The sequence below is a fragment of the Alnus glutinosa genome, chromosome 11 (assembly GCF_958979055.1).
Source record: "Alnus glutinosa chromosome 11, dhAlnGlut1.1, whole genome shotgun sequence".
Lineage (NCBI taxonomy): Eukaryota > Viridiplantae > Streptophyta > Magnoliopsida > Fagales > Betulaceae > Alnus > Alnus glutinosa.
In genome coordinates, this window is record NC_084896.1 from 21498325 (window position 1) to 21570413 (window position 72089).

The window sequence follows — 72089 nt, forward strand, 5'->3', positions numbered from 1 at the left end:
AAGGCACGGGACCCATTTGACGCGTTAATCAGATGCTGCACTATCAATGAAATCTAGATGAACAAAAGAAAAAACAGAAGAAAGTAGATGTTTTCAAAGATTTTTTTTTTTTTTTTTTGACCGAAAACAATAATTATTCATATTTATTTATATTAAATAATAATTATTTTAATCATTATTTTACACTAACCTTCATAACTCAAATAATTCTACACAACTTTTTATATCATCAATTATTTGCTACCATGATTTTTTGTGAAAAAAATAATCTAATACAATTCTTACCTAAACACAATTTTAAATACAATTTAAATTCTACTAAACATTCAAACATAATTTTTTTCTTTCAAAATTTACACACAAAATAATAATTAAATTCTAAATTAAAAAATCAAACACTCAATCCCACTAACAATCAGACACTGTAGTGGAAACAAAAATTGACTTGAAAAAAAAAATAAAAAAAAATTGGCTCCACGCCATCTTGAAATTAGTAAGAATACTGGTGACGAGGTATGATGAAAGCAACACTTGAAAGAGGCCCCCACCATCCTTATACTTGAATTCAAAGAAAGAAAGAGAGGTGGTGATATGAATTATTGAGGAAAATTACATACCTGCCCCCTGGAAATTCCACCTGTCATGATTGTCTCTTTCATCACTCCATTCGGATGACACCAATTCCTAACTAAACCTCCACACTTGTCAACAGCAGGCTTAAGTGGAGGAAGAAAGTTCAATCAAAACGATAACCATATCAATCTTTGATGCTTTCTTCTTTGTTTCTTTCTATATGCTAATTAAAATTCTTTTTAATTCATATTTTTGGATAACGACACTTTTCCAATCATTTATTTAATGGGGGGGCCTCCAATTTGGATCAACACTAAAAATCTTCCGCTTCTAGATTGTGGGCTTTATTCACAAGATTGATTGTGCGATTTTTTTAAAAAAATTATGAACATAAAAAAAAAAAAAAAAAAATTGTTTTTTGAAATATTTGATTAGCTTAGAAAATTTGCGACAATTTTTTTTTTTTTTTAATAAAATCTAAGTAGAATTTAATATTTAAAAAATCTCTCCCACCCAAAACATGCCATTACCCTTTGATTATTTCCTAAACCCATAATTAGGGTCTTAAGCTGCTGCCCCACTTTGTCTATAAAGTATGGGTTAATCATAGTACGGTGTTGGAAACCCTTGTTGCCAACCATTATGACAGAAATTTATTTTTAAAAAAACTTTTATATATATATATATAAAGCCATTTTCTTTTTCAAAAAATAGTTGAGTATGGATAGGGATCCCTCGAATAGGTTTTCTATCAGAAATGGTTTTTTTTTTTTTTCTTTTTTCATTCCGTACAAAATGTTTGCAAATTAACTATTATATTTCAAGTGATTTTCTAAGTTAACTACTTAAAAATAAATAAATTAAAAACAATTAAAAACATGTAAACTTAATATAATAAATGAATGTTAAAAGTAACATTACTCTAACATTAATTATTTATTCAGGAACTAACACTAGGCTGAGAAACTGCAACCTAATTTTAGGGCCTTTTCAACCCTACATAAAATTCGAATTTCCAACAAAGTTTTGTTCAGAGAATATATTCAATACTCTCTGTCTCTTTGAGATGTTATAAATTTTATCAATTTTTTTTTTTTTAAAAAAAAGAATCAATATATTTTGGAATGTTTCGAAATATGCGTCCATCTCTTTAAACAAATTTGATATATTTGAAATTATCTCATTTTACAAAAAAAAAAGCCAAAGATCGGAAACGATATACCTCAATAATATTTTCAAAAAATGATTAGATATTTTAGGTTTTCGTCAATAATTAAAAGAAGATATTTATGTATCAACGGAGGAAGCAAAAGGATGGTAATTCACAGAATCATTTCCCCATCTCCATTACTGGTTTATACAAAAAGGAAAGCAAGCAAAGATCATAAATATTGAAAACAAATAAAGCACAAAATTAACATAAATACTCAACTCATAGGTTATTATTTTATATTGGGAGTATTATCTACGCAACTAAATTATTATTATAATCACACAGAGGGTTGTGAAACCTTGTTAACCACCTTACCCTCCTGGCCCAACGCGCCAGCTTGCCTCATATCAGAACTAACGGCCACACCGACGCCGTGATACGGCGCCGTAGCGGTCGTGTAGTACACCGGTCGCCCCACCCCGCCGTCGAATCCTCCAGTCGCTCCCGCTGGCGCGTAGCCGCCAGTGTCAGTCACAACAGCTCCGCCGCCACTCGGGCGCATCATGCCGTACCCCTCCGTGTACGCCGTCATCTTCGGAAGCTGTTGCTGCAGAACCTGCTGAGGCGCCGCAGACATAGGTGGTTGCTGGGACTGCTGTTGCGGGACCACATTGTAAACCGGTTGGTCCCGGTAAACGTCGGGCGGGACGCGCTGCATGGCGTAGTATCCTTGACTGGCTGGGGCGTTCATCGGTCGGACCATCGGTGGTGCATGGTAGACTGTTCCCCCCGGGCCTGAGAACACGTACATCGGTTGGTCTGGTGCTCCCTGTGCACTCCCTGGAAAACCCCCTCCTGAGAATTGCTTTTCAGTCCAGAACCCGGAGGCGGGAGGTAGGTTTGCCGGAGGAGCCTTTTCCGGTGCCTTGGGGAAGTAGTAATCGCCGGGATATGCTCCCACGAGATTCTCATCGCTCTTTCTCGTGTACATCACCGACTGTTCCTGATCCCCAATGTGCAGTCTCTGCAATTCCTGCAATTGCCTCTGCATATCAACCGGGTTGGCCGTGTCCGACCCGTAGACCCGGTCCCCGTGAACCGCCCGGGACTGAAATTCCGTATGCGGTGGCGCCACGGGTTCGGGCACGGAATCTCGGAGATTCGCCGCTGGTTGTGGCGGCGGGACGCCTTTGTCCAAGCCGAAGAGAAAGTCGACGTCGTTCTGCGCCTGAGCTTTGGGCGGCTCGGTCGGACCCGAATTGAGAGCGTCCACGAAGCGTTCCCGATCGGACCTGCCCCCCTCGGATCCGAAACTGGAAGAAGACTGATTAGGGGCCGGCGCCTGAAACACAAACAGCCTCATCCTGGCGGGCTTGGCGGAGGCGCGGTAGAGGCGGTCGTACTCGTGCATCATGTGGTCAAGGTCATCGTCGTTGGTGACGGAGATCAAGGCGTCGAGGTCCTCGCCGGGGAGCTGGTACTTGAAGGCGACCTCGGCGTCGGCGCAGAGAGAGGAGAGCTTGGAGATGATGGCGTCGAACTTGATGTAGCGGTCGACGGCGAGGATCTTGGTCTCGCCGCCGAGATAGGAGAGCTGGTTATCGTGGGGGCGAGGGTGGATCTTGCCGCCATAGCTGCACATGAACTTGGCCTTGTAGTTAGGAGGCTGCTGCTGATCGTCCCACGGCGGAGGGTTCTCGAAGTCTATCTCCCTGGAGCGCGGGGAAGATTCGCCGGAATCCGGATAGGAGTTGAAGGAGTAGTTCTCCATGGCTGAATCTGAATGAAAGGAATGGAGCACAGGTGGTTGTACAGATGTTGGAGTTATGGAGTAATATGTGGGATTGTTTCGGTGGGCAGGGTGGGGGCCACTGGGGTTTGATTTTGGGAGAGTGTGGGGGAGAGCCGGACGGAGAGGAGGATAAGAGAGTGACGTGTTGTTGACTGCGATTGGACTCCGGAGGGAGGAGGAGCTTCTTACTTTCTCTCTCCCTGGTGTGAAATGCCAAGTGGTGTGGAAAAGCGCTGGTATTTGTTGGGGGCAAAAGCAATTAGGTTGAAATGACGAGATTATCCTTGTTGATGCATGATTAGAGATTTGGTAAACTTTGAATAATTCTACTGTATACACGTGTCCATCACGTGTATAAAAAAAACGAAAATGACAGAAAAACTCTCTATTCACACTATGTGCACTTCCACGAGTTGCATTGAGGTGGGGTCTAGTGTTGGACTCCAATATAATGTGTCTTGTGGTAGTGCCGCCTTTAAAAGAATAATTTTATGAGTCTATTAAGTCTTTATCAAGTGTTTATTAAAAAATAATATGATTTTTAAATTTACCATTTAATTAATCATATGTTCAATAATGATTTTAAAAATTACTTTATTTTTTTATGGATATCATTTAATTAAAATCATCTTTTAACCAATTACACGTCTAATATAATTTTAAAAATTATTTAATTTTTTTTATAGGCACTTTAAAACAGATATAAAATTATACGAAAACTTGGGAAAATGAGGAAATTTTCGCGTCAGGCCCGCGTAGTGCGACAAAAAGCGAAATAAGGGTAAAACAAGGGAAAAAATCAACCTAGTTTTTCACGTGATTTTAATTTATTTTTTAATTTTGATAAGTAGAGCCTTTTTAAGTTTTTCTCTTATTTTAAATACATCATTATGTTAACCTATTGTTTATTTAATAAACCGTATATTATGTCATGTCAATTAATTAATGTCATGTAATTTTTGTTTGAAATGTTATGTGACAACCGTATGTTATTTTAAATTACAAATATATATTAAATAAAAAAAAAATTACAATTGTCACTTATCATGTCAAAATTGATTGAAAGATATAACATACTGTTAATTAATTAAATTATGTTTTTTAACGCCCCTCCCCCTACACCTATTCCTTTGATTTTGATTTTTTGTAGGGTATGTTAATAAAGGGACCTATTTAAAATAAATTGTTTTTTTTGAAAAAAAAAAAAATATATCCTGAAGGCCTAATTGTCAAAATTGAAAACTTAAGAATTAAATTAAAATCACAAGAAAAGATGGGGACAAAATTTAATTTTCCCAAATAACAATGCAGGCAGCTACCATTTTAAAAAATAGAAGAATAAGAGAGTGACCAAGCGAAAAACAATGAATCATTTCTCTTTTTTTAGAAAAGTAAATTGACAGTATATTTTCTCAAATCTTAATAACTGAATAATAAAATTTTGTTCTATTAATATTTATTATTCTTATTAATAAATTTAATTCTCCCATCCAAACCCAGTGTAAAAAGTCTACCCAAACCGGACGTATATGCTGATTTATGAGAATATATTTTGTTTTCCTCGCTTGAAGTGTCATTTGCAATTAAAAGTGGGTGCATCTTTTTCAAGTAGTCGAAGAAAAATTGAAATCGAAAAGAGGACGACCGACGCGCTCTGATTGGCAAGTCAATTTTTTTTATATCTCTCTGTCTCTCTCTTCAAAACTCATTTATGACGTAACAATATTCTAATATATTTTCGAATATGAAACATTGTATTTTAAGGTCACACTCATAGAAACAACCTCACACGAGAACACAAATTTTACTAATTTTATAGCAAATAATTATCTAAAACAAATTACCATGTTTAAAAAAAAATTACGTATCACTGAAAAAATATCTAAGAATTAAAATAAAGACAGATAAAGAAATAATAATAAAAGAATATTTAAATGATATAGTGAAATAATAAATAACCGAATGTACTATTTTGTATATAAAAATGCATAAACCGTGCATTGAGAGTGCTCTAAGGGTTTAACCAGTATTTTTGCTGGTTTCGGATGGTGCCCTTCGTTTTTTTTCTCCGACCCAAATTTGTATAAAAACATTAAAATCTGGTACTTGATTTTGAAGCTAAAATAGTAACCACAAATCCAAACCGACCCTAAATGTGTTCACTATAAAAACATTCTTTTCATTTTTTTCATTTTTTTGGTTAGTTTAAAAACAAAGGAGTTTTCTAAAAAGAATTTTCGGTATTTGGGTAGTACTTAAAATGAGAAATGACGGGAAACGGCCAGCAACTTCCGACATCCTTCAAAGGAAGTCTAGCATTTTGAGAAGGAGAATCTCAAACTCGAAATGGTTTCAAAAAAATCAAAACAATTTTACGAATTTTTTTTTTTTTTAAAAAAATAAAATTAGTCAATCCTAAAAAGTTTTCGATTTGACTATTATTTTTAGTCGCACCAAATATCAAAAAATATGAAAAATATTTTTGAAAAATCATTTTACTACAAAACAAAAGAAGCATTAGTTGCATTTAAGAAAACTAGGGCATATGGTCCATATTTAGTTACAACGGTCTTGTTTTAATTCTAAATATTCCATCAAAAAGAAAAAGAAAATTAAATTAAATATAAACCGTTAAAAAAATTACAGCTCATATACTTTTTTTTTTTTTAAAAAAAAAAACACCTTAGCTAAATCCTTACTGCATCACAGCAGGATGCCATGTTTATGATTTCTATCACATTGAGGAAATTTGATGGGGATTTTGTAATTAAATTGTTTGAATTTCATAAATTTTTTGAAAAACTTAAAAGGGAATTACTTGGCTCACTTATTTCGAACAATTTAGGATGTGAGACTGATCTGCTCGAGGCAAATGAACCCCACAATCCTCCCCTCTCAACTAAAAATTTATGTGAAATTCGTACAATAGAATCCTTATAGGAGGGCTTGTATTTGTATTTAAACTGATCGCGTTTAGTTTGCAGAATAAGTATTTAATAGGGAAAAATAATAGTTATTATTGAGAATGAAAGAGAGTGGAATTAAATAATTATTTATACTCATTAGTTTGGTGATAACACATATACTTTAATTGGAATCGAATCAAAATTACTACAAAAATTCCCCACATTATTTCTTTTAGTTTTTTTTTTTTTTTTTAAAAAAAAAAAACTCAAATTAAAAAAATAAAATAAAAATTAAGAACTAACTTACGTGTGGCTGGCCGACCACCCATTGGAGTGGTCGGCTAGCCACAAATGGAATTGGGGGTTGTTGCACCACCCCCGGAGTTCCTCGGGGGTGGGCTGCGACCACCCCAAAGCGTCTTCGGGGGTGTCCCAGGCCACTGCCAAATGCTTTGGGGGTGGTTGTACCACCCTCGGCTCTATCTGTGGTTGGCCGACCACTTATTGGGTGGCCAATGGGTGGTTGGCTAATCACACGTTGGTTTGTTCTTAATATATTATTATTATTATTTTTAATTGAGAGAAAATACAAAAATCATATGAGTGGATTTTTTATTATTATTATTATTATTAATAAATGTAGTGTATTTTCTTAGGAATAGTTATTCCTCTCCGTAAGGGAATAGTTATTCTCATTAAAACAACTATTTGCAAGAATCGACCCCTATCAAATAAAAGAATTACTATTCTACAAGAATAAACATTCTATTTTAGGGTCTATTTCGCGAACTACATGATCCTTAAAGAAAGAAGAAGAAGAACAAAGACAATAATTACATGTAATTAATCAGCAGAAACAGGACTAGGAAACTTTCTTGCGACATGAACACTATTTTACTTGTTTTTTCAAGTCATCGCTTGTTAAGCAAACAAATATTTGACTAAAGTTATTTAATAAATAATTGGATATATAAAGAAGAATGTTGATTATTATTATTATTATTATTATTATATTAATATGGGCCTGGGATTCTGGGAAGACATGCTTTCCAGTTGCCATGGTAAGGGAAGAACATGACTACTTGACCAACCCACCTGCCGACTGCTTTCTTTTTCTTTTCTTTTTTCCCCAAAACCCTATTTCTTTTAAGGGGAATGGGGTGTTTGGATTCCCAACTGCCAACTGGGACACAGTTAAGTTAGTTCTGTAATTACACTAACCTCGGCGCCATTTGCTCACATGAACATGATCAGTCAATCTGTCTCCATGTTCTCCCATGCCTCTTTGTCACCAAGCTTTTCATTTTTCCAATCTTCTTTATGTGTATTAGTTATGCAGTATACTTTCATTTTTGGCTATGAAACTTGTTGATATAAAATATTAGAAATAAAGCTAGTTACTCTACGGGCCCATAAAGGCCCATCCACCTTCAAGATGGACCAAATGTCCTGTCGGTATGAATCTTCTCAGGTGAATCGTTGATCGACATAGAGCCTTTCAAGAGGTAGATTAACCGACGAACCCCCAACGACCGTTAATTCCCCATGAAACTCATGAATCAACGGTCTCTTTACTGTCGATTAGCCCCTAATAAATATATGGTAAGGAGACTAATAGAAAGGGTATTCCACATTAATGAGTCAATGACCTTGCTTATTTGGGCTTAGCCTTATAAATGAAGAGTTGGCTCCATGAGAAAACGATTTGTTTGGACATATTTAGAAGGAAAGTCATTTATGAAAAGCTACCATCTTCCATGTCGGACTCTTGACTTCCGATGCTTATCGTGTCAAATTTACTTGCCTTACCTATGACAGTCCAATAAAAATGGTTGCAAACCTTAGTATGAGGTATGCATTCTCTTTCTCCCTCATTCTCTTACTTCCTATCCTCTAAATCATTATACTGACTTAAATATCGGAGTATCTTCTATCAATATTTTCAACAAATCACCGATGTTTATTCTGTCTTTACATATATTATTAACCGACTCATCGTGATGCAGTCTACTTGTATGAACAAAACTAATGTCTTTCTAAAAAAAAAAACAAAAACAAAAACAAAAGAACAAAACTAATGCCTAGGTTATTAACCTATTAAAAAAGCAATTTCTTGTCGTTTTAATGAATTTCTTTTTCTAAATAAACGACAAAATCACCTTTAATTATCTTTATCTCGTAAACCCTTTCAAATTTCACACTTTATCATGAATCGAATCTTAAGCATTCTCTATTAAGAGAGAGAGAGAGAGAGAGAGAGAGAGAGAGGGGTTAAAGGGCATGATTTGAAATCCTTAAAAATAAAAGGAGATAAAAAAAAAAATAATAATTAAAAAAAAAAAAAGACATGATGGGATGGGATTTGATGACTTTTATCACCTGCCCAAAAAAGGAGATATCAATAAATACATTGCACAAAAAATAAAAAATAAAAAATAAATAAATACATTGCATGGAGCCACGGACCTCAGTTTGGGCCGGGCTAAAATAACTGACCTTGATCTCATTTGTGTTAGATTTGGGCCGAAATGAATGGATCCATATTTGCCCCGACTAAATGAGACCGCAGAGTGTTTGGTTACTTGGAGAGATTATTAACAGTTGGAATCCTTTAAATCTATAAATAAATTGGATATCTTTTAAATTTGATTTGAATAATGGAATCAAATCACTTCTTTATATATATTTAAATTGGAATGACGAGTAGTAGTACATGTATATGCAAAATAAGGCATCTATTTTTGTAATAAAATAATTAATTTACAATTTTCATTGTTAATCCATTAGATCTAATACTTAAGTTTAAATCCATTCTAAATTAGAGACCTAAACCATCAAATAGGTAATAGAAATAAGTACAATGCTACGTATTATCATTTTATCCTCAAAAGTTGATGTGGCTTTTAAAATCACCAAGCATAGAAGCCCAATCAAGATTCACCAGACTAATCTCCAGTCCAATACCCCACGCTACTAAAGATATTGAGCATTGAAACACAAGTTTCGCCCTGATGGTTGGCCCCAAAAGAAAGGTAGCACCTAGGAGTTTTGAACTCGAGACCTCTAGGGATAATATCCCTAGAAGTCACAAGCCTCAACCATTATGCCAACTCCTTGGGGTTTAATTGTATGAGATTTGAATATGAGCTATTAGAAACCATTCATTTTCAAAGAGTTTCATAAGACCTCTAATCTGAGCTAAATTTCATAAACTCATGTATACTATCTTATAATAAGGACAACAATTTCTTAGGCAACAATTATCATTACAAGTTAACTAGATCATTAGTTACATTCAATCACTTAGGATGATGCTTTTTGAAGATTGTTGATAGTGTAAAAAAAACCCATTTTTATAATAAAATTGTTAATAATAGCAACTAGTTATATATATATATATATATATTTGTATGGATGGTTAATCTCTATGCTCTTTGTACTTTGCGCCTAAACATTACAAAGAACGACCATCTAATTCTCTCGTGAGAATCAACTATCCAACTCATTCTAGAAAAAATTCAAGATGTGCAATGGATGGTTATAATAAGGCAACTCACTCAATATCATGAGATGGACATCTACATTCTATCAAGTCTACTTTACCAGCGTTAAACTATTAAAAACATTTAGGTAAAATCAACAACCCTAGGTATGATTAGTTAAGTGGAATAAATCTCATATTCATACTAATCATACAATACCTCTGGCGGAGCATATATTTAAAAAAAAAAAAAAAAAAAAAAAAAAAAAAATTCTCTTCTAGTCTTTGAGTAATGATAGAATAATTTTATATTGCTACCAAACTACTCATTAAAGATCTTATATCTTAGCAAAAAATTATGAATCATTCCACTAGTAGTACACTTTCACTCAATGATACATTTTCACTAGACAAAACATTCACTAATGGTTTACTCCCACTAGGCAAATTATTATTCCCACTATTATCAGCAACCTTTTAGATAATAAAAAAAATTAAAAAATATCAATGTTAGGGGGATGAAACGACTTTCCAAAATAAAACACTTTTATCACAATTTATTAGAAAACATTTTGAAATGTTTTAATAAAATATACAATCTCCACCCTCGCCAATAGAAATAATATCCTTGATTCAATGAGAAAATATAATAACTTAGATTCTTAATTTGTCCAACTTGAAAATTGAAATTCACATTGCCCCAACAAATTTAATGAACACTCCATCTTATTAGATAGGGAAATGAAATTCATCATAAGGACAACTTGTTAGGACTAAGGCAACAAACCCATATTACATCTACCTAAATGTAATGTAACTAATATTTTGTGTCATTATTAACCAAACATTATTGTTCTCAACAAGTCACAATACTTGGAGATAATTGTTCTCATCATATAAATTTTTAGAAAACTTATACTTTTTACTAATGCAATTCAAATTCAAATTCAAAAAAAATAAATTATATATTTATTTTTATGATTTTCTCGAAAAGATGTCCATAAAAAAAATTAAAAATTTGTGATCGAGAAAAATAATTTTAAACATCTCGCATTTACATGATGAGATAATTTCTATTATCACGTCCTTAAAGTTATTTAAGGCACAAATATGGGATAGATTAATTATAAAAGATGCTCATGCTGCCTTTTAACTTCACTAAATAAATGAGAGAGTCCTCATAAGCGAGAAAATTTTTTAATTTCTCAAGCTTCCTTACCCATCATCTTATGCCTCGTGGCATAATTAGCATATCATTTCTCCAAACAACAAATAATATCAAAAGTCAATCTATGACCATCCAATGCTAAACCTCTTGGGATTCTCACCGACACCGTAACTCAACAAGTCTTGAACCAATTTGGATATCAACTTCGTTAATATCGCTATATTTAAAGCACTTTGAAAAAGTAACATTATAATAGCGTGCAACACATACACTATCTTGTTATTTTTCAACCGCTGTCTAATAACTAGCGATATTCCACTATTTCTCATTCATCCAATTTATTTTCCTATTCTACAATCCAACTATAGGGGAGATAAGGAAAAATTCTTGTGAGAAATTTATAATATGCTCACGAACTCCACTAACACCATCATAAGTGGTGGTGGAGGCGGTAAACAATTTCATGAAAGTTCATTTCTCTGCTTTGTCAAACTTAGTGAACTTATTCCCAATAACGGCTAAAAAATCCTTAGTACTATCAGTACAAGTAATACTTTGTTTAATAGACTTGTCAATAGTGTACTTCATGATCATAAGACAAGTCCTATTGGAATGCCCCCAACATTTATAGTAGGTCTTCTCTTTAGCAGAACTTTTCTTAGTAAGTTCAGTAGGTGCCTCAACCCTTAAAGCCAAATCAAGATTCATGATAACTAAATTGATAGTGAGAGACTCGTACAAATCTTCATAATTAGTCTTCGTCAGAGTTTTGATGTCAGATAATAGGAGGAACAAACCTTGATTTCCCAAAACTGAGAACATCACAACAAAACTTTATTATGCATGTAAAAAAAAAAAAAAAAAAAAAAATGCACTCATATAGTCATCATATTTTTCATGTTAGAATCACATGCACAATATACTCTTACGCAAATTGTTTGTCTCAAAATTTTATGCTAGAGTTCTACACACAATAAACTCATACACATGATAAAGCAAAATAATTAAATACAACGACTTAAGATGACTTGCTATCGAGAGGATAAGACTCATCAAATGCAGAGTATTTAATAATTTTTTTACCATCCTAAGCATCTTACCAAAATAATGATTTACTGATATGGCAAATGCTGGTCGGGGAAATTTATAGAAAAGTAAGCACCAGATTTTTCTAATTAAGGCCATGACAAAACTTTTAATGCCCAACAGTCTCATGAGTTAATGACAAACGGTAGGAAACGTATAGGTTGATACACACACACACATATATATATATATATATAAAACCCCCCACAAAGAGGGCACACAGCGTACGACATAAGCAAATTAAGTGATCATGAGTCTGAAACTCATCATTGGACCTCTAGCAATCACAGAACTTTGCACAAGCAGCGAACTTACGTGAAATCTTGGCCACCGATAACCCATAAAGACCGAACCATGAACAAAACAAAGGAGCAAAAGAGAAACAGAAGTTGATACTCATACGCAGCGGCGCATAACAAAAAATTAACGGTGAACAACATAGCTTATAGAAAACGCAACTCAACATAATTATAAAGAAAAATAGATTGACTTTCATACTTACAAATTGTTAGAAATAATTTATATTAATCTTTCTTACTTCATAGCATATTATTTCTCCAAACGATAAATAATATCAAAGTCAATTTATGACCATCCAATGGTAAACCTCTTAGTATTCTCACTGACACCGTAACTCAACAAGTCTTGAACTAATTTGTGTACCGACTTCATTAATATCGCTATATTTAAAGCACTTTGAAAAAGTAACATTATAGTAATGTGCAACACATATATTATCTTGTTACTTTTCAACCGCTGTCTAATAACTAGCTAGTGATATTTCTTTATTTCTCTCTCATTCGATCTATTTTCCTATTCTACAATCAAACTATAGGGGAGATAAGGAAAAATTTTTGCGACAAATTACCTCAATCTTAATTCCTTTTTTACATTAGTGGAAACAGGAGTAATAGGATTAGACTAATTAAGTCCTACCTAGTTGCCTTAACTTTTCTACAACTACCATGCTTGCCCCTAAGGGGCTTGGCATTGCATTACTCTCAACTCATATCTCATGGAGTGTTCAAACTCTCTCTCTCTCTCTCTCTCTCTCTCTCTCTCACAGTTTGTAAAGCAGCTTCAAAAGAACCCCATCATAATTAAGGATCATTCGACCAGACTTTCGGAATAGATATCTTCCTTGAAATATATATTGCTGTAATTCAGATATACAAAAACCGGGGAACAAAGACCGGTCACATCGTACTATAAAGCCTAAATTTTGGGAGAAAGAGAAAAAAATAACATAAAAATAAATTAAAAACTAAAGACACACATATATATCTTTCACATTCAAGCATGCTAACAGTATATAATTGAGAAAATTGAGAAATAAAATAATGAAGTCCAGTAATAATAAGAAAGACGTCAATTGCGCTCTCTCTCTCTCTCTCTCAACTTGCAGACAAAAGAGGGAACTTGTCGTTGCCAGGACAGGGAGGCCAGCCTCCTTCCCCCCGGCTTTGGTCTTGTTCCTTAGTCCTCTTGGACTAAGGTTTTTGTTTCCTCCTGAGTTTTTCTTAGTGGAGGCTAGCTTTCTCCCAACTATTAAGGTTGTGGAGCTGTTGTTCCTCTATTCTTGTTAGGCTATGGTGGATTGTATCTGTGTTTTTTCTTTTCTCTTTCTTTTGTTCATAGCAGGAAGGCTCAAATTTAGGTGTTTCAGCTTGGGAGTGTGGCAGGTTTCGTGTTTTTTAACGGAGGTTTTGGCCGGTTTAATCAAAATTTCTTCTTCAACTTTGGAGCCAGATCTACACACCTCCGGTGCTTATTCCTAGACACGCGCCCTCCAGTCGCGTTCACCGTCGTCGTCCGCTCCAGCCGCCGGAAGCTCAGGCCACTTCGGTAATCAATTCCCGGCACGCGCCAGAGAGCCTTTTGCTCTTAAGTAATCAATTGGCAACGTGGCTAATAAAACACGTGACTAAAATTTTAAATCTTTAAAAAAAAAAAATTTTAAAAAATTTCAATTCCTGAAAAAATTATAAAAAATATGAATATTTTAACCACATGGAATTTGTACACGTGGCCATGTGGCCATGCATAATTAATACGCGTGACTACATGGCCACGTGGAATAATTACACGCGGCCATACGGACACGTGTACAAATTACACGTGGCCAAATGCTCACCTTGGCTTTTCTCCTACATATAGCAACGTGTTTTGGAAGACACGTTACTATATGGCCACGTGGCTACAGTAATTGCTACTGTAGCCACGAGGTGAATCCCCTTTTTTTTGGTAGTGTATATTATTAGCTTAAACAAGACTAAATGTAATCCATTGGATGAAACCAAACACAAACATCAGTCTAACTGAGATGAGTATCATCAATTTGATTTGAGTACGTTCCACATTTTCAGCCTTCTCTAAATTATAAGCTCTAGTCATTATATCAATGGTTTTAACGTACACACCTAAAAAGAGAACTGTTTTTATGGGCAAATCATTTCGACAACAATTTCAGAAGAGAACAACCACCTTCAAAATTGTATATATAATACCCATATGAAGGTGTTCATTTTATTAGCAAAAATAAAGAGAAAATTTCATTTAACACTTATAATTTTTCATCACTTTTGTAATCATACTCTTAAACTTTAAAAAATATCAATTTCGTGTATCCATCTTTTAATTTCACCAATTCGTTAGGATTTTCTGTTAAATTCTATCAAAATCCTCAAAATATTCATTTTTTTTAAAAAAAATTATGAAAAAAAAATCAAAGATTTAAGTATGGGTATTTTTGCAAATTTCATTAAATCCTAATCAACGCCTGAATCCTTGCAATTTTTTTTTTCTTAAAAAAAAAATAGGGATATTTTAGATATTTTGACACCCATCCATTAGGATTTAATAGAAAATTCTAACGAATGTGTGAAATTGAAAAAAATTGAAAAATTGATATACTAAATTGACACATTTTAAAGTTTATGGTTATGATTGCAAAAATGATGAAAGATCAGAGGTGGTAAGTAAAGTTTTCCAAAAAATAAATTAATGACTTTGCAAGTAACTAACAAGCTTTTTCATGGAGAGTTTCTGATCCGCTGGAGGAGGGAGATTCTCATGCCCCTCCTCCTGGTGCTATTTTGATCTCCCACCCCTTAGGGTGATGGAGTGTTTTTTTGGCCCTCCTTGGTGCCCCCAGTGGAGGCTAGGTCTCTCCTAACCATTAGGGTCGTGGTGCTTTTGTTCCCCCCGATAGATCCGGTAGTGGTTGTCCTTCCCCTAGCCTTTTTGGGCTATGGTGGCTTGTTGTTTGCTTTTCTTTGTTCTTTCTTTTGTTTTGGTAGGATAGTTCATCTCAAGATGTCTTCTTTAGGGGAGTGGCCGAGCCAACGTGTCGTCGCCGGAGTATTTTTGGCCTGTTTTTCCATCTTCTTTTCTTTGATTTTGGAAGCCAGATTTACACTTCTCCGCCGACTTCTGCTTGACACGCGCTCCCCAACCGCGTTCCTCGTCGTCTTCTGCTCCTGCCCCCACAAGCTCCAATCGTGTCGGTCGTTGGTGATCGGCGCGTGGTGCCCACGCGCCTGGGAGCTAGCTCTCTGCTCTTTGGTGCGCATAAGGGCCACGCTCCGCCTTTCTCAGGCCGTGCACGGTGGCAACTGGTTATACGGCATCGGATCATCGTCTAGGTGGTACACGCGACGCCGTCCAGCATCTTTGGCCTCTTTCCCCCACTACCGACAGCTTTTTTTGAGTGTCTCTGTATGTTTGTGTTTGTGTTTTTCTCTTGTTTCTCCGGTCACAGACTGCTTGTGTTTTGATTCAAATTTTATGGGAATATTTGTTGGCTAATTGCTAGATCAGCCTTCTTTCTTTAGAGAGTGAGCGTTATTGTAAGATAGGCTCAAGTGTCATTCTTGTAAAATTTGTATTTATGCTTAAGCAGTTGTTTTACTAAGCCAGATCCTTCTGGCTTAGTAAATGGGGGGTATTGTCCCTTATTTTCAAGTTGTAAGCCTCTGGGCTTTTTGCAGAATTAATGATACATGCTATTTGTTAAAAAAAAAAAAAAAACAAGCTTTTTCACCTTCACATGGGTATACATAACACCCCTCTAAAAGTATTCATTTTATTAGTAAAAATAAACAATTTAGAAATTTACTAACAAGTTCTTTAGTTTTTGCCTTTTGCCACAGTCATTCCAAGGGCATCCACCCTTACCACAAAAATAAATGGAGAGAGAGAAAGAGAGTTATACCAAAAGCCAATAGAAACAACAGAAATATGAGGCCAAAGACTTTTCTTCCCATTCCTCGCAGTGTGTCTAAACCCAAAGAAACAACGACCATAATCTAAACCCAAACAACCAAACCAACAAAGCAGACCAGACTAGATTACTACACCTAACAACCAATAAAAAGGGAGAATACACCAAAAGATCAACTAGCATTGTGTGTGTCTCCAACAATTTCATGTAAACAGGGTTTCGACTCTCGCTCTTTCAAGACCGAGATCCTAGTCAAAGGATTCCGATCATTTAATGATACGGACTCGATGAACCAAGACCGAGATCCCAGTCAAACGATTTCGATCCTTTGATGACATGAACTCGATGAACCAATACCGAGATCCCAATGAAGGGGTTTCGATCCCTCAATGACAAGAACTCGATGAACTAACATTGAGATCTCAGTCAAAGGATTGCTGACACGGACTCGATGAACCAAGACCGAGATCTCAGTCAAAGGATTCCAATCCTTTGATGACCTGAACCCAAAACCGAGATCCCAGTCAAAGGATCCCGTTCCTTTGGTAACACAGACTCGATGAACTAAGACCGAGATCATAGTTAAGGGATTTTGATCTTCTTCTTCTTCTTTGCATCTATTCAATCTTCTTCATAATTATTTCCATGGATAGCTATTATGAAAATGAGTTTTGGGTTGAGGGTTTGGCCTATCTCTCTTAAAAAAAATTGCTGATGAATTTGATTGTGTGCATTGTGTAAAAAAAATTTACACTTTGAATGGCCTCCAAAGCCACACAAGGGACAGTCATGCTGATCAGTGCCGCGTCTCTTGTCCAAAATGTGGCAATTGTTTCAAAGATGAAAATAGCATGAATCTGAATCTGAATCTCGGATCCCTAACCATTTCCCGAACATAAAACAGAGCTATTGTTCTTCAAAATGCCACATGAAAACCCTGTTCCAAATGTCATCGCACAAAACTTCAATGCTTCCCCAGGTGGTGAAAAGTTAGACCCACCTTGATTAATTCCTCTCAAACACCTGGTGATACCAGAGTTGATCTCTCTGGCACAAACTTGAGTATTGTCGACCGTTAGATCAATCAGTTTGACCATGTTGCTGTAATATATACGTTTTGGTTCGAAGCTTAAGTATGATAGGCTAGCATTAGACTCTCTGGGTGGGCTCAGCAACGATTATACTGCAGACTATGGTGCTGCCGTAGGTGATGGTGTCCACAGGGATGAGACTAAAGCGAAATTAGCTCTAAAATCTTGTAACTTTTAAGAACCAAAAGGCAAATGCTTTGAATACAGTTCTTGTAACCGAAATGCTTAATCATATACATTAAATAAAGGAAAACTCTCAATGTTCTAACAGTCTAATTACAAAAATACAGCAAATTAAACAAAGAAGATCGCAGTCCCTTATGATAATGCTCGGAAGATAAAGGATCCATCTCGCAAATTCTCAAAACCTCCAAAAACCACTGCTTTTTTCACACAAAATACCTAATCAAACTAATTTTTACACACGAAATGGCAATCAAAACAACAAAATTCAAGCACCGAAGCCACCGCGTCCCGACGAATTCAATCGAGATCAAACACAACGCAGCTTCTGAAGCGATCAAATCCGCATTCGATGCAGAATCAAACAAAACCGAAGCAATGTTACCTTTCAGCTGAAACCTAATCGGAATAGAAGAAAACAGCTTCAAATTTCGGTTGAAATCGAATTTTGATCCTGCATTTTTTGGGTTTTGGATCGGATCCGAAGTTTTCGCCGAAAAAATCAAAGGCTTATAGTAATCTTCAGATCTGAAAAATTTTGTGATTTTCAAAAATTCAACCGGTGAAACGTGAGGGCATTTTGGTGAAGTTGTGAGCAAAAATCGCACATGTAGCAATTTCAGTCAGAGAAGATGGAATTATCTAATGGAATGGCTACATTGCAAAATTTGGAAACTTTGTTGGAGTCCATTGCAAAATTTTTTACTTTTGAGGCAAGATTGAAAAATTGGTGAAACATTGGGGGATTAAAGTGTAGTTTTCCCTTTATTATTAATTGATATTTGTTTGTGTTTATATAGACGGTGAGACACCGAAAAGCAAAAAAGAAGCACAGCTCAAGAAAAGTAGCCCCCTGAGAACTATGTGTATTAGCGTATGTGTGTCATTTTTAATTAGTTTTGTGTAGTATGTGTGTCATTTCTGTTTAGCTTTGAGTAATGTTTGTCATTTCTTTGTTCAGTCGTTTTTATTCAACCTTGGTTAATATGTGAGTCGCTTCTATTCAACCTTGTGTAGTACACTAGTATTTGTGTCGTTTTTGTTTAACCGTATGTATTAGTATTAGTGCATGTGTTTCGTTTGTGTCTTGTTTACCGTATATATTCATCATATTGTTTTTTCTATTAAACACTTTTTGCTTGTACTGAAACTAAATTGTTTTAATACCCCATTTCCCCAATTTGAATAGGATCAAGAAAAAAAATTTGTTTTAATATTAATTACTAATATGATGATATTAATCAATCATATTGCACAAATCTTGTTCTTGGGTGATTTACAACATAAAGCCATAACACCCCAACTCTCCAGCCCAAAATTTCATCAATTTTGATGATATTCTCATGGATACACTAACATGTTCATCATACTATACAAGTTATCATATTAAATGCTCAAATATCATATTTTGAACGCAAAGATCTTAACCAAAACACAAAGGGATGGCATTAAATTTCCATCACTGTTAAAAAAATTACAAGATCAAATACAAGTAATTAAGATGGTTTTTTATATATCGCTTAGTATGTCGTTTATATGATCCTTAAGCCAAAGGCCAGTTTCATTTTTCTTCTCATATGTGGAACACACTGCTTGGAATTAGCGATCTTCCTCGATGAATCAATACCGAGATCTCAATCAACGGATTTTGATCCCTCAGTGACACGAACTCGATGAAATAAGATCTAGAAATGAGTCAAAGTATTCTGATCCCTTGCTGACACAGATTCGATGAACCAAGACCGAGATCCCAGTCAAAGGATTTTGATCCTTTGATGACACAGACTCAATGAATTAAGACCGAGATCCCAGTCAAAAAGGATTCCGATCTTCTTCTTCTTCACATCTATTCAAACTTCATAATTATTTCTATGGATAGCTATTTCGAAAGTGAGTTTTGGGTTGAGGGTTTAGCCTATCTCTCTTTAGAAACTGTCGATGAATTTGGTTGTGCGCATTTTTTGAAATTTTTTTACGCTTTGAGTGTCCTCCAAAGTCACATAAGGGATTGTCATGCTGATTAGTGCCGCGTCTCCTGTCCAAAATGTGGCAATTGCTTTAAAGATGAAAATAGCATGCAACATCACTATAATTTGTGACACTCAATGTAAGAGCATTTCTAAAATAGGTCTAGAAAGATTTAGAGTTCATTTTATAAATGGCAAAAGCCAAATTAAAAAAGTAGATTTTTCTTTGTTGAATATTTCACTAGGAATGCTAAAGTATGTAATTTATATTTATTTTAGGTTTAGTTTGATATTTTATTATTAATTGACATTTGTTCGTGTTTATACTACGGTGAGATACCGAAAAGCGAAAAAGAAGCACAGCTCAAGAAAAGTAGCCCGTTGAGAACTATGTGTATTAGCGTATGTGTGTCATTTTTAATCATCTTTGTGTAGTATGTGTCATTTCTGTTTAGCTTTGAGTAATGTGTCTTTTCCTTGTTCAGTCGTTTCTATTCAGCCTTGTGTAGTATGTGTGTCGTTTTTGTTTAGCCGTGTGTATTAATATTAATGCATGTGTTTCGTTTGTGTCTTGTTTACTATACATATTTATCATATCGTTTTTCTATTAAACATTTTTTTCTTGTACTAAAGCTGCATTGTTTTAATACCTCATTTCCCCAGTTTGAATATGATAAAGAAAAAATAATTTGTTTTAGTATCTAATGACTTATATGATAATATTAATCAATCATACTGCATAAAACTTGTTCTTGGGTAATTTACTACAAACAGCCGTCACACCCCAACTCCCCAGCCCAAAATTTCATCAATTTTGATGATATTCTCATGGATGCACTAACATGTTCATCATACTATACAAGCTATCATATTAAATGCTCAAATATAATTTTGAATGCAAAGATCTTAACCAAAACGCAAAGGGATGGCATTGAATTTCCATCATTGTTAAAAAAAATATGAAATACGTCTTTATTTCTTTAAGGAGATGGGCTAGGAATAACCCAAATTGGTGTTGGGATACCAACAAAGAATCACTTATTAGATATCCTAGCATTAACTCAATTCTTCCGTTTTCCAAGTTGTACCTAACATTGTCATAACAACCTACAAGTCCATCTATGTGGCCTTTAGTGTAGGCATCCAAAAAGTAAATACAATTCTTTCTCCAATCAGTACGAAGATTTTGAGACGGGATGGACAATAAGTTGTTCTTTCCAATAAAGAAGGCATCGTCTCCTATGCTTGTTACCTTACTCCATTTCGACAGTCTTTTATCTAGCTTGAAGATCACAAAGTGGGTCATTTTATAATATTCTCTTCCTTTGGGATCATCAATAGATCGACTATTGTTTTCCATTTAAATTTTATATTAACGAACGCAAGTTCATTAGATGTCATTTGCAACAACCAATACTCATTTGGGACACACCATGGAGGGGGCGGTGCAGTTCTCACCATCTTTGGCAGAGAAGTAGCGTCACCAATCCAAACTTCTCTATGACCAGTTAAAATATATAATTTTTCTTCATGAGACATGACATCTTTGCCAAATCATGGATCTTTTACCTAAGTCCATTTATTCTATCCACTTGTGCAAAAGGCCAATTCTCCAATCTCACCGTAGATGGACATGGTGGTGTATTCATTACAAGCAGGATTTGATGACAAGACAACCTTATTAACAAAAGCTTTTCGAAAGTAAGCTACACCTCTGGTATTCTTCATTAGGCATATTAGGACCAAACTTCAAAAGATTTGGAAGATTTGGAAAGGTGTCTAGAGGTGGTAGACGAATTTGAGCCTTGGTGAACAGATTAATTAGACACAACTCCGGATACCCATCAACAACGGGTATCCAACCATATCATGTTAACAATATTATATTTTTAATTTCGTCTATTATGTCTATTTAACAGTCTGGTGGTGGGGGAGAAAAATCATGTTTCCAATTTCCTACTAAATACGAAATAGTTCTCCCTTCAATAAATATTTGCTTTCTCTATTATGAAGTAGTTCATGTTCTTCTTTAAATGTGTAATATGAGAATCAAACTGTAGAATATATATATAGTTGGTTTATTTTTATTGGTTACATTCTAATTGACAAAAACGCTTCCATAACAGGGACTTCCATTTCAAGGACTGCAATAACAGGGACACCGTAATTCAGGGTCTTCCAGAATAATATTGCAAAATATTAATTCCAAATATGGAATGAATTGATCAAGACATGATATCTGCATAGAATATCCCAAAGAAGGCAATTTATTGTTGAAGGAAATATTCTAGAGACTTTATAGCTCAGAAAGTCGGTTTTCCCTATAGCTTGTCCAGACGCTAAACACTGAGAGTAGGGGTGGAGCCAAGTTTTAGACTTTGGGGGGGTCAAATTGATAAAAAAAAGAAAAAAAAACTTTGGGGGGGGGGGGGGTTGGGGGGAGTATAATTAGGATTTCTGAAGCCTGTTTAAATAGGCTCATAGGTTGCTTATTTGTAAGAATTCGGTACTGAATTCTATTGTGCTAAAAGATTGTGTTGAGGCAGAGATTGTTAGATTTGCTTGCTCTCTTAGAGTTTTTATCTTGTGTGATTTGATCAATTGAAGTTTAACTTAGGGAGAAGCTCTAACCTAAAGGAGTTCATTGAAGATCCCTTCAGATAGGAGGTCTAGTTGTGAAACGTTCATGTATAGGTACGTGTCAGAGTTAGAGGTACGACTACTGCACTGGGTTATGTGAGTATTACTACCATGTAACAAGCTTTGTCTTCTGAATTTTAGATTTCCTGAGTTTGGCTGCCCCGCAATAGTTTTTCTCTTTATAAGAGTTTCCACTTCGTCCAAAATATTTGTCTCTTTTAAATTCCGCATTTAAAATTTTGTTGCACAATCGATCACACACACACTAATTAGGAGTCTTTATTTTTCATATATATATATATATATATATATATATTCACATTCGAGCATGATAACTGTATATAATTAATTAAGTAAAAGTTTGTTTGCGGTTTGTGTTCAGCTCTAATTGAATTTACTTGTGACACATATTCCCTTAAACTCACACATAGGCCTTCATTATTTAAGAAAAAGTACACATGTTTTTTTAACACTTATACTTAATTTGTAATGTTTTTTTTTCAAATTAAAGATTGTATCGATGTCTTCCAAGCTATAAAAAATTTGCAATGTCTCTCCAAATGACAAAAATATTCTTAATATAAATAAGGTTTGATCTGAAGTTTTCCTAAATCCCCCTAGTAATTCCTAGCAATTTGTCCTTACATTTATACGAAATAACTCGAAGAATTTTGACTATTAAAACCCTCTCTCCATGCTCATGATCAACCCAAATCCACCGATGGCTTAAGACCGAAGCAGATCAAACAGTGATTGGATTCGGTTTCACAGCGAGAGATGGCTAAAATCATATATATATATTTTACTGCAACACTGAAAATCTTTTGAACAAAATTATAGGATTTATTGATAAAATCAATCAATTAGGAGACATTGCTCATTGGTTACAATATCACGGATACAGTTTGAAATTTCTTCAACCCAAACCTTATCAATGACACAAGAAAAGATTGGATTGCTACTTATACTTTTAAGATTGTAGGCTCTCCAAATAAAGCTTTTTGAAGACTACAGGCTGAGGCCGCTATAACTATTTCCTCATGATCTCGTAGAACAATGCATATCCCAATGCATTATTGAGTCTTTTCAACCGTTGTATCCCAATTAACTTTAAAGGATAATTTTTTTCCAAATAATAAGAGTGATGTAACACCTGAAAATCACTTGTCATGTTATGTCAAGAAATATGCAATTGGAAAGTAAAAATGAGAGTGTCAGCTTTGGAGTGCAACTTTTAGTCTATGGGAGAGAGAGAGAGAAAGAGAGAGAGGGGCAAGGGGAGGTGGAGAAGACAAGTGATTAAAATTAAAATTGATTATTTTAATTAAATAGAGAGAAGTTTAGATAAGTTGATGGAAGAAGGTGTTGAAAAATGGTTAGTTAAACTAGTAAAAGTCGGTTTTCATTAGTTATCCTATATAAAATTTTAGATAAATCGCGGTGAATGGTCTAACTGGTCTCCAACAGGGTCAATGTTACATGAATAGAGGTAGCAGAACAAGGGCAAGTTTGGGAAAATTTTAAAAACTCTTTTTGGATCTAGTCTTTGTCATTGGCACTTTTCCAAAGAAACTAAAAAAACATTTTCAAAAAATAACTAGACAGCTAGGTACGGATGTGCTTGTCACATATAAAATAAAATAATAAAAAGAGTGGCAACCGGTATGATGGTCGTTGATCTGTTTTGCAGCTCCACGTTCGTCGCCAAATTTGTCTAGCGGCCCTGCATGTGGTTGCCACCAAATAGTTTGATGGCCCTTGTGGTGGTCGCCAGATCAACATCGTAGTGGCTGCCACTAGCGGCCCTTTAATATATATATATATATATTTTGCAAGACTGAAGAAGAGGAGAAATAATAAAATTACAACTCTTGCACAAGTATCTCATAACACTGAGACACATTGAGTGAGACTCACATGTGAGATTCACATACATGAGTCCCACCTCATATATTTTAGTTGTGAGATAATTGTGTAATATGGGTTGTGCATTAATCACCTCCCGAAAAAGAGACCGCCACAAGAATCTGTGATGTAATCATAAATTTTGAGGGTTATTAAACCGTTAAAGGATAGTAGTAGTACTACTTTTTTTGAAGGGAAAATGTAATAATTTCATTAATACACCCAAAGGGTAACGTAGTTACAATCAGACTGAGTCAAACTCAGACCAAAATAGGTACTCAAAACAATACAAATATCCCATTTCAGTTACCCCAGAAACTCAGATCATACCGACAGTTGCTACAAATAAACCTAGTCAACAGAAAGGTGCATCTGCGTTAACATATGAACCTCTACTTGCACTATGGAGTCGATCACAAATAATCTGTGCTAAGAAGCAATGACCAGGCTAAATCTAACACATAGCAAACTGTCAAATAAAATCTGTAATCAAAGACAAGAAAACGCCCAAAACAAAAGCTGTCGTCGAAAGAAAGCACCACCGGAGACGGCGCGTGTAGAACATGCGCCGGCACTGGAAGATCCTCTACAACAGCCGAACACCATAAACCCCCAAACACCACCAAACACGGCAACAGAGACGGAACGTGGCCATCACTAGCGGCCGAAGGAGTGAAGAACACCCTGGCACGTGATGACCACACGCCGATCACCAATGAACATTCCGATCGAAGCAAGCAGCGGCAGAACCGGAGGACGACGGCGAGCAAGGCTGGGGGACGCGTGTCGACCAGAGGACGGTGGAACAGAGTACATCTGGCCTTAAAAAATGAAAAACACTGAAGCACACCAAATCGTTTCGCCGGCGACACAAGCGGCGGTCTCTCCCCCACCGGAACCTCTCTGGAGTGTTTTCCTGCCAAAAACAAAGGACACCTAAAAAACTAAAAAAACCAAACCACACTCCATAGTCCAAAAGGACTAGGAGGACTAAAACCACTACCTGAACAAGTCCGGGGGCCTCAAAACTCCACAATCCTAGTGGCTGGGAGACTCTAACCTCCACTGGAACAACCCAGGGAGGAACAAAAACCTCTCCAGCCCAAAAAAGGCTAAGAGAGGAAACAAAATCCGGGAGGAGGGAGGCTTGGAACCTCCCTCCCCCGGCAACCCACCACACTCTTTAGAAGAAAAGTTTTCTGGAGAAAAGAGAGATAGCGACGCGCAGAGTGAAGTGACGTTGGTGGTAAGCTAGAAGTTAGTAGTAGTACTACTAGTTGTAGAATAAAAGGACTCTCTAAGTGAGAGACCGAGTAGTCTCAGGTTGAGTTGGTAGAAGTTTAATTAATAGTAGTTATCTATTTATTTTCGTTATCTACAACTCTTATTTTAAGGATGGTTATTGGTGAAATAAAGAAAGTTGAGTATTATTTTTTAAATACAATTTATTATGTTTGGGAGGTTACAGTTCCTTTGAAATAGGTCATTAAATGTCATAACTCTCTCGAAATAGCCATATATCTTTTCACAACTCTCTTTAAGTAGCCATATATATTTTCCTATGTTTTGTTACTAGTTAGCTCACACCATGGTCTGTTTAGATTTGCGATTTCAATAAGTACGATTTTAAAATTCATGATTTGAAAACTTAATTATTAAAAAAAGCAGTTAAACGTTGACAAAATCATAGATTGGTCTTCAAAATCGCAGTTTAGTTTTTAAAATTGTATGTTTTAAAAAAAAATTTCATTGCATGCGATTTTAAAATACAGATTTTCTGCTATTTCAAATCGCAATCTCAAACAATCAGGAGACATTGCTCATTGGTTAAAATATCACAGATACAGTTTGAAATTTCTTCATCCCAAACCTTATCAATGACACAAGAAAAAACCTCTCGTGCAAGAATATGAGCTGTAGAATTTGCATATCTCTTCACATGTTCAATCCTCCACGATCTTAGCTTATCCAAAACCTCTTTAATCTCATCTATAAGATGACCCATTTTGCTCTAGTTGGGGCTTTCTATATTCATCGCATTGACAACTTGCAAGACATCACCTTCTAAAATGATATAAAAAAAAAACCCATCTCCCTGCATAGTTCCACGGCATGAATTGCTGCTAATGCTTATGTGACTACAACCTATGCAAATAAAGCTTTCTAAAGACTACAAACCGCCATCACTACTCCTTCGTGATCTCGTACAACAATGCTTATCCTACTGCGTCCCCAGATCTTATTAATAGCTGCATCTTAATTAACTTTAGAAAAATGATACATTCACAACCCCTTTCACCCAACTCTCACACAACCTTCTCACATTGTGTTGGTCCCATGCATGTAGGTCCCATATGTGGAACCCACACAATGTGAGAAGAGGGTTATGTGAGAGTTGGGTGGGGGTTGTAAGAGCACTCACACCAGGTTAGCCATCCTGTACTTTAAGCTAAAATAGATAGAAAAAAGCCCAAAAACGTCTTCCATCGGATTATGCATCCTAACGCCAGAATACATACAAGCTGCATTTGTGAGCAGTGCAACGCTACGTGTGGCGTTGCACTGTTCATACATCTTTCTTTCGGCGCGAAACTGACGGATGGGTTGCTTGTTTTTCTTTCTCATTTTCCTTTTCCTCTCCTCTCCCGCTGCTTTCTCTCGTTTGCGTCTCTGTCTCTCAAGGTCTGCTCTTTCCCTCATCTTCTCTCTATCTCTCAAGGTCTTCTCCCTCTCTCTCTCTCTCTCTCTCTCTCTCACTCGATTTATGGTCTCTCTTCTCTGTTTTCATCCAGGACTCGTGATGAAATCGTCTAGTTCGTGAACTTTGTTCTTAGCCGCACAACCCATCCCCTTCCCGGCCCCTGCTTCCCATCGCACCAGAGAGAGACAGAGAGAGAGAGAGAGAGAGGGAGAGAGAGCCAAGAGTCTGGGAAGAAGAAGAAGAAGAAGAAGAAGAAGAAAGGAGTGGGTGTCTTCAAAAAAGCACATGGAGAAACGACAAAGCTAGCTAGATAAGATTCTTCATTTTTCTTCCCTTGTGAAATTTTTGTTATGATGGGACCATACTCTTAATGTTAATTGATTTTAAATTTTAGTGGAATTTGGGTGTTGATTTCGTTGGATGTATATGCTGGTGGCCAAAATTTTAGAGGGGTTTTTGATTTGCTTTTTGATATTTGGATTGAGTTTGCTTGTTCTAATAGTAATTTTGAGTATGCTCTTGTGAATCATCGATGAGTTTTAGTGCTTGAGAACATATTTAGCTTCAATGAGTTCTTCATGGGTTAAGTTTGATGGGTAAATGATTTGTTGGGTTTCTGTGATTTGTTCAAATAATAGAGATATGTGTGTTTGTGGAAGTGTTTGTTTAAAGAGAAGCAAATCAGAGTCAGTTTTAGTACTGAGAGAGTAGAAGAGATGGCTTCCAATTCCATAGCTCTCTTCTTCTTTGCTTTGTTGTCCTTCTCAGCTGTGTCTCTCAGGTCTGCTTTTGCAGACAATAAGGAAGACCCAGGTCTTGTAATGAACTTTCACAAGGATGCATGCCCTCAGGCTGAAGACATTATCAAAGAACAAGTCAGGCTCCTCTACAAGCGCCACAAGAAAACTGCTTTCTCGTGGCTCAGGAACATCTTTCATGACTGTGGTGTTCAGGTAAGCTCTCTCTCTCTATAGAGCTATATATAGTTGTTGAACTTGTTGATAAAAGCATTTCTAATTCTATGGTTTGTTAACTAGTCATGTGATGCTTCACTACTGCTGTACTCAACAAGGAGGACCTTGTCTGAGAAGGAGACAGACAGGAGCTTTGGGCTGAGGAATTTTAGTTACATCGACAACATCAAAGAAGCTGTGGAGAGGGAGTGCCCTGGAGTTGTTTCCTGTTCAGATATCCTTGTGTTGTCTGCTAGGGATGGCATTGTTGCGGTAACTTAATCCTTGGCACCCACTTCTGCATTTCTTTGTCAATTTCACCTTCGGTATATATTTGGTTCATTTTCTAAATCGATCCCCTGTTCCACTCTCTGTTTTCTTTATTATATACATGCATCCAAGTTTGAACATGCTCTTGATCTCGACTTTTCTTTTCACATATGTAATAGATTAGTGGATCCACCCCACTTGTACCCAAATTGAATTTCCTTTCACTGAGGCTAGGTAGAACTTCAGTTTTCTGTCTTACTGGGTTCTAAAGAGTTTGTGGTAAACTTTTACTTTTATGGGTAAAGAATCAGTCAATCAGAAGGGTTATGACAGATCGATCTAGATCTTCTTATTAATTATTGTACCATATTTTGGTTGGTTGTGTTTTATTTGATTGTTGATTAATGCAGTATTTAATTGTTCTTGTGTTGTCTCCCTCTGTCATGCCTTTTTGGGATGCAGGCTCAGTCAGAGTGTTTTGTTTGTTGGTTGTATTTGTTGAACCGTGATCTAGTTTTTTTACCGGAGGGTTGTAGAGTGTGCTGCTTTTTTCAATGAAAGGTTTATTCATCTAGAAATAAAAAAGGGTAATTATCTTTTTCCCTATGAACTACTAAAAAATGCGCAATACCCCCATGAACTACTAACTCGACCAAAATAGAGCATTCAACTACCAAAGACAACTATTTTCTCCCCTTCCGTCAGTCAAAGGGGTTAAAACAAACGGTCAACGGGTCATGTGCCGTTTTATATGGGGGCATGTTGAAAGATGATGGTAGTTAATGGGGGGAAAAGAGGAAGATGGTGGTAGTTCATAGGGGGAAAAGAGGAAGAAAATGAGGGTAAAACGGCGTGTGACTGACGGAAGGGGGGAAAATGGTTATCTTTGGTAGTTGAATACTCTATTTTGATCGAGTTGGTAGTTCATGAGGGCATCGCGCATTTTTTGGTAGTTCATGAGGAAAAGGTAATTACCCCAATAAAAAAAAGATTCGAACGATCGATATCCATATGAATTGAAGAAGATGCCATTGTTTCAGTAGGAATTGAAGTCTCCATGAAAAACAATTAGTTGGTTAGAAATTGATTGGTAGAATAAAATGATAAAAAGTAGAAAAAAATAAAAATAAAAATATAGAGCTAAGAATAGATAATTAAATGAAGTATGCATTTTAAAATTCTTTAATTAAATTAGATAAAGTAAATTTTAATTAATTATTTTAAATTGAAATATACATTATCCAATATGACGAGTGTTCTAACATAAACATTTCTCTTAACTTTAACTTACATGAGGATGATTTTTTTCAAATAATAAGAATGAAGTGACACTCAAAATCTTTTCATGTCAAGAAATAAATATGTACTTCGAAAGTAAAACTGAGTGTCAGCCTTTTCCCATCAGATAGATATCTACGCCCTATTGCTAGATGTCATTATGCCATCTGTTTCCCCATTTCGGATCATCCCTAATTTGAAATCCATTTCTCTTCTGCCCCGCTCCCTTCTTTCCCAAAATCTTACCGTTGCGTTGCCCCCTCCTCCATCCCTTTCGCCCTTCATCCTCTGACCCATTACATAGTAACATATAAGTAGTGACTCTTCCGAAAGTAGAAACTTTTCTTTTGAGCTTGAGAGGCACGCAGAAGAGAAAAAAGTAGATAGTCAAACAAAAATCTTCGGTTCATTGCGATTATCATATGAAGAACTAACTCAGTTTCTTTGGGAGCTTTGGGCAAGGCAGTACTGGTAGCCGCTTTCGGCTTAAGGGAAGGTTTACTCTTCCTTTCAATCTAGCTCTTATGGGTCTAGTTCAGAGTCTTCTGACGAAGTTAAATGAAGTAAATCAGGGGGGAGCTTTTAGAACTATTGCTAAGGGTTGGATATACATATATATCTTCTGTTGCTTTCGTTTTAGACTTGTTTCTGTGTAGTTGTTTGTTTGGACTGACTTGTTTGTAAACAGTTCGCTTCTTTTTCTGCATCAATGGAGTTGAACGATGACATGGCCGCACATGATTCTCTTCCGCAGCGAAAAATCGAAAAAAGAAAGTTAACCGAGCATTCATGTCAAGGTGTGATCTCTGTTTTCTCTGTCTCCTGAAGTTTAGCCTTTATAGAAGCACCATGATCCTTTGATACTTATGATGGGGTTCTTGTGAACCTTTCAAGCCACTCTCCAAACGGGTTTGCAAATTCACACATGATTACTGGATGGAAAGATTTTGTTTAAATGGGTAATGCTAACCAACAATCATTTCATGATGAATTATATTTATATTATCGGTGGTTTGTATGATGAATCTGTATGAAAGCTCATCTATCATCTCAAAGTAGATTTGTTTTCTTGCTTTTAAATATAGAAGTGGCAAATAATGTTGATGTAACGTGCTAGTAGAAGCTCTGATGGCAGATGCTGGTATTCGGTTTTTGGGGCTAATGGAACTATTTTTGAAGATTAACTAGAGATCTCATCCTTGAGACAAAAGTAATGGATGACTGGTCTCAATCTTGAAGAGCCAATAATTCAAGATGAGGCTAATTTTATGCTTACCAAGCTGAAATTATGCAATATTTGTCCTTGTTCTTGGTAATTCAATCTCGAATGAGGATTGGGTTCAATCATGTGGTCTTGAGAATAATGAGCAAGAGTTGTCAAACTTATGGTTGGGCCACCTTTTCAGAGGCCAACAGAATGCTGAAGATGGCAGGAAATCATTAAATTTATCTTACCTATTATGTAAACAGTATGTAAAATTTGTCAATAGCCTTCTGATATTCTTATTTTAGTTCCTTCTTTGCTTCAGAAGAAGCCCAACTTCTTGAAGGTCAGCTGTTAGAGCTTTCAGAGGATTTAATACATGAGATGGGAAAGCGATTGATAAACTATGCTGATTATGTCCGATTCCGCTCAACTTGTAAGCCATTGAAATCCATGCTACCAAAGACGCCAAACCACCAACTCAGTCAAGTCCCATGGCTTATGCTTCCGCGCGAAAATGTAAGCGAAACACGTATCAGTTTCCTAAACCCATTAGAAAATAAGAAGTATAGCTTGGACATTCCAGAATTACACGGGAAATTGTTTCGAGGATCATCACATGGTTGGATACTCGCTGTTTATGGGCATCCAGAGTTGTTTCTTATTAATCCATTTACCAGGGCTCAAATTCAGCTGCCTCCTCTAGACACATTTCCGAATGTTTTGAGGTACGATCCAGATGATGAAGATGAAGAATATTTGATTGTTCGAGAAAGAACTCAGTCAATATATTCCCAAAGTGTGGATTACTTTCGAAAAGCTTACCTTCATAAGGTTGTTTTGTCTTCAAGTCCTACTTCTAAGGAATACATTGCCATGGCCATCTACGGTTATTTTACATATTTGGCTTTCTGCAAAAGTGGCGATAAGAAATGGACTCAGGTTCAACCAGTTCAGAATTATGAAGATGTCATTTCTCATGATGGGAAATTTTATGCTTTAGCTGTTGGTGGATCGATTTGGGTTGGTGACGCTACTTCCCTGCCGAAGATGATGAGATTTGAGCCGTCCTTTCGACTGCAACTCGAATATAAGCGCAGTTTTGTACGTATGACATCCGGTGAACTTGTGATTGTTGGTAGGCTATTGGAATGGAAAAGAATAGGTTGGAAACGCTATCTCATAACAACTCACTGTCGCCTCTTTAAGCTAGATCAAAGACGGTTGAAATGGAGTAAGGTAATAAGCATAGGAGATGATGCATTCTTTATTGGAAGGAATAACTCATTGTCAATCTCGTCGCAAAATCTTCCTTCTGGTTGGAGCAAAAATTGTATTTACTTTTCCGATGACTTCACTGAAGGCGGCCTCCACGAAGATGGAATTGATAATGGTATGTACGACTTGAAGAACAGAAGAATTGAGGCAATGCCAGGATATGTAAGTGATTCTGTGGCGGTATGGCCTGGACCAATTTGGGTGGTTCCTAACCCATGTCCTTGAGCATAAACAGAAGTGATTCAATCATGTGATTTCGATTGGTTTAGACACATGTAATTGGATGTACTTTGAAGAATCACATTGATCTTATTTACTTTGTGTTCCATATGAAAGGTAGCAAAATTTGGTCGAAGTTACTATTTGATGCTCATGGAATGTTAATCAAATAGTTGCTGATATGATTGCAGCAAAAGCTTGATTTTTTTTTTTTTTTTTTTGAATTTCCACTACATTATCTAAATGTATCTCCCCATAATCTATAATTGAAGTTGCAACCCCCCCCCCCCCCCCCCCAAAAAAAAAAGAAAAAAAAAAGAAAAAAAAAAGGGAAAAAAAAAAGAAGAAAAAGAGTTAAAATAAATAACCATGATAAAGGAAAAAAAATTGTTTTTCTCTGAATTCTTTGTTAGGGACACTTGTTATTTTGAACCGTGGAAGGAGAACAATATTGCAACATCAACAGTAAATTAGGGGGACATTGTAAAAATTAATTAAAATATTATAAATGTGTTGATAGTTAGAGAGGATAAATGGAGTTTCCCCTAACTAGCAAATTTATATGATCCTATTCTTTGCATAGAATGCGATTATACCTATCATAAAGGAAAATTCCGAATTTGAAATTGGACATCAAATCAACTATAAAACTAAATTGATGGATTTGATTGATCGATCTACTTATTTTGCATTATTTTCTATATGCATATGCTCGTATCTCCATTGGCTACTAAAGCTTTCGTTACATGACCTACATCTACGAGATAAAGTCTAAATAATTACATTTTATTTTTATTCCTTGATATTTTTACAATATATGAGATTATGAGACTCTTATTTATAGAAGAGTTTGGATAAATAAGTATTGTACTATCAAATTTGATTATAAGATATTACTATTAATTACAACGAATCTATAATATTCCAAAATGTAGTTAATAAAAGAATAAAAAAAAAAATGAAGAAGAAAAGTAAAACCTCTATCTTTCAGCTGATTTTTTTGTTTTTTGTTTTTTTTGGTCTTTTTCTTTTTTCTATTCTCAGTAGACTCTTCTTACTTCAATCAAAGTGTTGCAAGTGGATTACCCATGTCTGTCAAGACGTGACGTGATGTGCTTGCTTGCTTCTTTTCTTTTTTGAGATAATTTCATTTAAGACACCAAATTATCACTTTATTTGACTTAAGGACGTTTTAAATTAAGATATTCAATTTTCTAAACGTCTTATTTACAAGTATTTTGTTAGAATTTGTAGTTAAATTTTGTCAAAATTTTTAAAATATTCATATTTTTTTTCAGGAAGAAAAAAAATTTGTTAAGATTTAGGTGTTGGTCAAAATTTAACAGAATTTGTAAAAATACCTATGCCTGAATATTTAAAAAAAATTATATATATTTTTTTTTAAAAAAATAAACACAAGGGTATTTTAAAAATTTTGGTAGGATTTAACAATAAATCCTAACGGAATACCTATAATTAAGACGTTTGAAAATTTTGATACATTATGCTCCGTTTGTTTCGGCGTAAAATGATTTCTGAAAAATAATTTCGGCATTTTCCGATGTTTGGTAGGGGCGAAAATAATAGTCAACCGAAAAATAATTTCTGTTTGACCAAAAATGCTCAGTAAATTTCGGGAAATGATTTACGCTTTTTAAAAGCGTAAATCGTTTTCCGAAGACGCCATACGCGGTCGATCTCTTTTAAACGAAGCAATCGACCTTCACGTTTAAGCAGACGACCACCATCGAAATGTTACCGGTATCGGAATCCGACAACATCCGGTTAATGTTGCCGGTATCTGGCGACGGAATTCGGCCACCTTTGCCGGAATCCGGTCAGCCTAGATTTCGGCGTTGGCCGAAATCTGGTTTGACCAACCGGATTCCAGCCAACCGGCAAAATATGGTCAGACAGGCCGGGTTCCGGCCATCTGGCCGGAGAGCCGGATTCCGGCTGGTCGGCCGAATCTGGCCAGAGAGGCCGGATCCCGGTCGGCTGGCCGGACGGATCTGGCCAAATCCGGCCAGCCTGCCGGGATCCGGCCTCCCTGGCCGGAATCCGGACGTTTGTGCCGGAATCCAGCCGTTTTTACCGGATTCCGGCGAAACTGTTGGAATTCGGCCACGTTCACCGGAATCCGACCATCCCAGATTCTGACGAAACTGTCCGGATTTCGGCCTTTATCTCAAATTTTGGTTATATTAGCCGGAATCCGATAAAAGTGGTTAGAATCTTGTCAGTCAGTGACGGAATCTCGTCATTGATGATTTTTATATTATTTTATATTAATATTTATATGTTTTGAATAAAAATTAATTTTTATAGGTTAAAATGATTGAATGAAAATATAAAAAATATTTGTGATTTTCTGTGCGCGCCAAACACCGAAAAATGCTTTCAGCGAAAAATATTTTTCAGAAAAATAACTTTCCTGAAACTATTTTACGATAGAAACCATTTTACATCGAAACAAACGGAGTATTAATTTAAAAGGTTTTGAAATTTAGTACTTTTAAGTTAAATAAGACAATAGTTTGATACTATTAAGTAAAAGGTTTTTTTTTCGTGTTCCTAAGATAATACTAAGGATGATATCCTCTTTAGGAGCAAAAATCCAAAGGAGACGCTTTGGACAAACAGCGAGGACGGCATTTGTCGTAACAAAAATATGCATGGTAGAGAGACATCGATGAGAAGGACTGGGAAAGCACAATTGTGAGTATGAGTGGAGTACGTTGTAGATTCGTTCAAACAAATTAAATAAAAATAAAAAGAGTGGAGTTGTAGATGATCGGTTGGTCGATCGATATCGTAATATTTTAGTTTGAAATCTGGTTTTTTTTTTTTTTGGATTTTATAATAATTTTAAAAAAATTGCTATAATTAATTTCATTCTTATCAACAACGCACGTTGATGAAGACAATGGGAGTATGAGACCCATGCAATACAGATGTTAGAAGAAGACCGGGTCTTGCGTTTGACTTTTATTTTTATTATTCACCTTTTATTTTAATTAAATATTTTACGTATTAAATATCGATTGTTATTAAGAAAAAGTTTAGAAACACAAGTGATGAGGGTTATTAAAATATTAATTAAATTATTAAATTTATTTAAGCTTTTTAGACGAAGGGTGATTTTACATCTTTCTCACCAATTGTCCCTTCTCTCTGTCTCCCATCACCTTTACCACAACTCTTTTAATTTGCCACATCCTCGTTAGTGTTAAATGCTATCTTACATTGCTAACATAATATATAATAGAGTAATTATTTTTTACATAATTCTTACATAATTTTTTGTACAATTTTAAATTCTTTTTTTGTTTTTTGTTTTTTTTTTTTATTATGAAGGACCATTAAATTTATTTTTTTATATATGGACTTTAAATATTCAATGATAGATCTAAAAACAAAAATTGTTAAAGTTGTGTAAAATATATTATCCAATGTACGTTGGTATCCTCGCCCACCTCTGCTATAAATCAAGTAGCTAGAATCAACATGAAACAAGGCCAAATTAAGAATGGGAATATTAGAGGTAGATATCATTTCCAAGGAAAACATCAAACCATCTTTCCCAACGCCCTCTCACCTCCGAACTTATAAGCTTTCCCTTTTGGATCAGCTTATTCCCTCTCCATACGCTCCGATCATCCTCTTCTACCCTAATAACGATCACTCCGACGACCTTAGCAATATCCCCAAGAGGTTAGAATTGCTAAAGAAATCTTTGTCCGAGACCTTGACTCAGTTTTATCCGTTAGCTGGAAAGACCAAAGGCGACCTCTACATTGAATGCAATGATGAAGGCGCCTGTTTTGCAGAAGCCCATGTCAGCGGCTGTCTATCCGAGTTTCTTAGCCATCCCGATCTCTTGTTAACACACAAGTTTCTTCCTTGTGAATTCGTTTGGAAAGAATCATGTGCCGTGAGTAATATTCAGGTCGGTAAATCATTACTTATTCAATAAATAAATAAATTCTATAAGAATAGGTAGATGTAATCATTTAATTTATATTCTAATACAGGTGAACGTCTTTAGGTGCGGTGGAATCGCCATTGGTTTGTGTATTTCTCACAAGATCCTTGATGGGGCAGCATTGAGCACCTTTCTCAAGGCATGGGCTAGCACAGCCAGGGGATCTTCTGAAGCAGTGTGCCCAAACTTTGTCTCGACTTCTCTCTTCCCCACAAGTGATAATTTATGGCTTCGAGACTCGTCAATGGCTATGTGGGGTTCCATGTTCAAAAAAGGAAAGAGCATGACGAGGAGACTCGTGTTTCATGCCTCAGCTATAGCCACCCTCAAGGCCCAAGCAACCAGCTTGTGTGTGAAACACCCCACGCGCTTGGAGGTGGTTTCAGCTTTCATATGGAAGCATGCCATGGCCGCGTCTAGAGAAAACTTTGGTTTTCAAAAGCCCTCTTTGTTAACCCATTTGGTGAATCTGCGCAGAAGAATGGCATCGCCGTTGTCGGAGTATTCTATTGGAAATCTCCTTTGGATAGCGGCTGCTCAGTGCATGGACAAGGATCATGATCAAGTAGGATTACAAGGCTTGGTGGGCGAGATAAGGGGTGCAATATCAAGAATTGATTGCGATTTTGTTCAAAAACTGCAAGGTCATGAAGAGATCAGGAATTCTGTGATGTGTGAGTCTCTCAAAGAAATTGGGGAAGTAGGCTCCAAAGACGAAGTAGACTACTTTGGGTTTAGCAGTTGGTGTAATTTAGGATTCTATGAAGCTGATTTTGGGTGGGGAAAGCCTATATGGATCAGCAGCATTGGTTCAAGCAGTCCAGTGTTCTTGAATCTGACTATTTTGGTTGACACGCGGTTGGGAGATGGGATAGAAGCTTGGGTGACCCTGGATGAGCAAGACATGGCTAGATTAGTATGCAATTCAGAGCTCCTCACATTTGCTTCCTTGGATCCCAGTCCTCTCATATAATGATACTGTTCTTAGTTTCGTCATAGTGTTGTTTTTTTTTTTAATTACAGTTCCCATGTAGAAAACTAATTGTGATCTACTATGAGTTTAGAAATATTAATGTTCATTTGGTAAAGAATGATTAAGTTTATACAATTGGATACTTCAAAATTGATGCCAAGAACCAAAGCTCACCATAGATGGCCATGGCCGTATATTCATTAGAAGCAGGATCTGACGACAAGACAATCTTACAGATGAAAATATCTCGAAAGAAAGGCACACCTCTAGAATGTGTTTTTTGATTAGAAAGATATGATCTTTCTCCATAAATCAAATATTCTTCATTAGGCACATTAGGATCAAACCTCAAAATACTTGGAAAGGTGTGTAGAGGTGATAGATGAATTTGAGCCCCGGTGAACGGATTAATTAGACACAACTCCGGATACCCATCAACCGCGAGTATCCAGCCATATAATATATGATGATCCCCACAATAACATTCAATGAATATTAAAGGAGTCAATTCCTTATGAAAACAAATGGTTTACAAAAGATATGAATTGCATTCGTTTAAGAATTCTACTTCCAAGTGTTTAATAAAAGATAGTTTAATTTATATTATAAATTTATTCCTAAGTTCTTGACAAATATAGTTAGTTATTTATGTTTCTATATTTTTAATTTCGTCTTAACGGTCGATCTGGTGGTGGGGAGACGAATCATGCTTCCAATTTCCTACTAAATAGGTCTAATTACTTCAATAAATATATTTGCTTTCATTATTATAAAGCAATGTTTTTTTTTTTTTTTAGATGCGTTGAAAACATACAAAAGCTAAAGCCATACTGCTGAAATAAAACTGTTACAAACCTAATGTTATTCTAAGGTATAACTATAGCAAGCTAAAGCTGAAAACTAGGATAATTTTAGCTACAGCTACAGTATACTAATGATTAACAAGCCGATCTTTGCCACTGAAAATTGGAATAGAGGAAATAGGAGCAAGATAGGTGGAAATGTTGCCAGAGTTGGACTTGGCTGCGGCCCAATGTGTTACATAATGAACACAGAAGTTTGCGCTTTAATTGACTTTCTAAGTTGACCACGAAGAACCAGTTTGGATGGAGTTGATAGTATTATATATAATATTGGAGATATGCCAATCTTGAGAAAGATTAGGTTGTTGGAGAGCTAGTGCGTATAACTGTCTGTGAGTCACCTTCTAAAACATATTTCTTGAGACATAGTGAGGATGCTAACAAGGTAGCCAAATGAGCTGCTAATAAGGCTTCTCCCATATTTGGGGAGCATCGGGGATGAATATGAGAAGTCATGCCAATGATCTTGCCTTCATGATTACGACAGATTGCCACTTGAGCTGAGAACGTGTCTCAGATGGCTGTATTAAAATTAATCATATACCAATCAGACGGTGGCCTAAGCCATTTTTCGACCGGAGGAGATGATATAAGATCCCAAGCTATGGAATGCTAGAGAGAAATTTTGTTGATATTCCTAAAAACCTGGAGAGCGTTAATGCGAGAAAACCATAGAAGATCACAAGTAACTCACAAGTGACTGTTGCAAAGATTTGGAACCGATGATTATAAAGCAATGTTATTTGAAATTATAATCTCTATGATTCATATATATATATATATATATATATATATATATATATAGTACTTTTTACATCACTACTAAATCAAGATAGTGGCCGGTGCAAATCAGAAAATCCAATATAATCCTTTCAAAATTTAAATAACATAAATAAAGTATATAGATATATATATAGAAAGAAGTACAAATATTATTTTTAATATTATTTTTAACATTAGAGATTTGATCTAGAGACAAAAGGGAAACACCAATCAAACAATAAATAGGAGGAATGAGACAGAAGATTAATTAATCTCTTAAATTTCTAAATTCAATATGTGTTGAATATATATATATATATATATATAATGTGGCAGGTTTAAAGCCAATAGAAGTCAGCCCTAGACTTCACCCATCAGAAAACAAATCTGAGAGGAGCATCAGGGAGAAAACAAATCTTCTCACTTTTCCTTTCTATTCCCCGCTCCTATCATCCCTCTCTCATTCTGGTTTTTTCTGTTTTTTTTTAGGTGTTATCCGACTAGATCAGCAATTTTGGCCTCTCTGCTATGCATCTGTCTTTCTACCTCCGTGCAGTGCCGTTCATCTCCTTCCTGGCCGCTGTTGTTGTTTGTTGATTGTATTTTTGCTTTGAATAAGAGTTTTCTTCTCTGTAGATCTGCACTCATGAACGATCTATGAGATGAAGGTTAGTCAGATGTGAATGATTATCTCTCACGGTCTAAATAGTTCGGTGTGAGGGGTTATCTCTCACTGCCTTTCATTCAAAAATAATATATATATATATATATCACATTCAAGCATGATAACATTATATAATTGATTGAGAAATAAAATAATGAAGTCCAGTACTAATAATTCAGAAAGACGTTTTTGTTGCAGAAGATTGTTGTTCAACTCCATTAATGCAGAAAAAGTAACAACTCGATCTTTACAAACAAATACATGATCGGAGAAGCAAGTCTGAAATTAATTAAGGAATACAAGAGAAGACACGAGGAAAAGAGAAAGTCATGAATGTGTTTATATAGTCATAGGGGTGTAGAAGGTTGTCCGTATACTAAGAAAAGGTTTCGGCCGCGTGAATGCGAATGATTCCTATATTCTATAGGAATCCTATCCACTATATATAGGATAAGTATAGATAGTGCATGATTTAGTTTCTTCATAACAAAACAATGAAAACATCTAATTAAGTATTAATTATGTCGATCGGTTACCCGTAGCTTAAAGATTCTAAAGATTAATCCAATCCAACTTCTACTAATATATGGACTTGAAATATGATCCCTCCAATCAGAAGAAAAAGAAAAGAAAAAAATAGTTTTGATCGAAGCATATATACGTGAAATTAAAATGACATGATCACCAGCTCGTTCAATGAGTTATCGGAAGAACTACCTCCTTTAGTGTAAAATTCGACTTTAACTTTCAAATTCTTGCCCCTTTTTCGCATCGCTTCACCTTCTTTAGCCAACATAAGTCTTCTTACAACTCTCTCTATCCCACCTGTCTTCAGCTCACTTTCCAATTCTAGGCCTTCTTCATACGTGAATTTCACCCACAATAGCTCAAAAACTCTTCTACTGCACCGTGTGCCAAAACTTTCTTTTGGGATGCTTATTTGATAATGTAACATTTCTCGTCAATATTTTTTTTTGAAACTTTTGGACAGTACTTCAATTAATTCATTCTGCACCACGAACTAGGCCTGATCGAATCACTCACAAGAAAGGTTGCTGGTTGTTTGCTACCCCCAAGCCATCTCAACAAGCTCTTTGACTTCCATGAATGCTATGTTTCCCAAACTTACATAAATGACTGAGTTACAACTTTGCTTATCAAGCCATGCCAAGCAACTAGTGTCTTCTTCCAATAGGCTACAAGAGGAGGCCGAAGCAATCCTATGCATACTATTGAGAAGATTGGAACTTGAGATTGTTGTTGGATCTTTGCCAATTATGCATTTTTAAGGCAACCAATTGTACTATGAATGATGGTTGAAGATGTTTTAATTATTGTCAAAAGCTTTAAGTACCATTTGTAAAAAGTTCTCTAATTTTTCAAAAATGCATTATAATTGATACAATATAAAAAATAAAATAAAATAAATTACATAGAAGAATATCTCTAAGAGAAAGAGAAAAAAAAACATAGGAAAAATTAAATGTATCGACTTCGAGTGCATTTGGCAAAAACTCGTAAAATAAGAACCCTAAACATTCATGCATGGAACATACGGAAGGAAGCAATTTAATTAGCGTGGCTCGTCTAAGATAGCAATGTCAATGCTACTTGTTAACAAAACCCTATAAACTGATTTTTTATTTTTTATTTTGGTAAAGAATGATTAGACATTTAGTATAGGCAATTGGATACTTCAAAATTAATGCCAAGAACCAAACATTACAACCAAAAGGAACTCTAGGCATACAACCAAAATTCAAAAACTAAAAAACAAGAAATAACACCAAAACACCCAACTGAACTAAATCAGCATATTGGTATCAACATTCCATTTATGGCATAGGCTGATGTTCTCCATATTCTTCTGAAATTTTCTTATCCCAAAAATCTTGCACCGAATTTCCCAAAAAATCTGCTTCAGGATCTGCTCTTCAGTATGAAGTTGCCCTCCAAACTTTATCTCATTTCTAACTCTCCAAATATTGTACACAGTAGCACTAAAGCTCAATCTACATAAGGACCCCTTCAAGCTCTTATCCTTCCAATTGCGACATCCTTCATCAATTACCTCATCCCAATTAGTAGTAGGGTTCAGAACATCACAACGCTTTAGACATTCTTTCTAGATTCTTGAACTAAAACCACTTAGGAAAAAAAGGTGGTCTCGGTTTTCAGTTCCACCCCTACAAAAAACACAACTAGTATCACCCGTAAATCCTCAGGCAAGCATACGGTCTCCAGTAGAAAGCCTATTATTGACAGCTAACTAAAGGATGAAGGCTTGTTTTGGAATAGCAAGTTAATGTCATACTTGCTTCCACCAACTCACAATTGTTTTTTCCTTCCTAATATAATTTTAGGTATCTGCACAAACATAAGTACCAGACCTAACAATAGTCCATTTAGGCTTATCAACAACTCATATAGGTACATCCGGCAGACTGGCAACCTACTTTGAATAGCAACAAGCTCCTCAGTTAGAGCAGGTCTCCAGCACCACTCTCCTTGCTATAGTACCGACTCCAATTTAGCCTCCAGCCATATATAACTCTATAGCCAAACTTGTCCACTAAAGCACCAAATGGATGCCAAGCATCCACCCACAGATGAGTATTACTGCATGTGCCCACTTCAAATTTGAGAAAATCCCTTACTAGGCCTCGCAGTTTTAGCAATTTCCTCCAACATCATGAACTATTGTTAGGGACACTTACACAGCAGAAGCTCTTCCCTTTCAGGAAGTATTTTTGAACCCAAGCCACCCATATAGAACCAGATTGAGCAAAATACTCCAAATATGCAACCAAACATTAATTCAGTTCAACTGTTACCCTATATTGAACTTGATGCGGGTATATATACTTCCAAACATATGGATTAGATCAAATAATTTAATTTAGGATTTAAATTTTATTTTATTATATATATGATGTCACATTATTTTAAAAAAATTATACCCAAAAAAAAAAACTTTCTAATCTAAATATGTCATGTTTTCACTTTAAATATGTCATGTTTCGATAATAAATCCCATGCGTATGTTGTCAGCTCAAAAAATTAAATTTCCAGTCAGTTTCAACCTAGATCATTTTTTTAAAAAAAAAAATTGAGAGATTGGAATTAGATCATTTTCATTTCATCGAATGATAAACAAAAATAATTGATTCTCTTTATCAAATGATACATAACTTTATCTTTATACCAAATGGTATAACATGTCAATTGTTTTGATTTCTTTTCATTCTATATTAATTTAGTAAGAATTAAAAATACATGTAGAATTACATGCATTTTAGACATATATAAGTTTGGAAAAAATTATATTTAGCCTTTAGATTTTCATTTGATTTGGATTTAATCATTGGATTGCTAATTTCAAGAATACGGTCTTTAAGTTTTGTTTATGTTTCAAATAAGTACTTATGTTACTTTACGGTCAAAGTTAACGATTTGTTTGCTACGCATATCTCATTTAAGATATTAGCAACCAAGTCAACGCTCAATGTAATACCACCTGAACAAGTACAAGTAATTTATAATATACATAAAAAAAGAAAAAAAAAAAAGAAAAAAAAAAGAAAAAAAGAAAAAGAAAAAGAAAAAGTCATTCACCAAAACAAAACAAAAGATCACAAAAAGATGGGTTTATGACGGCTAGGGCCTAAGATGTATGTTTTAGTTTTTGTTGAACTCTACATCCATGGACTCACACAATGGGTTCTTTTATATATATATATATATATATATATATATATATAGATGATGTGACACTAGTCAATGTTGCTGAAGTTGATGCTCACGTATTAAATGAGACACATTTAGTATGTGGTAAACCGTTAACTTTTACAGTAAAATGACGGATTGACCTATTTAAAACATAAACAAAAATTAATGATCTTATTCTTAAAATTATAAACTCAATGATTACATCAAAATCATATAAAAACCTATGGGCTAAATATGATTTTTTCCTATAAATTTAATAGACTGAATTAGAGAAATTTCTCCAAATCCAATTTAAAGAAAAACTTTGTTACGTTTTACGTAATTGATTGCACGACCAACCCCTGACCATGAATGTTTGTAAAAGATAGATGGGAAATAAGCTCGGAGATTTGCCGAAAGTGCTGGTAGGGATACCTCCAATGCTTAGATTAATAAGGATTTTTCTTTGATGGATGAGTGAAAAGGAGAATGCAAGAATACTCGTAAAGTATTGAGAGTATGTAGCTAAAATGATTATTGTCTTTCCTTATTTATACAGAGCATGTTCTCATTTGACCATAGCCAAATGTTGTTAGGGCACAACCTTGATTAGGTATGGTGTTCAATTCATGTCCTTTTGCGAAATACTACCTTTGCCAGATATCCCTTGCTAGTAAGGTATGACCTTGACAAAGTAGTAGCATTGAATTCTTTGTCTCTTGGCAGGCTACAATCGTTATCAGTCATCGGCCGTCGTGTGGTGGCGCGTGCATGATCACCACCATGTGCCGGATGGATGGCCTAAAGGTCACCAGCGGTTCCTTCTGTGGGTGGTGCGACCTAGACGATGGAGGATAACATCTAGTCGCACATCTAACAATTCTTGGGAACACACGAACACAGTGGAGGAGCAAAGAACACGGACTAGAGAAGAAAACAAACCGAGAACCAAATTCGGCTATGATAACAAGTAGAAAAAGGAATTGAGAAAAGACTAGAATAATTCGTATTGCTCACTCGTTCCATACGGCTACACATTGGTTAAATAGAGAAACCTAAAACCTAATATAGAAAGTATTATAACGGAATCAAATAAATATAAATAAGCTTTTTTGTGAGAAGTGAGGAAAAAAAGAAGAAGGAGTGAAGGAGAAAAGGGTTTGCCAAACGGGGTCTTTGACTTCTCCACAACGATAACTATAAATAGAAATACAGAGTTCTTGAATGCCTAGCTCTATCCCTAAGTTCAAGTAAGGTATATAGATCTTATTTCCCATCTTCACATTTTCATCCTCTTTTATTTTGAATTTATTTATTTTATTTTATTTTTTTTGCACTTGGAAGAGATTCGTTAAAAGAAAGCAGCCACAATGTTTATTGACAACCAAGGTTTTCTGTTCGTACTTTTTTGGTTGTGGAAAAAAAGAATCTTTAATTGGTTGAGAGTTTTGACGTGACAAAACTCTTTTTATTTTTTCTTGTTAAATTTTTTTTAGTAAAATATAAAAATATTTTCTAAGTGACATGGCAAAACTGCTTAGGTGGGAGTAACGGGACGGAAGGAGAAAGATGAAAAACACGAAAAATACTTGCATTTATTTTCTTAAAAAAAAAAAAGGATGTCTTTTAAAATTTTTGACAAGATTTAATAAAAAATTTTAACGAAGGAGTGATGTTAAAGAATAAAAAATAAATAAATAAATAAATACACTAAATTAATACTTTTTAAAGTTTAAAAATATAATCGTAAAAATGATAAAGATAGGAGGTGAGAAATGATATGTTTGGCAATGACCCAATACTGATTTTCATTTGGAAACTCCAAGTATGGCTCATGGTACTAAAATGCTTCTAGGCTGGGCCTCTCTTTAAGCCCAAAATTTAGTAAAGTGATTTTTGCTTTTCAACCACATCTATTTTCACAATTTGATAACCTAAAAACTAGTTGAGATAAGTTGGGGTTGGATTCAGCATCGACGTTCCAAAATAACATTTTCTCTAAATATCAACCACTTATGGTTTAGAAGATGATATGATAACTAATGCCATGTAAATCTTAACTAGAATTTATTTTTGAAAATCAGCTTGTAAAAGGAGGGTGTTCAAGAGTTTATGTACACATGTATGGTTAAAATTATACTTAAGCCATGTGAGATACTTAGGATCGTAACATACCACAACGCTTCTGAATCCGATGCTCACGGCGATTTACTCTATTATATAGGTTGCCCATTTCGTTACTCGAACTCATGACGTGGTTCTTGACTTTGATATCAAATCACTCTTATTAAAAGCTTAAGCTAATAGAAAGATGTAAATTTAATAATTTAATCAATACTTTAATATTTCCCTTCAAGTGTAGGCTTAAACTCCATTTTAATAAATGAGTCATAATACATGAAATATTTAATTGAAATGAAAGGTAAATGAAGAAGACATGATTCGAATTCAAGACCTATGCTTTGATATTATATTAAATCATCACTTGCCCTAAAAATTTAAACTAATAAAAAATAAATTAATTAAATTTAATAATTTAATTAATATTTTATCTTTATACACATCCTATATATCACCCTTCACGTTCTCCCATGCTATCTTCCAAGTTTCAGGTTGGTAGAGTTTATCCACTTATTTTTTTTCTTTTTTCTTTTTTCTTTTTTCTTTTTTCTTTTCATGGGCAGATAGTTGAACCAACATTGTAAAAGATTTTCTGGAGATATGACGGATAGTTTAACCAACGTTTTAGAGCCTGGGGAAAACATTCTAGATGGGGGTGTTCCGGTGTTGGGTATTATTAATGAAAAAAGTTGGGCGTAATCTTAAATACTTGCACCCTGACGTGACATTATCACATCATATATATCGTTTTCTTTCTCGAAACATCTACAACCTCTCTCTGTGTCTCTCCCTTCTTGCCGGCCATCCATCTCTCTCGAGTTTCAGTTAGATGTAAGCCAAGCATTTCTTAATATTAATCGTTGAGTTGGATTTGTTTTTGAATAATAATAAGGAGTGATTGATGTGATAAAATATAAATAATTTGTATGAAAAAGTAAAAAAATTTGTATTGCAGTAAAACTTTTTATTTAAATTGTAATAAAAATTTATTAATGTGATTTAAAAAGTAAAAAAAAAAAATTAAGATGTTTTGAAATGCTCATTTATGTTTTAGATGGGTTGGGGACCATGCTGATCACGATCTCTTGCGTAGTAAGCAGCCTAGCCTCTAAATCTGTATAAAAACATTAAAATCTCTAGTACAAGCTTGAGCTTGTAGCTAAAATAGTACCACAATAAATGAGATGGACTAAAGTTAAAAAGAAACACAAAAATTTTCACAAATTGTGTGTCGATTATGAATATGCACTCCTCGAGATCGATAAACTTTTTGAATCTTATTAATTAAAGGGATACGACTTTGCACTATAATTAACTCAATGTCAATCAAGAATTCCCAAGAAATTTCAAGAATTTTTGCTATATGCTCGTTTCAACCTTCAATCCTCTTTTCTAGATTCATCAATATTGAATCAATCGAACGAATTTCTAACGCTTGTTCCACTTTTGGAAGACCTTGCGTTATATCTCCAGATCTCGATTTTTCATATATAAATGTAACTAATGTATCTCCTTCGTAAAGGATTTCTCCATAATGGCCATGAACAGTTGCTCCCATAGTGGCTAAATAAGGTTTCGCTGATCTTATTACATGGAGGGATTTCGATGAGGATTTTGTTATTAGACCGTTTGAATTTTATAAAAAGTTTGAAAATTTAAGATGAGATTTTGGAGCTCACTTGTTCAGAGCAGTTTAGGTCATAGGAGAGGGCTGACGGCCGTGTGAAGAAATGAGAGAAACAAAACTTAGGGTTAGGTAACTTAGGAGCCTTAGCCGTGTATTTTATTTATTTATTTTTAACGTGTTAACGGGTTAACCCGCCTGACCAATGGGTTGATCCGTTCATGACCCGAACCTGATTAACATAAATCCAAACCTTATAACTTTGTGTCGGGTTCGTAAATCATGTAAAAAATTACAAACTTTAATCTAAGAGACGAGGGACTCTTCCAAAATCCTCATCTCTCAACTCAAATTCCTTTAAAATATAAGAAATTGAATGATGCGTTTGAATAGATGTAGATTTTGGGTATTGTTAGACTTTTCTTTGATGGTTTCATAATTTCATTGGGTGGTAGGGATTGAGTTCCATTGATGAGAAGCGAATGGCGAGAGGTTAACCCAATTCTAACCCTAATAAATATAAACGAATTGAAGTCGGTAGGTCGCTTATTGAGAAAACCATTCACCATATATTTTTAATACTGATTGGGGCGTCGTGCCAACTATGGCGGTTCTTCAACTATGGTCGCTAGTAGGTGTATCAAATTTTGGGCCAAATTTTCATGTTTGTATTTGTGCGAATTTTTTTTTTAATCATTATCTTTTATTAATTTTACAATTATATCTGTCAACTTTAAAAAGTGTCAATTTAATATATTTATCTTTCAATTTTTTTTTTTTCAACTTCAACCATCGATTAAAATTTTCTGTTAAATTCTAATTGAGTGGTGTTAAATTTTATAAAATACTCATATTTTTTAAGAAAAAAAAAAGGAAAAAAGAATTTGCAAAGATTTAGGTATTGGTTAGGATTTAACCAAATTTGCAAAAATACCCATGCCTTTTGACAATTTTTATAAATTTTTCTTAAAAAAACACAAGGGTATTTTAAAAATTTTGATAAGATTTAACGGAAATTCCTAACGAATGGTTGAAATTGAAAAAAATTGAAAGATTGATACACTAAATTAAATCTTTTTTTTTTTTTTTTTTTTAAAAGTTTAAGGGTATAATTATAAAAGTGATGAAAGATCAAGAAGGTTAAGTGAAGTTTTTTTTTTTTTTTTTTTTTTTTAGAAATGTTAGTATAATTATATGGTTCATCAAGGCTGACGTGACACTCTCAATTAATTTTTATTGAATAAAAAGAATAGAGAAACTTCACTTACTCTTGATGTGTCAACGTTTTTTGTAATCACACTTTTAAAATTTAAAATTTTTTAAATGTCGGGCAGCTAAGTTAAAACTTTGTAACGTGACACTTTCAACAATTTTTTTATAAATTGACGTGGAAGTCTACAAGTAATAAAAATAAATTAAATAAAAAAATTGAAGTTGCTGATGAATAATTTGTGAATCATATGCTCTTAATTATTCATCAATTATAAACAATCACACTAATTTATAAAAACAAATTATAATAAAGCATGTAATTAACCCACCATTTTCCATTGGCGATGACATCATCTTCAACACGAGTTTCGAGAAGTCGTCCCGAGATCCTGTAACAGCAACCGCCGACCCAAAGGTGGTTGACCTGCTGAACTACCAGCATTTAATGCGTCCAATTATGGTCCGTTTGGGTGTTGAATACGAATACTATTCGAATATACTGCGCGAATTACGAGGTTTGACTTTGTGAGATAAAATTTGAAAAAATTTGAAAAAGTTAAATAAAATATGATTTATTTTTGAAAAAAGTTGAATATTATTCAACTTTATTCAACTTTTTATACGAAACAAACACACCAGTCTCACCCATGCTCCTCAACTTGCCCTGGCCCAAACTATATATATAAAAACCTTTAGGAAAAAGTCTACATATCATTTCAAATTGCTACTAAATTAATAATATATTTTCTAACTTTTAATTGAGACGTGTTGTCTTATTAAAACTATTAAAAAATTATCAATGTTTCATTAATGTCAGCAAAAAGACAAAAATAAATTTTCAATTTTTTCAATAAAACAAAAATACACGTAACATTTTGGATTTATATATATTTTTAATTTTTTTTTTTTAAAAAACGAAAAATTTAATTTCTTTATAAAAACAAGAAGTTTAATTAATAAAAAATGAAAAAAAATTTAATTTTTAAATTTGGCCACCCTTGTTTTTTATGTATTTATTTTTTATTTTTTAAAATTTTTAGAAAGTTTTTTTTTTTAAAGGGTATTTTCATCGTTGGAAGAATATTGACAATTTTTAGTAGTTTAGAATGAATATTGTCAAAATTAAAAGTTGGGGAGACATTTTCAATTGAGTAATAGTTTGATGGGATATGTTGACTTTACCCAAAACATATGTTCACTTAGTCTTATGTTAGAAAAAGAAATTATAAGTAGCTTGTGTTTTAGTCAAATAAACTAAAATATAATAATTTTCTTAAAACCTCTTCTATACAAGTCAAAAAGGGTAGTGACAAAAAAAACTAGACTTTGGCAACCCAACAAGAAGCACAAAAAAAAGGAAAAAAAAAAAAAAAAAAACAAAACAAAAATGAAAAGAGAGTGCATCAAAGCGAATGACGGGCTCTATTGATTCTTGATACGAACACCCACTACAAAAACTTTATGATTTGTGACGTGTCTACAATGTTTACTTTTACGACCCGTCATTAATTAGTTACGTGTCATGTAGTGCCACATCACTATTTTCTTTTAGTGGGGTCTACATTTTACCACGCCAGTAATTAGTTAATGACGTGGCAAAATGTAAACGTCACTAAAAAGTGACGTGGTAAGAATGCCACGCCACTTTAGTGACGTGTTAAACTGGCACCCCACTAATGAAGTGATGTGTCCGTTTGACATGTCACTACTTTAGTGGTGTGTCATTCTAACACGCCACTAAATAGTGGCATGTCAATTTGACATGTCACAACTGTAGTAGCGTGTTAGTTAGACACGTCACAACTTTAGAGGGGTGTCAAACTATTTAGTGACGTGTTAGATAGACATGCCACTAAATCTGTGGCATGTCAACATGGCACGCCACTAAATAGTGACGTGTCATAATGACACGTCACTAAATAACGTTTATCCTAATTTCTATTTTGATTAGCTTCCGATTTAATTTTTGGGATTTTGATTTTAGGGAAGAAAAATAAAATGGAATTTTTGAGGTTTGGTCTAGAGTGTTTAGCCAGTTTATTGGTGGATTTATGATTTTGGACACAGTTTATGATATTGGCTGGGTTTAGGATTTATGTGAAATAGTTAATTAGCTAGGGGTTTTAAGGTTTTAGGCAGGGTTTGGTGTTACGTGTTTGATGTTTGGTGTACATGCATGCATATGTATATATAAACCTAACCCTATTTTATATATATCTATTCCTAACCCTATACTATAAGTGCTATATATAGTATTCTTTTGGGTTAATTAGGGTTTAAATTCACTAACTATATGTATATAGGTAAATTAATACTATATACAGTATATATGTACGTATTCTATAAACCCTAACCCTATATATACTCTATATAAATAGTATATATGTACGTATAAACCTAAACCTAATATATATAATATTCCGACATATATGGTTAATTCATAATTTCGAAACTTGTAATAGTTAGTATATGCATTGTTGATACAGTTTTCAGCATGGTGACGTGTCGGATGATGATTCGCCTTGTTCTTTATGATCTGCAAAATAATAAACACTGCGTCGGCGGGGGTGCCGACGATCCCCCTCCGATGCTTAAGTAAGATAATAGTTTGAATATGAGCAGAGTAATTTTTAGAAGCATAGAATAGCATGTACCTTAATATTAGAAGAGATTCTGGTATTTATAGAGATTGAGGAGCAGTTTAGGATTGTTCCCGGTTTGTGCAGGGATCGGCAGTTGAGGAAGACGTGGCCTCGGGCGCACGGACACTTCGGGTTCCACGACCGCGTATCTCGGGCGCACGATCCCTTATGGGTGACATGTTTTTTGGAGAGACTTCGGGCGCACGATCTAGTTATGTATAGTGTGTCGTGTCCCTTAAATCTCAGGTAATTCCGAGATATTCGCGGACTCGAGTGTTACGAGGTACTCGGGTCGGCTACCCGGGTCGGGTGGTCGGAGTCGGGTGGTCGGACTTGGGTGGTCGGACTTAGGTGGTCGGACTCGGGTGGTCGGACTCGGGTCGAGATTGTCAAGGCTTTTGCTTGGGATTGCCAAGGCTTATGTGTGCTCGATGAATGCCGAGGCCTTTGCTCGGGGGCTCGAGGCATGACGAGACTTTTTTCTTTTTCTCCTCTTGAGCTTTTCAGTGGATCCCTGTATTAACACAGCACAAGGAGACGAATAGATCAAAAACATGAGTTCTAAAGAGATGCTTTGAGTGACCATCGATTCTTGTGAGGCTTCTATCTGTCACCGAGAGAGGCGACGTTAAAGCTCCTTTTCGTGTTGTGCAAGCTGAGGGTAACGTGGCCCTTTTTTTTTTCTTTTTTTTTTTTTTTTTTTTGGAATTTTCTGATAAAAACTTCTGGCTTGAAATATTATCCTCGCCTGTGTCTAAGCGGCACATATGTATGCATATATGTAGCAGAGTTAGTAGCAGAGTTTAGCAACTAATAATTTATTAATGCAAAGTATGCAAAATAGCACTGAGATTCAATCATGCGACTTGATATAGTCTTCTGTTTCACTTTTCTATTTCACCGGGTAGGCACCCCCCAATTTTTATACTTGGCCGATTTTTAGCTAAATTTGAAAGTTTAGGATATTTGTTGTGTACTACCGGAGGAAAAGTTTGTGGGTACCCCCACTTTTTAGACTTGATGTGTAATCTTTTTTGCGGTGGGAAGCTAATTTTAAATTTCACTGATCAATGCATGAGATATATATTTGACTGTCTAAAAAATTAGAAGTAGGCTAGCATAAACAAAAATGCAAAGAGCGAACTTATCTCAATATTTTGATGAGGTTGTACACTTGGGACACGTCTGTTGAGACCCTCGAAATGAGTCCTTGGATTGGACCCTCAGCCTGGGATGATCCTTTGCTCGGAATGGATCATCGGCTCGGGATGATCGATGGCTCGGATGACATCCTAGACTCGGATGAAATCCTTGGCTTGGATGCATCCTCGGACCGGGATGATCCGCGGTTCGGATGGGATCCTCGAAATGAGTCCTTGGATTGGACCCTCAGCCCGGGATGATCCTTTGCTCGGAATGGATCATCGGCTCGAGATGATCGATGGCTCGGATGACATCCTAGACTCGGATGGAATCCTTGGCTTGGATGCATCCTCGGACCGGGATGATCCACGGTTCGGATGGTTACCTTAGCTCGGATTTCACTTTTGACTTCGGGATGCATCCTTTGCTCGGATGGTTTCCGTAACTCGGCTGGGATCCTCGATTCAGATGGGATCCTTGACTCATCGGCTCGGGATGATCAATGGCTCGGCTCGGATGCACCCTCGGACCGAGATGATCGATGGCTTGGATGACATCCTAGACTCGGATGGAATCCTTGGCTCGGAATGGATCATCGGCTCGGGATGATCGATGGCTCGGATGACATCCTCGACTCGGAATGGATCATCGGCTCGGGATGATCGATGTCTTGGATGACATCCTAGACTCGGATGGAATCCTCAGCTCGGACGCACCCTCGGACCGGGATGATCGGTGGCTTGGATGATGCACCCTCGGACCGAGATGGTCGATGGCTTGGATGACATCCTAGACTCGGATAGAGTCTTCGGCTCGGATGCACCATCGGACCGGGATGATTGGTGGCTTGGATGATGCACCCTCGACTCGGGTAGAGTCTTTGGCTCGGATGCACTCTCAAGACCGGGATGATCCGCGGTTCGGAATGGATCCTCGACTCGGATAGAGTCTTCAGCTCGGATGCACCCTCGGACCGGGATGATCCACGGCTCGGATGGGTTCCTAGGCTCGGAATGATCATCGGCTTGGGTGGGTTCCTTGTGGATTTGAATCTGCCATTGTGTTTCACGAATTTCATATGTGGGATTTGTGATTTATTAAAAGACTTTTCTGATGAAGGAAGACACGGATTCGATGTGGATGATCGCAGATTGGGCATCGTCAAAACACAGCGAAGAACACTGATTTGGTGCTTGAAATTGGACCTAGTAGCCTTGAACCGGAGGACAAGGTGCATCCGGAAGTGAATCGGGGCCGGGAAAAGTCCATGACCGAGGCCGCTTCGGGCTCCGGCATGACCCAGTGGGCCAAGACCCGGTGGTTAAGTTATAAAGCCAAAATCTGCTACAGGGAGATGGGTTTCAACTGAAGCTGTTGTCGTGAAGCGATCAGTGACGACTAAGTTGCGGCTTCTAGTGAGGAAACGAGCCAATGACCGGGCTTCGGGTCCCGAACTGGGAGTCATGACGCCACAGTCTTCTTTTGCTTGGGGACTTCGGACCCTGGAGTAGAAATCCAGATTCCGGACGACCTTCTAAGAGAAAATGGCTGGGTAATCGGGCCTCAGGGATGACGACCGGCGACCGAGGAACGGAGAAGATATAGCCGGAGAACTCAAACTAGAAGATGGAACCTGTTCGCTCATGGTCAAGACCGGGACGGTGCCGTGGTTACTTTGCCACCGACAATGACGTCGGTGTAGAGAGACCCAATGACCAGAAACGGTCGGTGGACCGCGAAGATGGGTCGTCAACTTGTGCTCACCGGCAACCGAGGGAGAAGGTCCACGCTACTAGGTTCTCACATGATTTTTTTTTTTTTTTTTTTTTTTGGGTTGACCTGTTGGCTTACCGGACCAGGCCTGCTTGGGTTAAGAAAGCCTACCCGAGCCCAAGTTTTTCGACCCGGAACCTTCCTTCCTTTTCTTTTCTGCCTGGACTGCCGCCGCCCGTCTTCAACTGCACATGATATCAACAACTTTGGAGAAAAACCAACCCTGTGACAAAGATGCATCTAAACAAGCAAAGCCTTCCCTGACATAGTTGAGGAGAAACGAAATCTCCGCTGACTGGGTTACTGAGAACATAGATCTGAGATGTATCAGCGTAGATCTATGTAAATCCATTACATATGAGCATAGATATGTTCAGATCCATATCTGGCCAGTAGGATATGTACGCTCTAAGGGTCAGAGAAGAAGACCCATCAGCTAGTATTAGCTGTAATTTTTAGAGATGAAAACTGTTGTTCCATAGACGTAGTCACCATTGCGGATTTCTTTTTTGTAAGAAACGATTTGTCGCTTCCCACAGACGGCGCCAAACTGTTGATACAGTTTTCAGCATGGTGACGTGTCGGATGATGATTCGCCTTGTTCTTTATGATCTGCAAAATAATAAACACTGCGTCGGCGGGGGTGCCGACGATCCCCCTCCGATGCTTAAGTAAGATGATAGTTTGAATATGAGCAGAGTAATTTTTAGAAGCATAGAATAGCATGTACCTTAATATTAGAAGAGATTCTGGTATTTATAGAGATTGAGGAGCAGTTTAGGATTGTTCCCGGTTTGTGCAGGGATCGGCAGTTGAGGAAGACGTGGCCTCGGGCGCACGGACACTTCGGGTTCCACGACCGCGTATCTCGGGCGCACGATCCCTTATGGGTGACATGTTTTTTGGAGAGACTTCGGGCGCACGATCTAGTTATGTATAGTGTGTCGTGTCCCTTAAATCTCAGGTAATTCCGAGATATTCGCGGACTCGAGTGTTACGAGGTACCCGGGTCGGCTACCCGGGTCGGGTGGTCGGAGTCGGGTGGTCGGACTTGGGTGGTCGGACTCAGGTGGTCGGACTCGGGTGGTCGGACTCGGGTGGTTGGACTCGGGTGGTCGGACTCGGGTGAACCGGTTAGGCCCAAATGATTTGTATGGGCTTTGGTAAACTAATATTTTCCCTAACATGCATATTGGTTAGGATTGGTTAGGAAGAACCCGGCCACTTTAGTATTTGTAAGCTCAAGATATTCACAATGTTTAGATCTGATTCTTCTGTTAGCTCTAGATTCACCTTACCACCCGATGTTGTTAATGTAAAACATTTCTATGTTAGATGATGGTTCTTTTAATTTTGATAAATGGAATATTCCTTAAATATGTAAGGGCATGTTTTTAACAAGCACAGAAAGAATGAGAAAACGGACTTCATAATTAATATAGGCATATCTTGGCCATTGGCAGAATTTAACCTTTAACTCAGAGCTATTTTAGTGAGCTATTTACTTATTAGACGCAACCTTACACCTATGTGTTACAAATAATATGTAAGAAACGATTTGATAATGGAGTTTTGTGAGTCTGATTTGATTATATGCCGACGTGTCAAATACAAACACGTCACTAATTTAGTGGCATGACAGATCCTAACACGCCATTAAAACTAGTGGCGTGGCAACATAGACACGCCACTATATGAGAATTAGTGACGTGGCAAAAAGGCCACTAATTATAAGTTACTATCATTTAGTGATGTGTCAGACGACAAAAAATGCTACTAAATGTAGGTCACTAAAAACCAATTTTTTTTTTATTTGATAGTGATACGCCTATACCCTACCCAAACACAAGTAGCGTAACAACTACATTACACCCTAAGAAAATACAGAAAAAAGAAGAAGAATAATAACATAAAAAAGCCCGCCCCCCAAAAAAAGACAGCACAACAAGACCACTACAGTAAACCGTCAGCATCGGAGGAAGGCGGCGGAAGGGAGTTAAAAAAAAAAGTGGATTCATTTGAGTAATTGTTTTTTTTTTTTAAAAAAAAGAGAAAAGTATGACTTTTATAAATTCTCTTATATGTTGAAATAATGAACGTTTTCAGACGCAGGTCGTTGGGTCGGGTGGAGTTGGATCCGACTCGTGAAAATCACCCATGGTTCAATGCCTCTGACTTTCAAAACCGAAATCAGTAACGGAAGGGCCACGGCATTCAGTGCACCGCAACGTCATTATATGGAGTGCAGCGCCATTATATGACAGCAAGATCAACCAGCTCACTGCCATCCTACACACGCTGACTCTCTCTCTCTCTCTCTCTCTCTCTGTTCAAGGTTTGTGATGCCAATTTTGATCATCCAAAGCCTCTCCGAAAGAGAAGAAGAAGCAGTTTGAATTCCCATTTCTGAACCTTTTTTTTTTTTGGTTTCCCTTTCACTTTGTTCAGGATGGCAAAGAGACACGTCATGGTTCCTGCCGAGGAGGTTGACTTGTCCACCGTCAAATACGATTCTGAAGCAATCCAAGGTCGAGAACATACTCAAATTTCATATACACAAGTGCTTGCCATGAATTGGGGTTTGTTTTCTAATGTTTGTGGCCTGCTTGCAGCCCCACATTTGACGGGGTTCGTGTTCAAGTTGTTCGTTAGGATAATTGAAGCGCCAGTGATAGGTTCTCTGATCGTATCTCATTTGAAGAAGCAGAACAGATTTGTTCAGGTCTGTTTTCTTTTTCTTGTTGTCCGTTTCTTCTTAACTTGAATTTATAACAAGTTGATTTTTCTAACTATTAAGAAACTGAATTGGTGGCTCCATGTTTTCGCAATGCACAGATGATGCGCAATACTGTGATCCCAGAGTCACCCATGTTTAAACCTGAATTCCCTCCTCAAGGTTTTTTTTTTTTTTTTTTTCCTTTTATTATTTTGCCTTCTTCAATTTCTGTTATTATTATTATTGTCTCCACTGATATTTAGTTTTAATAAGATACGGAGAATAAAATGCTTAAAACTTGTGTACTACTAAAAGAGGATTCTTTGACCATGAAATGATTCAATAAATGTGATGCTAACTTAGAACCGGAAACTGGGGTTGTTGCCGTTGATGAGGATGGGAATCCGGAAGACCGAGTTGAATCAGCCTTGAAGTGTCTTCCACATTACGATCTTGCTGGACGCTGGAATGGGGATCAAGCTCCACCATTCCAGTACTGGAAGATACGTGATTATGCTTATGCTTATCGGTCTGGGCTTGTGACCCCATCTATAGTAAGTTGCTATTATTTTGTGAGGAGTTGTGTTTATTTTCAACTAGATTACACAACGAGCATTCCCCTTTCAATATGTAGGTGGCAGAGCGCATCATCCCAATTATCGAGGAGTTCAGCAATAAGAAGCCCCTGGCCCCTTTATTGATTTCATTTGATGCCGAGGAAGTTAGGAAGCAAGCTGCAGCTTCTACAGAAAGGTTTGAGGAAGGTAATGTGAGTTGTGAAGGTTTATGAAGCATATGATGCCATTTGCAGTTTTATTACCTATAAGAAGTAATTGCAGATTAAGATAAAGTTTGTCATGTATAATTGTGTTAACTGTTGGTGGAAATGTACCCCATTTAATAAATAAGGTACTTTTGGATGTTGGCTGTGCAGGAAAGCCATTATCTATATTGGACGGGATTTTCATGGCGATCAAGGATGATATAGATTGCCTTCCTCATCCATCTAAGGGTAAATAATCAAGGATAATTTTTCTTTGTAAGACATTCTTCTAAGTATTAGAAAACATAAAATATGATGCTATGGTGACAGGTGGTAGTACATGGCTGCATGAGGTTCGGTCTGTTAAAAAGGATGCAGTTTCTGTTTCAAAATTGCGTAGCTGTGGTGTAATCTTTTTAGGGAAGGCAAATATGCATGAATTTGGCATGGGTACAACTGGAAATAATCCTAATTATGGGTAAGTTTATTGCATGGCAGCTGAAATCATGTAGAATTTGATACTTATGTTGATGTTTGACATGGATACTATGTCTCTGTCATGGTAATATCAATTAGCTTTAATTGATAAATTATCTGTTCCCATCACTGGCAAATTAATGGTGGATAGTGGCTGTGTTCATGTGTGCCTGTGAAGCATACATGTTGAAATGGTAGATGCTGCAAAAGAAAGGCTTAACTAAGGTGTCTGGTAGTTTTGTTTGGCTGGTATTATGTATGTCTTCAGGTTGAACCCAGTTGTTAATTGGTATTCTTATTTAGCAGTTTAAATGCATTTAATGGTATAGAACGTTCTCAGCATATGGCAAACCCTTTATTCTCCCTGTTGGAAATATGATACGAGCTACTGCATGTTCTTAATCCAATGATCTTTCCAAGATGGCATGTATAGAATTTCTTCTTTTTAGTTGTTAAATGTTGTCAATATATTTAAGAGCTAATCAGCTAATGGGAATAAATCAATTTTTTGGAATATCAACCAAATTATCCTTGATAGCCTTCCTATGTTGAAAAATATTCTTCAGAGTCATCCCACTCAACCTTTTGATATCAGTATATGCCTATTTGTTTGAAACAATTCCTGCAAAATGTACAGTTATGAAGAGGTCTTAGAATGATTGCCAGCTCTGTTTGTCTCTTATAAGGGAGGGAGCACAAGGCTTTGAATAAGTCGAAACTCTGTAATTTTGTCTTATGAATATTTGAACAGCTGTCAAAATCTTCAGCTCTACACTTAAATAGAAAAACATAGATGAAAGGAAAATATGCCTTAGTTATAATGTTGGGAGCTGCTGGGTGAGTCAATATCCCCTAAGCTGAATGCTAGGAATTTTGATAAACCCCCCATGCAACCCCTCCCAACCCATTTATTGCTGTCTTGAAACTGAAACCAAAATCAAAATCAAGTCATCTTTAATGTAAACCATTGCTTGAGATTCTACCCTTATAATTGTGGGAATTCGGGGAACGTGCCAGCCACTATGCTTGTAATTTGATTGGGAAATTGCAAGCTGGAACCAGTTAAAAATCTAATTATGCAGGTTGGTAGGTTGGTAAGCATAGCCTGGGTTCAACCTGTTTATAAACCGGTTGTGTTTGGATCAACCTGTTTACATAGCTTCCATATAAGCCCAACTATGATGCGTGAGTAGTTTTGTAGTCCTGGGTTGCCAAATCTTTGGCTAGGCTACATATAGGGAAAAGCCTTTTACTCAACATAAAATAATACTAGCTTTCTATGAACTGAGCATGTTAGGTTTTTCAGACAATTATTTTGCATGATATTTGGCTTACAAATTTTTCCTACACGGATGAATAGGCAGACAATAGTAGCTTGAAGAAATCTTCAATTGTTATTAGTCATCGCTATGTAGAGGTAAGCAAATCTGGCATCATAGATATCTTCAATCCTTCAATTAGGGTCAAATCTCCTTTTAATAGAGTAGAAGATATAGTGGCCTTCCTTCATATACTATTCATTACAGTTTTTGGAGACATGCAAAAGGAAGTCATATCAGAATTTCAACATGGTGAACTAGAATGTTTACAAGAGAATAAAAGAATACAAATATACAATGATCATGTCCACTCTTTTTCATACTTGTGTACTTACATACCTCATCTGGAATCTAACTACCTATTATCTTTTGTAGTACTCTTTCTTTCATAATTTTATAGTATACATGTGTTTGATGTTAGTTATTACCGTTGTTTGTTGTACTTGTATTCTTAGAAACCCCAAGGGTTTGGCTTGAGTAGTGAGTCACTTGGCCCTGGTGCCTCATGAAGCATCAGCTCTAATGTTTGACCCCCCTTAAGTACAAATAATTCATTGGAACTATGCCTGTGGGTGAAAGCCCAAGCCTTATTTGACCCGTGTGGAGGAAGCACTTTGCACGGTACCCCGGGGATATAGTTGGGGTGAAGTCCCATATACCCCGGTTATCCAAAAAAACTTGTATTCTTAGGTAAGGACTTTTACTTATGGGTTACTTTGATTATATTATTAACTGACTATTTTACTTTCTTTGTTGCACAGTTCCTTGTTTTCTCCCTAATTAGTTAATGTATAATTTATTTTCTGAGCGATGTATTTTGAAGTGCAGGACAACAAGAAATCCTCATGCACCTGAAAGGTATACTGGTGGATCTTCCTCAGGTCCAGCAGCAATTGTAGCCTCTGGGCTATGTTCTGCTGCACTTGGAACAGATGGCGGAGGTTGTGCAAATATAATATGTTGGCTTCCTAGTGATTATGTTTCTTGTTTGCTAATTTTTTTATGCTTAATATATAATGTCAAAAGGCAGGTTCAATCCGTATTCCGTCCTCCCTTTGTGGAGTAGTGGGCTTCAAGACAACATTTGGACGGACGAATATGCAAGGGTAAGCCCTTTAACCATGGGATCGAGGGTAATACATTGCTAGTATTCTGTACCATTTGATTTTCTGAAATAGATAATGTTCACACCTTGAAAAATAACAATAATATTTTCCAGATTCCAGAAAGTATCTGGTATATCTTTTTACTTAGAAGTACATTTGTTACTGGAGATTATCTTGTAAAGTTCAGTTAGATGTCTATTGGATTCTGATTCCTCCAGTAGGTCAGTCATCTTGGACACAGTCAAGGTGGTTCTAGTGCATAGATGGCGGTTTTAGTTTCAACATTTGTAGTGAGGGGTGCTTGGGGCTGGTGTTGCTACAGAACCATCTGCAAACATTTTCTGGTGTAGATAGAAAATGGTTGGATTTGTGGTCATTCGGATAAGTCTTTTATTTTGATCACAATGATAATCATGGTGAAGAAATCTTTAGAACTTGTAGAATTTACATGCTTAAATGTTTTCATTAAGTAATATAATTTATTAAAGACAAGTAAAAACTAAAGGGCAGAGGAAGTAAAATAGGATAAAATGAGTTTCTATTAAACATTAAATCATTTTCTGAGAAAGAAGAAGACACCTACCAAGCAAAATGAGTATCTTCTAAGAGGAAATGATCTATATACAGATCTGTTCTGTAACTGCTTCTTCTTTTCCTTCTTTTCTTTTCTTTTTCTTTTTCTTTTTCTTCTTCTTCTTCTTCTTCTTCTTCTTCTTCTTTTTTTTTTTTTTTTTTTTTTTTTTTTTTTTTTTTTTTTTTTTTTTGTGTGTGTTGAGTGGAGAATCATGATAGTCTAACTTCTACCAGAAACTACACCTTGATAAATACATATCATTCAGTATAAAATTCCTAAACTCGTCAAGTATTTACACTCCCCATTATGTATAATGTTAGATGTACAGATCTTATTGCTCATTAATAAAAAAAAAAAAAAAAAAAAAAAAAAAGAAGAAAAAAGAATAGATGTAAGGATCTGAAAAGGGTCCAAACCTGTTGACTCTGCTAGTCAATACCAACTACTTCATTGATTATGACAAGGCAGGTTGCTTGCTATTCATAGGGATAGATAAATATGGCCTTTAAATTAGTGTACATTAAGTTGCGGTGTTCCTATTAAAGGTTGATTGCATAGTCGGTCACTATAGAATTTATGAAAAAGAACTTTAGTGTGGGACCAGTACAAAGAAGCCTATATATTAAAGGACGTGCTATTCTATGTTGAAGTCTATGAATGGTTGGGTGGCATTGAAATGAACAACTAAATTAGCAAGGTTGGAGTAACATTTTTTTTGTGAAAATTATATATGATTGGGTACTGGTCCACCTTGCCGCCTTTTGTCTATTAGATATGAAATGTTGTAAACCTAAATCATTGCAGAATAGCCTTTCATAATTGTGGAGGCTGTCTTTAGATGAGGCAGATATTGCCTTAGATCCAACATACAAGGCATTATTATCATGGAACTTCCTTTACTAACCGTGCGATGATTGATCTTCAGTCAGATATATATAACTTTCTTTTGTTAATTAGGAATATAAAAAAAATTCTTTCTCAGGAGAAGACTTGGGTAGGACAAAATCCTCTATACTGCCTCAGGAATAGTTCTAGTAGGCCTGCTTGCGATAGATATAATAGATGAAACATCTCACTGAACTCTGACATCTTTATTTTACTTTTCAGCATTTTTATCAAGAATATGCTAGTGTTATATGATGAGGTATCTGTTAATCCCTTTTTTTTTTTCTTTTTTTTCAGTAAATGTCTTTTAAATCAGAATATGTTTGTCACAATTGTGTTAGAGAATTCTGTAATGGGATTTATCTTACATCATATTAAATTTGACATCATTATGCATAAGGGTTCTATGAAATCATGCTTTTGTATTTTCCATAAATTTCTAATTGGTTTAGGATCCATCAAGTGTGACTAATGCGTCAGCATTCATCAATGTAATCCTTAAAATATGGCAAAAACTAGGAGTCCTCTGTTATTCACATGTTGAATATTTGTTTGATAGCATTGTACTAACGGTAATTTTCATGCTATAGCTAGATTTTTCTAAACGTGAGTGATTGAAATCGTCGTATTTGGAACCCTTTCTTTGTAGATCAACATGTGATTGTGGGACTGTGGAAATTCTTGGACCAATTGCGTCATCAGTGGAGGATGTCATGCTAGTGTAAGCACTTCATGCTTGTGAAGATGTTCATCACTACTTTGGGTTATGTTTAGTTTCTGTCTTCCGATGGAATGGTTTGTGATGAAAAAAAAAAAAAAAACCCTCTCCAATTTTATTTCATTACCACTTACTATTGTTGTTATGTTGTCAGTTTCAGTGAAACACAGCTAAGTTTTGCAACATAAATATCTTTTCTCTTCGTTGTGTAACTCACAAATCATTTAAGTTTTCTTCAAAATGAAAATGTCAACTGTATAGGCTATTATAGAATACTGAGATGAGTTAGTGCATAATCCTTTTCTTCGGTCTCAATTATTTGGAAGTGTTTCTTGAAGTCTCATTCCTGTGCATTACATCACTGCTTGATGCATGCATGTTGTAAACTAATGCTTTGGTTACAGCGAGTAGTAAATAACCATTTGGTTGAAAACATTGGTTGCCCCCTTAATTTGTGTTCTGATTGCATTGATAATTTATCAGGTATGCAGCAATCTTGGGCTCTTCTCCTGCAGATAGAATTAGTTTGAAACCGGTAACTTTTAATAAACCTTATTACCTGTCAAAATTATGCACAAGTTTACCCACTCTATCTACTTTTTAAGGCCTGAGTCACTTGACTAGAAGTCTCACTATTTGCCAATAAAAAAATTCTCCCTCCTTCCGAATATTGTTGATATTGTTTAGAAAATCCAACTTTTTGAGAGGTCATTATTTAATGCACTTTCATTAAAATAAAAACGTATAGTTTCCAAACTATCCTCCTTAATTCAAATTCAAATGAAAATGGGTGTTGAATTTTCAAATAAAGTAAAAGATAAGTTAGGAAAGTTATTAAAATTGTATCCATTGGCTTTTCAAAGTAGACAATACTTTAGGACATCCAAAATAAAATGGAGGACTATTAATATGGGATGAAGGGAATCACAGCATAAAAGGAAAGATACATACCTCATTAGTTGCAACAAATCTTTTCTTTATAATTTGGAATTCATAATTGCTATAGAATTAATAATCCTTCCAATCATGGATTAGTGTTGATTACCAAGGTTGTTTTTTAGTGTTCCTACCCTCTTTATTTGTGAGTTTGGTCTTCTAATTATTTACTTTAGTTTGTACATAACTAAATTTTCAGTCACTCATTTGGCCTTTTGTATTTCCCCAATTTAGTTGGGATCAAAGCTTAGTTGAGTTATGTGGTCCTTCTTCATTTCTTACAATTGTTATGTGCATCTAGTTGAAATTATTTATATCTTCTTTGCTAAGTATCATTAGTTATGTATGTAGTTCTGTATATGCATGCCTGAGATATGTTTTGCTAACTTTTATCCATCTAAACTATTGATAAGTTTGCATCTTTATTTATTTATTTCTTTTTTGTAACTCACATTTAAGTGAATCTTTTTTACTCTGATTTGTAGTCCGTACCTTGTTTGCCCATACTGTCATCATATGATGGTTTAAATGCTTTGGGATCATTGCGACTGGGAAAGTATACAGCGGTAATCTCACGTTAGTTTTCACTGAAGTGCATTAGATTTAATTGCTTTAGATATCAGATATAATTTTAAGGATATATGATTCTATTGCAGTGGTTTAATGATGTAAATTCGACTGATATCTCTGATAAGTGTGAAGATGTTCTAGATCTGTTGTGCAAAACTCATGGTTGTGAAGTAAGTCCATGTTATCCAGCCTTAAATTTGACATGCTTATTCTTTGCTGGGATACTACTTTTGAAATTGAGAATTAAATTGTCATACTTTGATGAAATACTTCATATTTCACTTATTATTGTTCAAGACGGTGGAAATTGTTATACCTGAGCTCCAAGAGATGCGAAATGCTCATCTTGTTTCAATTGGAGCTGAAATGCTGTGCTCTGTAAATCCTGATTGTGATGATGGGTATGTTTCTTTGCCTTCTTTGAGGGTACATTAATGAGTAGGTTTATTGTATACCCAAAGTAGAACAGCGTTTTTCCAGAGTTATTGGAATTGTTCAAAATGATTGATATTGTTGTCTAAGGATGACATTATCTACCAAAAGAAGAAATAACTAAGGATGACAATATATTTAAATTGATATGGTCTCCCGCCTTTTGTCTTTGTAGGAAAGGTGTGAGAATGGCATATGATACTCGGACTAGTTTGGCACTTTTTCGATCATTTACTGCATCAGACTATGTTGCTGCCCAGTGTCTTAGGTGAGGCAAATAATGATCAGAGCAATTCACAACTTCTCTTTTGGAATTTAAGTTGTATGTAATTCAGATATTTGATTCTTTACATTATATCAGAAGTGTCTAAATCCTTATGAGCATGCTATAGTTAACAAAATCTCATTAAAACATGGATGGCCAACAATGTTATGGTCTTTCATAAAACAGGAATTGGCTTATAGACATATGATATTCAGTATGGAACTCCTATGTAATTATCTTAAGACATGAAAGGTTTATTGTCTGGCTCCCATTTTGAATCATTGATGTATACTATCTTTTCATTGTGCTGTACATGTTCATTTTGTTTTCCTCCTCATTCCCTTTCGCAAGGGATTTTATGAAATGTGCTGGATGTGAAAGACCGCAAATTATTTGTTTTGAATAGAGAGGATTACCGTGGGAGAACCTGTGCAGCGACTCTAGACATCTAAAAGTTTGGAGAATGACGTTATTTTCCAGGATGATGATTACTTGATTAGGAAATGTATCAGATTCTGAACCTTGTCTTAGAATCAGATGTTTTGTTTAAATTTTTATCATGCTCAACATCCCACTGTTTGAATTTTAAATTGAAATTCATTTGAGGTTGGTTTGCTTCCATTATTCTTTCTTATGCACATGATTAATATGACACCCTAGAAGTTAGTCTCACATTGGGTTGTTGGATTGTGAAGGTGTTGCATGAGTTCTAAGTCTCACATTGATTCTTTACTAGGTGAAATTGACTTTATAAGTGATTTTAGGGAGTTTCAATTGTGACTTGACCAGTCTTGTTAGGGTAATAGCGCAGATGCAGTTAGCCACCTCTCATGAGTCGTGACAAATGGTATGGGAGAAATCTAGTAACATCATGTGGCACTAGAGTACTACAATTGTGCAACATGATGTAAACCCTAACAAGGATGTTAGGATTTGAGTGGTTGTGAGACTCTAGGAAGTTAGTCCCACATTGGTGAGTGGATTGTAAAGGTATTTCATGAGTACTAAGTTCCACATATGTTCCTTACTGGGCGAGACTGGGCTTTATACGTGATTTCAGGAAGCTCTAACTGTATCTTAACTAGGCTTTTTGGAGTAATAATGTTGATTTGACTAGCACTTTCTCTAAGTTGTGACAATTATTTTTGGAATCTCATGCTAAGAAGTCCAATATTGTGTTCTGACATGTTCACAATTCACTAGTTGTGAATTCTTACAAATAGGGCAAGTGTAGAAGTTCCAGATTCCTTATTGATTGTCCTCCTCTGGGCGAAGCTGAATTAATATATAATCAATAGAGACAAATTGGAGAGCTCTTTGGAGAACTCAAAAGCAGGTTTGCAGTATGAGCTGAGTGGTCTTGTTCCCTTTTGTTTGGTTAGACATGATGGCATTGTTGTGGGTTGGTCATTTATTTTCAAAGTATAAAAGGCCTAGATTTCCTTACTTCGCTGACATCTTTCTCTACTTTTTATTGTCGCTCATAAGCAGTCAAATTATCAAGGTCCAGGGGCATCTTGTTCTTACTATTATGTGTGGCACCTTGACCAGGCCAGATGGACCTCCGAAAAGTACATCTTTTCTTATGTTTAAGATCTAGTCTTCTTGTTCATCTTTATACAACAAATTGTATATATCTTCAGAAAGATATGGTTTTTAGCTTTCATTCCAGATGCTGATACACAAAAGTGAGGCTGCTAAATGTATGATTGTTGATATCTTCTTGTCAATGACCCTTGGGAAAATATTTGACATACATTTTTGATATGGCACATCCTCATTTAACACATATAGTTCGTGAGATGTTATAGATCTAGTTTCACCTATCCTCTTTATGCTGTGATTTATATCATAATTTTCAGAAGATATGATTTTATCTCTAATTCTTTGGCATGACAATAAAACTTCGGGGTGTTGATTGTATACGTGTTGCATCCTTCTCTGAATGATCCTTTGGGAATAGCTAATGTACTTCATTCATGTATCACATCCTCATTTAAGGTCAAATTTAGTTAGTGAGATGCTCAGGCTCTTTTTACTTGGTGTAAACTGTTATATTATATTTGTTTGTGTTTACTTTTAAATATTTTATGGTTTGCTTCAGGCGAAGGATTATGTACCATCATATGGAGATCTTCAAGAAGGTCGATGTCATAGTGACCCCAACAACTGGGTATGTAAGCCTAACTGATAATCAGTGTTAACGATGCTGCTAATGAATTGGATCATGATATGCAATAAATCATCAATTGAGGAGGAATTTGGATATGGTTTACTACAATCCATGCCAAAGTTGATCCAAATAGATTTTGTATCTAAGACATAAAAATCTTACACTTTTTTTTGGCTTTTGTAAGAAGAGTATTGATTTTAATTGTATCAACTCTGATTTTAGATAAAGTATTGGATAAATATCTGATCCAGCCTGATCGTAATCTTTTTATAGGCATGCTTGTGACAAAGCTTATATATAGGTTTATTATATGTATTCTGAAATTGTATCTGATTTTATCAGTTTCTGTGAGTCACTATAGTCATTTGCCTCATTTTATAATTTTAGCTATTACTCTTACTCTTATGTGCTTTTCAAAGAAAATTACTAATTTGGATTGTGTAGTTGTTTACCTCTAGCTTATTATCATGCATGCAGCATATTTATATTTTGTCTTTGAGAATTTATAACTGCAAATATATGCTTTCTTATGGTAACAGAATGACAGCTCCCATAATACCTCCTAGTGCAATTCAATTTGGGGAGACAGATATGCAGGTTACAGGTTTTTTTCTCCACATTTCACGTTGCAGCTTTAGAAGATTATTTTTTGTCTATAATAGTTGCTCTCAATTGAAAAGCATGAATTTGAAAATGATTTTTAGCCAAAATGTTTGTTTCTAAGTAACTATATTGCCATGAGCCTTTATGTTCCTCCTAATTTCTTTTCTTCTATTATAATTTCTGTCACATTTTTATTACGAAATAATAATTGGTCTTGTTATAAATTTTCAATTATTCAAATGAAATCATTGAACATGTACAACTCAATGCATATTTCTGTCATTGTATAATTTGGAATGTGGACAAGTCATATAGAGGTCGTTATGTGATAATTTAAAATTTTACATGCATCTTATGTGACTTAATGATGGATTATTTGATACTAAAGGTTAACTATTATTTTTTCTTTTTAAAATATTTTCTTACTAAATATGTGGCTGACAACACTTCCTTTCCAGCTTCACTTCTCCCAGTCCACTGATTCTTGTTCTAAATCAAGATTGAAGGTTTTGACAAAAAGCCTCTTCTTAAGTTCCTGAAAATTAGCACTTCAAAGAACATGAAGGCGATATGATTAATTTAGTTTCTAAATCCAGCCCTTTTATAAAGCTGGGATGTGGTACCATTGGTTTGATACCATCAGGCATCCCATTAAAGGATGCATTAAACTAACCAAATAAAATAAAGAAGTTGTATGGTAATTCTTGAGATTTTTGGCAGCTATGTTTGTTGTGAGGTGGAAATACTTCCTCTGACACTCCGGCCATTAAGTTCTGATATGGTTGCTATCTAGGCAGCTGCCTTGTTGTATAGGCATTGCAGCAGTGAATGCTCACTTAACTTTGAATGAGGTTTTAATTCTTTCCATCTGTCTTTGTTTACCCCATCTCCTTGGGAGTGCATGTTGTGAATAAGGACCTGACTAGATTAGATGGTCCTGTGATATTTAGAAATGGGTGGTTGCAAATAGTCGCCTTGCATTGTGACAGAAGAGCTTACATGTTGCAGTTTTTGGGCAGATCAAAGGACTGAACATTTTTTGGGATCGCCAATTCTTTTAGTCTGAGGACATTTTAGTTTTCTTTGATTTTGGAAATAATATGAACCTTTTGCACCATCTGTTTCCCAAAACAAAAGAAAATCTTTGTCTTGTCCCTAGGTAGTAAAGAGGGAAGCCTTTCCTAGCTAAGTTGCCTCAAAGGCTTAAAAGTTTGGCAAAATGGCAGTTGGTGAGGTTAGTTACTGTCAAAGTTACCCTTACATCTTTTCACTCCATGTAGCATGTTAAAATCCATTAATGAATGTATATACCTCTCAATGCTCTTAATCCATTAATGAATGTCGCCAGATGAGATTCTAAAACCTTTTGAGATTATTCATCAAATTCTGAAATTAGAATTGACCCGTTGAGATTGTGCATAAAGCAGATGTCTAGTGTCTTCTGTGTTATTATATATTCAATTTTCTTAAACTTCAAAAATTTGAGGTTGTACATTAGGCACATGTCCAGTATTGTTTTCATTTTTGTAGATTCAATTGTCTCCAATTTGCAAAATTTGAGGTTGTACAATAGGCACACATCCTGTTTCTTTTTAGTTATTCGAGATTCAGCCATCTCCAATTTATATATATTTTTGCTAAATTTGAAGTAAATTGTCTCTTTCTGTTCACTCTGTTGTGTATATGTAGTTTTACACTTCCACCATCTTTAAAAGTTTTCGTGCATACCTTTCTCTTGTTTATAGGTTATCTTATGCGGTTTATCCTTGCGGCAAATCTTCTTGGACTTCCTGCCATTTCTGTGCCTGTGAGTGTTGCGTATCTTTTTCTTAAGAATCCTATCTGATGTGTTCAATGGTTTATGTATTTCCTGCACTCAGCTTTCATCCTTGGTAAATAGAAAATGAGATAAATAGACTTCGACCTCCATCACCAATTAAGAAATTTCCATTTATCTTACAACTTGTGTTGCAGCAACTCCCACAAATGTTGATACAATTGGAAGCAAAGTCTATAAAAATTTAATCTGAAGGATAAAAAAAAAGTTCCAAAAAAAAGGGAAAAACTTGTGGTTTTCTTAATTTTGCTTGTTGCATGTCTTGAGTAGAACGTTGAGTGCTGGATAATTGGAGGAATTTCAGATATTGTTATCGTACATTAAAGCAACATATATGGACGTCTATAATGTAAATAAATTGAAGCCCACTTCCCAAGCTGGATTGGTGTTGAAAATCTGCAACAAATCTTTGCATTTTGTCTCCCCTTCCGTATCATATACTAATCAGCAAGCTGTTTATTATAATATATATGAATCCTAGGAAGTGGAAATTTCATTTCGGGTATTATAATATGAATCAGTTGAGAATTTTCCTAAAGTATTTGGTGAACTGTCTTTTATGTTGGGTTATGATAATCTTTTGGGTCAATATCTTCAATATTCAGGTCGGTTATGATAAACAAGGACTTCCAATAGGTTTGCAACTAATCGGCCGTCCGTGGGGTGAGGCTTCGCTTTTGCGCGTGGCTTCTGCAATAGAGGTATCATCAGTCCTTATAAATTGTTGAATGAAGGAAAATGGACCGTTTCTAGGGCATGCTGTAAAAATTGCATATTACTGATGTAATTTATTCTTCTCATGTTTCCAGGAACTCTGCTTGAAGTCTAAGAAGAGGCCTGTATCTTTTTATGATGTTCTGAAGACTAACTGAAGTGCTCTGGCTTACCTTTGTTCATAGTTTTAACATTGTGGAAGCTCTCCCTATTGTGATTGTCACTTGACAAAAGACTCTTACTGTGCTATATCAATTGGTCCAGACCTCTTTGGTGAGATCGATCCAATGTCACAATAAAATATCCTTCAAAAAATAATTATTGACTGTGATCAGGTTTATTTGTCCTCAATTGCTTTAAGGTTTATATGTATTAATTTGCACCGCTTTAGGGGTTTCAGTCTATTTAGTTATTGTGGCAATAGAGACGATACTGATTTGTGTGCCAGATGGAAATCAGTCTAAACCAAGATATATACTAGTAATGCTATCAATCATTTTTATTTTATTTTATTTTATTTTATCCTACCAAAGTTGATGTGGCTTTTAAAATTACCATTTGATCAAAATTCAATAGTGGTTTATCCTAAAACCAATGGTGATTTTAAAAAACACATCAATTTTAAGAGAACAAAATGATGACAAAAGAAGGGTTCCTAGCATTGTTCATATATATATATATATAACGGATTAACAATATCATAAAGAAAATGGTACACACTCCCACTTTTGCACTCTTAACTGCACACTACTTAAAGGCTTAACGTGGCAATGAAAATTTATATTGAATTTTGGATGAATTATTATTAAATTTTTTATTTAATAGTGATTTTCAATCTCACATAGAATGTGCACTTAGGATTGGTGAGATTAAGGATGACATGCATATATTATGGTGTCATGAACACGATAATTTATTAAATTATGGTGTCCATGAAAACATGTTAATGAGATTAAGGATGACATGCATAAATCGAGAAATGATCCAATTTTTTTTTTTCTCTGTCGTCTTCTTCGTTAATTCTTTCCGGTTTGATTTATTTATTTATTTTTTTTAAGTAATTGCATTTTTAAAATGATATGATTTTGTGTGTTTCTGTAGACCCTTTTGGATATATTTTAATGGGGTGGTTTTAATTTAATAATTTTGGTATTTGTTGCTTGATGGGGTTCAATTGCAGAAGCTTCCTGTGTCTTCTACGTTCTTTTCGGTTTAATTTTTTGGTCTTGATTAAGTAATAGTATTTTTGAAATGATTTTGTGTTTTTAAATACAACGGTCCAAATTTTCTTCTTTTGGGTTCCTCTACGATCTTTTCGGTTTGCTTTTTTGGCTTTGATTAAGTAATTGCTTTTTTGAAATGATTTGATTTATTAATTATAATCCAGGACAATTATATCTCAAAATTAATGTGCTTTATGCATAAACACAAGATAATCACTGTTTGAGCTCTCTTTAGTTCATATTTTCTTAGTTAATATTTCGAGGTGAAGACTGAAGAGGCTGGCTTTTAAGTTCTCCAACAGTGAGACAGAATACTCTAAACTAGGGTTTTGGCTTGAAAATCGCATATTTTATAATGTAAATAAATTGAAGGCGACTTCCCAAGCTGGATTGGTGTTGAAAATCTGCAACAAATATTTGCATTTTTTTTACCCCTTCTATATCATATGCCAATCAGCAAGCAGTTTATTATAATAATTAAGGAAATTTCATTCAGGTATTATATATTATATGAATCAGTTTGAGAATGTTAAGAAAAATGGATGGTTTCTAGGGCATGCTCTAAAAATTGCTTATTACTGGGATCTAATTTACTCTTATGTTTTCAGAAACTCTGCTTCAAGTCTAACAACAGAGGACTTACTGAAGTGGTAGCAATGAAATAGAAGACTATTTATCTCATTGAACAATCAGATATACAAGACCAATAATAAGCAAAAATACACAACTAAAATTTTGTTTATTATCCCTACTCATAACCTATAAAGAATCACTTACAAAAGGGGAAAAAGAATACAAGTATGCATATCAAACAATATGTTTATACCATTAAATCCAAAAAATGATAATCCCAAATTACAGTATCCACCCATCAATTATATATACTCCATTAATTAACCCCGGAAGGTGCCTACCTATATGATTTAAGAACCCTATCAACTTGTCATATGGGTTTTGCAATTGTGTGAAACGTCTTATGGCTTGCCGCACTGGTCGACATCAAGAAACCCCCATTGACTAGGATCAAAATCCAAATCCAATTCGATGTTGCTAAGGAATTCAGCGTTGAAAAGGTCCGGAAGGTCATCATCCAAATCAAACATTTCATCTATGAAAGGATCTGTCAGATGCTCCTCTATCATACCATTAGGCACGTTAGTTTCAGAAACTACAACATGCTCGGCATCGGTTCTCAATTCACCTCCACTATCCCCATTCTTCACATTAGGAGAAATGTC

At 35.6% G+C, this 72089-nt stretch overlaps 5 protein-coding genes and 1 pseudogene across 6 annotated transcripts; 4 read left to right on the top strand and 2 right to left on the bottom strand.

Annotated features, from left to right (window-relative positions):
* Nucleotides 1–1964: 1964 nt before the first annotated feature.
* LOC133881585 (uncharacterized) lies at nucleotides 1965–3731 on the bottom strand. The gene has a single exon (XM_062320537.1). The coding sequence runs from the start codon at nucleotides 3495–3497 to the stop codon at nucleotides 2064–2066; it is 1434 nt and encodes a 477-aa protein (XP_062176521.1). The 5' UTR covers nucleotides 3498–3731; the 3' UTR covers nucleotides 1965–2063.
* A 23808-nt stretch (nucleotides 3732–27539) lies between these two features.
* On the top strand, nucleotides 27540–28118 carry LOC133882659 (peroxidase 42-like). The gene is made up of 2 exons (XM_062321864.1): nucleotides 27540–27821; nucleotides 27906–28118. Exons 1-2 carry the CDS (start codon nucleotides 27585–27587, stop codon nucleotides 28101–28103), a joined length of 435 nt encoding a protein of 144 aa, XP_062177848.1. The 5' UTR covers nucleotides 27540–27584; the 3' UTR covers nucleotides 28104–28118.
* A 1364-nt stretch (nucleotides 28119–29482) lies between these two features.
* Nucleotides 29483–32206, top strand: LOC133882389 (F-box protein At2g26160-like). Of its 2 annotated transcripts, XM_062321544.1 has the most exons (3): nucleotides 29483–29865; nucleotides 30058–30166; nucleotides 30899–32206. In XM_062321544.1, the coding sequence occupies exons 2-3, from the start codon at nucleotides 30079–30081 to the stop codon at nucleotides 32074–32076; spliced, it is 1266 nt and encodes a 421-aa protein (XP_062177528.1). In that variant the 5' UTR covers nucleotides 29483–29865; nucleotides 30058–30078; the 3' UTR covers nucleotides 32077–32206. The 2 variants fall into 2 exon arrangements, with proteins under 2 accessions (XP_062177528.1, XP_062177529.1); XM_062321545.1 differs by having other exon boundaries at nucleotides 29484–30328.
* A 3376-nt stretch (nucleotides 32207–35582) lies between these two features.
* LOC133882648 (stemmadenine O-acetyltransferase-like) lies at nucleotides 35583–37127 on the top strand. The gene is made up of 2 exons (XM_062321855.1): nucleotides 35583–36019; nucleotides 36105–37127. The coding sequence occupies exons 1-2, from the start codon at nucleotides 35600–35602 to the stop codon at nucleotides 37026–37028; spliced, it is 1344 nt and encodes a 447-aa protein (XP_062177839.1). The 5' UTR covers nucleotides 35583–35599; the 3' UTR covers nucleotides 37029–37127.
* Nucleotides 37128–55755: 18628 nt separating this feature from the next.
* Nucleotides 55756–69962, top strand: LOC133881889 (fatty acid amide hydrolase). The gene is made up of 21 exons (XM_062320956.1): nucleotides 55756–55875; nucleotides 55989–56068; nucleotides 56153–56262; nucleotides 56376–56436; nucleotides 56620–56810; nucleotides 56891–57020; nucleotides 57191–57268; nucleotides 57350–57497; nucleotides 59644–59756; nucleotides 59846–59921; nucleotides 62030–62101; nucleotides 62582–62633; nucleotides 63520–63600; nucleotides 63691–63774; nucleotides 63902–64005; nucleotides 64212–64304; nucleotides 66406–66474; nucleotides 67014–67078; nucleotides 68823–68884; nucleotides 69520–69615; nucleotides 69724–69962. The coding sequence occupies exons 2-21, from the start codon at nucleotides 55990–55992 to the stop codon at nucleotides 69784–69786; spliced, it is 1827 nt and encodes a 608-aa protein (XP_062176940.1). The 5' UTR covers nucleotides 55756–55875; nucleotide 55989; the 3' UTR covers nucleotides 69787–69962.
* A 1744-nt stretch (nucleotides 69963–71706) lies between these two features.
* LOC133881214 (dehydration-responsive element-binding protein 2C-like) overlaps nucleotides 71707–72089 on the bottom strand; it is a 1469-nt pseudogene continuing 1086 nt past the window's right edge.

Excerpts from the sequence above, each read along its gene's own strand:
- LOC133881585 (XM_062320537.1), bottom strand. The coding sequence starts at position 3,497 with ATGGAGAACTACTCCTTCAACTCCTATCCGGATTCCGGCGAATCTTCC.
- LOC133882659 (XM_062321864.1), top strand. The coding sequence starts at position 27,585 with ATGGCTTCCAATTCCATAGCTCTCTTCTTCTTTGCTTTGTTGTCCTTC. Across the intron at positions 27,822-27,905 it reads TTCATGACTGTGGTGTTCAG|TCATGTGATGCTTCACTACT; the intron begins GTAAGCTCTCTC and ends TTTGTTAACTAG.
- LOC133882389 (XM_062321544.1), top strand. The coding sequence starts at position 30,079 with ATGGAGTTGAACGATGACATGGCCGCACATGATTCTCTTCCGCAGCGA. Across the intron at positions 30,167-30,898 it reads AACCGAGCATTCATGTCAAG|AAGAAGCCCAACTTCTTGAA; the intron begins GTGTGATCTCTG and ends TCTTTGCTTCAG.
- LOC133882648 (XM_062321855.1), top strand. The coding sequence starts at position 35,600 with ATGGGAATATTAGAGGTAGATATCATTTCCAAGGAAAACATCAAACCA. Across the intron at positions 36,020-36,104 it reads GTGCCGTGAGTAATATTCAG|GTGAACGTCTTTAGGTGCGG; the intron begins GTCGGTAAATCA and ends ATTCTAATACAG.
- LOC133881889 (XM_062320956.1), top strand. The coding sequence starts at position 55,990 with ATGGCAAAGAGACACGTCATGGTTCCTGCCGAGGAGGTTGACTTGTCC. Across the intron at positions 56,263-56,375 it reads AGCAGAACAGATTTGTTCAG|ATGATGCGCAATACTGTGAT; the intron begins GTCTGTTTTCTT and ends CGCAATGCACAG. Across the intron at positions 64,006-64,211 it reads AATCCTGATTGTGATGATGG|GAAAGGTGTGAGAATGGCAT; the intron begins GTATGTTTCTTT and ends TTGTCTTTGTAG.